Source organism: Canis lupus, chromosome 10, assembly GCF_048164855.1.
Source record: "Canis lupus baileyi chromosome 10, mCanLup2.hap1, whole genome shotgun sequence".
NCBI lineage: Eukaryota > Metazoa > Chordata > Mammalia > Carnivora > Canidae > Canis > Canis lupus.
The window spans coordinates 486052-557785 of NC_132847.1; the positions used below are offsets into that span (position 1 = coordinate 486052).

At 45.7% G+C, this 71734-nt stretch overlaps 1 long non-coding RNA gene across 6 annotated transcripts; it reads left to right on the forward strand.

Moving 5' to 3' along the window:
* The first annotated feature begins 5919 nt into the window (after window positions 1–5919).
* On the forward strand, window positions 5920–27238 carry LOC140641070 (uncharacterized). Of its 6 annotated transcripts, none has more exons than XR_012037602.1 (7): window positions 5920–6046; window positions 7009–7184; window positions 7677–7918; window positions 8016–8159; window positions 9768–9903; window positions 11865–12892; window positions 26843–27238. It is a non-coding gene; the product is annotated as an uncharacterized lncRNA (long non-coding RNA). The 6 variants fall into 6 exon arrangements; XR_012037603.1 differs by having other exon boundaries at window positions 11865–12006; XR_012037598.1 differs by lacking the exon at window positions 11865–12892.
* The last annotated feature ends 44496 nt before the right edge of the window (window positions 27239–71734 follow it).

Genomic DNA, 71734 nt, shown 5'->3' on the forward strand with positions numbered 1-71734 from the left:
CCCAATAGTATTTTTGCTTTTGTTTCCCTCACCTCAGAGGCATATCTAGAAAGAAGATCCATTGGCCAATGTCAAAGACGTTGCTGCCTATCTTTTCTTCTTTGTATGGTTTCAGGTCTCACTTTTAGGTTTTTCATCCATTTTGAATTAATTTTTTATATATATGGTGTAAGAAAGTGGTCCAGTTTCATTCTTTTGCATGTGGCTGCCTGGTTTTCCCAACACCATTTGTTCTTATCCTGGGGTCAGGGTTAGGGTTTGTTGATGAGACTGTCTTACGGCCTTTGGATATTCCTTCCTGCCTTGTTGTCGATTAATGGATCATAGAGTTACAGGTTTGTATCTTGTTTCGGATTTCCATTCTGTTCTATTGTTCTAAGCGTCTCCTGTTGGGAGACCCTTGATTGCTGATTCAATTTCTTTGCTGGTTATCTGTCTGTTCAAGTTTCTTATTTCTTCCTTTTTCATTTTTGCTGTGTTATATATTTCCAGGAATTGATCTATTTCTTCCAGGTTCTAGGTTGCTGGCATATAATTTTTCATAATGTTCTCTTATAATCGTTTGTGTTTCTCTAGTGTTGGTTGTTATTTCTCTTTTCTCATTTCTGATTTTATTTGGGTCCTTTCTCATCTTTTTATCTTTTTTCTTTTTTAAAGATTATATTTATGGATTCGTGAGAGACACAGAGAGGCAGAGGTATAGGCAGAGGGAAACTGAGGCTCCATGCGGGGAGCCTGATGTGAGACTTGATTCCCGAGGACACCAGGATCATGACCTGAGCCAAAGCCGATGCTCAACCAATGAGGCACCCAGGTGCATTGCTGATTCAATTCCTTTACTAGTTATGGGTCTGTTCACATTTTCTATTTCTTCCTATTTCAGTTTTACTCATTTGCATATTTCTAGGCATTTGTCCATTTCCTCCAGGTCTCCCAGTATGTTAGCGTATAATCTTTCATAGTATTCCCTTATAATTGTCTAATTTTTCTGGTGTTGATTGTGATCTCTCTTCTCTCATTTGTGGCTTTATTTATTTAGGTCTTTTCTCTTTTCTCGTTGATAAGGGTGGCTAGGGCTTGATCCATTTTCTTAATTGTTTTGAAGAACCGTCCCTTTGTTTCATTATTCCATTCTACTGCTTTGTTGTTTCTGTATTGTTTATTTCTGCTTTCATTTTTTCCCCTCTTCTATACCTTTAGGCATTGTTTGCCATTCCTTTTCCAGCTCCTTAAGGTGTAGGGTTAGGCTGTGTTTTGGAGACTTCTTGTTTCTTGAGGTAGGCCTGTATTGCTGTGTACTTCCCTCTTAGGACTGCCTTTGCTACATCCCAGACATTTGGAGAAACATGTTTTCATTTTCATTTGTTTTAATTTCCTCTCTAATTTCCTGGTTGCTCCATTCATTCTCTAGTAGGATGTTCATAATCTCCACGTATTTTTGCTATGTCCAAATTTTTTCTTACTGTCGACTTCGAGTTTCATAGCGTCGTGGTCTGAAAATGTACAGGATGTGCTATCAACCTTCTTGTACCTGTTGTACCTGTTGATGGCTGATTTGTGGGCCATGATATGATCTGTTCTGGAGAATGTCCCATGTGCACTTGAAAGTAATGTGTATTCTGCTTTAGGTTGAAATGTTCAGACTATATCTGTTGAGTCCCTGTGGTCCAGTATGTCAAGGCTATTTTTCCCTTGTTGATTTTCTCTATAGACGATCGGTCCATTGCCATAAATGGTTGTTAAAATCCCCTGTCATTGTATTATCATCAGTGAGTTTCTGTACGTTTGTTGTTAATTGGTTTCTATATTTAGGTACTCCCATGTTGGCAGCATAAATATTTAGTTTTTTGATCTTGATAGAGGGTCTTTTAAATTATGAAATAATGTCCTTCTTCATCGCTTTTTACAGTATTTGTTCTTTCTTTATTGAAATGTAAATATTTTATTTATTTATTCATGAGAGATACACAGAGAAGTAGAGGCAGAAATATAGGCATAAGGACAGGCAGGCTCCCCAAAGGGAGGCCGATGTGGGACTCGATCCTTGGATCCCAGGATCACCCCCTGATCTGAAGGCAGATGCTCAACCACTGAGCCACCAGGTGTCTCCCAGGGTTTGGTTTCAAATCTAGTTAGTCTGATATAAGTATGGGTCTTCCAGCTTTCTTTTGATATCCATTACATTTATAGATGGTTTTCCATGCCCTACTTTCAATCTCCCGGTGTCTATAGGTCTAATGTGAGCATCTTGTAGGCAGCATACCGCTGGATCTGGTTTTTTTAATAACGATTTTATTTATGAGCGAGAGAGAGAGAGAGGCAGAAAATTAGGCAGAGAGAGAAGCAGGCTCCCCACCAGGAGCCCAATATGCGACTGGATCCCAGATTCCAGGATCACACCCTGAGTCAAAGGCAGAGGCTCAACCCCTCTGCCACCCAGGCATCCCGGATCCTGCTTTTTAAGCCACTCAGATACCCTCTATCATTTGATTGGAGCATTTTGTCTATCAGCATTCAGAGTGATTATTGAAAGATATGAACTTATTGCCTTTGTGTTACCGGTAGAGTTAGTGTTTCTGGTGACGTTCTCTGGTCCTTTGTAGTCTTTGTTGCTTTTGGTCTCTTTTTTTCACCCACTAGAAGAGTCCCTCTTAAAATTCCTTACTGGACTGGTTAAGTGGTCCTGAATGCCTTTATATTTTGCTTGTCTGGGACAATCTTTCTCTCTCCTTCTATCCTGAATGACACCATTGCTGAAGAAAGAATTCATACAAATTGGACTCCAATAAAAAGAAATTTAAAAACATAAAATAAATTTTTGCTATTATGATTGAGGAAAATGGCATTTAGGAGGAAAACCAGAAGCTGAAACGGAGGAGGACAGATTTCACCATCCATAGCCTTCACAGCAACCTGGTATCCTTTCCTAGGATTGGCTCCCCCTTCCTGACCCTCTGCGCTCCTTGTTGAAACCCAGCAGGCACATCTCCGTACCTCCCGCACCTCTGCAGTCATGCTTTATACTGCCTTCCATGTATCCTATTGGGGACCACAGCGTCATGTATGGAATCATCCGGAAGCTGTTTGACAACATTGAGGGGATTCTGACTTTTGTGGTTTTGGGGTGTTGTGTGTCTATCACATGCAGCTATCACTTGCAGCTATCGGATCCTCTTGCTGGGTCACCCTGATGCCAAAATGGTTGGCACAATATCATTTCTGGTGCTGGAGCTGGGCGGCTAGCCAGGCACTCCTGGCTGACCCGGTGCTCGCTTGTGCAGTGACATTCCACTGGAGGGGCAGCTGAGCTGGAAGGTCCAGCTTGGCCACATTCTCATGTCCGGAAGTGTGACCCACCAATGGCAGCTGCTTCTCTTCTCCCCAGTGCCTCTCCAGCAGGGAGCCAGAACTCGGGGCCGCCATGTGGGGAGCTCATGAGGAGCTGGGTGCACATGGCGGGGAGCCCAGGGGCTGCCTGTGTGTGGGAGTTGGGGTGGGGACGGGGCTGGGTTCCTCAGTCTCCTGTGCTGCCTGGCCTTCAGGCCGAGCCCCATGCTCACCCAGCCCCTACTCACTCGGGCAAGGAGGGTGCCCTCCACACGCTGGTGTGAGAGATCCCAACCCACAAGGTGTGCAGGCTGAGTCCACCTGGTGAGGGTGGCCCAGGTGCGTGAGCTGCAAGTGTGGAACCCAGGAAATTTAACAAAAATCTCCTACCCCTGGACAAGCAGAGCAGGACTGATTCCATTTTATGCTACACCTGCCACCTCCAGGATGACCCCCACATGACCTGCTTATGGCTTAAGGTGCTGCCCCACCATAGTCAGGCCGCTGTGCACACCCTAATCGGAAATCAGCTCATAACAATGTAACCCTGCTTTGTGCCCCCCAAAACTGCATGCCCATTCTGAACTTCCCCTGGGGAGGGAGAGCTTTCTGTCCTTTAGGGGAGGGAAAGAATGACACGGGTTGGGGGGGCGGGTGCTGGAGTCCCCCACCTGGGAGCATGTGTGGAATCTGGGTGGGGGCATATGTCCTGAGGTTTCAGCCTGAGAGACAGTTCTGAGGACAGCAGAGCTGACCTGGACCTGCAGCTCATGGGCTCCTGCGCTGGGTCCCTGCAGGGCAGCTGGACCCCGGCCTTGGGCTCCCAGTGGCCACAGCACCTGGAGCAGCCTGCCTCCTGGTGTTGGTGCGGGTGGGGCCCACCGGCCTACTCCTGCTCTCCCCACCCTGGGGTGTCCCAGGATCCAAAGGGCGCCCTAGGTGAGTGACCTGGATCTGTGGGGTACGCCCAGGGCCCAAGAGGCCACATCCACCTGTGAGAGGGCTCGCTCAGCCTGGGGCCAGAATCCAGGGCTGGCCAGGGCCATGGGGGGCTGGATCCCGTTAGTCTTAGTGTTGGGCCTGGAGGGGCTCAAATCAACTCAGCCCCCACAGAGCCCGGGGCCAGGTCAGCCTAGGTCCCTATGGGTTAGGGGCTCCTGTCCTGTGCAGGGTGTGCCGCCCTCCAGGAGGGACAGTGGGCAGAGGCAAGGCACGGTGCATCCTCTGAACCACTCACCTGCACCCACCCTGTCAGGGGCTCCCTGTCTTTCCTCCTCTCAGAAACCCCTGGGTACTCTTTGAGACACCCGGGCTTCTGATGGGATCAGGGTATGCAGAGAAACGCCGGGAGGCTGAGCATGTCCCACAGGGGTCACCTGCACCTGGTCCTTGCTGGGGGTAAATGGTGTGGGGGTGGATCGTGTGGGGGCAGGGGTATGATTGTGGTTATGTGTGGGGGATGGTGTTGGGGTATAGTGTGGGTTGGGCTTGTGTGGGGCTGTGTGGGTGTGAGGGGGATGGTGCAGGTGGGATGCCATTGGGAATGATGATGTAGGGGGGTGGAGTAGGAGTGGGGAATGAGGGGGATGTCGTGGGGGGCCTGCAGACACAGGGTATCTCCTTCCCCTAAGATGCAGAAGGAGACTTCTACAGTTAAAGGCGACCCCAGTCTGGGGTTTGTTGTGACACCTGCCCCTGGGGCACGGTGTGGTCAGTGCAGGTCCCTGGCTGGACCAGGGGCATTATCTGGGGGTCATCATAATATGTATGCTTTCAAATTGCAAATTGTCTCAAATTAAATGCATAGAATTTAGAAATATATAAAGTACCGAGAGTGGGTGTCACTCTGACCCATCCGACCCTCATGGGATCGATGTGTGTCCTGCTTCAGCCGCGGCCATGCCGCCTGACCCCCAGGTCCGGTCCCTGCCCCCCACATCCCCCACCCCATCCCCTGCTTCTCATGGGGCCGTCCCTATCCCTTTTGGTGTTCAGCTCCCATGGCAACCCCTGGAGGCCCCATCCTACTGGCCTACTCATCCCTGAGGCCTGGGGGGTGGGCACGGTGGTCATCCCAATCACCCTACCATTGAGCAGTGTGTTGTTGGCTGCCGTTGCTCCCCCTGGCACAGAGGCCCTGTTTTCCCTACCCAGAAGCCCCCGGGGCCCCAAAGCCCCCTGTACAAGCAGCCTCACCCGACCCCCTAGCAGTACTAAAACATGATGTGGCTGCCTAACGTCCTGTTGACATCCAGGTCTACTTTCGTGATGTCCCTGGAGAAGAAAAGGGCATCCTCCTTCATTTCTTGTGGGAAAACCAGGGAGGAGGAACAGGCGCCAGGGATACAGACCCCGACCTGTCACGAGCTGCCGTCCTGGGCAGGGAGCCCTGGAGCCACAATGGGAGTGTGTCCTGCGGAAACCTCCTTCCTTCCTCTGGGAGTCCAGGGATGACGGGAGTACCCCATGCCTGCGGTACCTGTGTGACGGCTTGTGCCCAGCTGTTGTGGGCGGGGAGGTGACTGAGTTTCACCCTGGGTGGGAGGGGATAGGGGTTCAGCCAAGGTGGGAGGGGACATGGGAGTGTTGTGCCCAAGATTGCGAATGCAAGAAACCACTAAGTATCTGACACCAATGCAAACACACAAGGGTTGATTTCCAAACTCGAGCCTGCGTCCAAGTACTCCCAACACAGCGGAGCAGAGACTTGGACACTGAGGTGGGTTTTAGCTTAGTTTTAAGGGCTTGTCTTGGGGTCCTACAGAGGGCTGGAGCAATTCCTCAAGGTCTGTTGACATTTTGATATGGGGCCTTCAAGGGTATTGAGTTCTGCTCTCATTCTAATAGACGGTTCCAGCCCTTGGCATGGGCTTAGTTTTGATTCAATTGTGGGGCTTTCTAGGACATTAAGCTGTAAACTTTTGTTTTTTTCCTGTAACTGAAGCAATGTAAATTTCAGCTCTTCTTCACAAGGGCCTGGGATGGCTGGGCGTGTGCTAATGCTGAATTTAAATTGGAATGGCCTTAATTTTCTCAGCCTCCTTGCTTCCTGTCCCACCAATCTAGCTCCTTCCCCCTTCCCCAGAGCTCCTAAGAGAGCAATTGCAAATAACCTCAGCGTGGCATCCTGTGTTGGGCAACAGGCCCAGTGATTTCGGATCAGGAAGACCTGGAGCACGGGCGTCCCAGCTGTGCAGCGGGATTCCAAGCTGCAGAATCTTATTCCCTGAGGCTATCTTGACAACTGACTTTGTACATAGAAAAGCTCTCCTTTGTCTTTAAAAGTTGAGGAGCGAGTCATAGAGTTTTATCTCTGTACATCTGATTGCTCAGATTCCAATCTGAGATGTATTTCCTGTTAATAAGGATAATTTACTACTATCTGTAGTACTATGGTTAAAATATTCTGACACAAGTAATTCAGAGGGAAGGGTTTCTCATCTCTTTCTTCACAGTTCAGTCACTCATCAGGAAATGCATCTTTATGGATTTGGAATGAACTGAGAGACATTATTACCAATGGTCCTATTATTATGTGAAGGATTCTTCCCTGAGATTCTTCCCCTATTTCAACTGACACAGAAACACTGTGAACTCTTTGGAAGACAAATGTCAAGGAAATAAATGTTATGCATTGCTAATTTTATTTTTTTATTTTTTTCTTTTATTTATTTATGATAGTCACAGAGAGAGAGAGAGGCAGAGACACAGGCAGAGGGAGAAGCAGGCTCCATGCACCGGGAGCCCGACGTGGGACTCGATCCCGGGTCTCCAGGATTGTGCCCTGGGCCGAAGGCAGGCGCCAAACCGCTACGCCACCCAGGGATCCCCCATTGCTAATTTTAAATGCACTTACAGTATGGTGTCTATTATACTAGAATTATTTTTATCTGATTTTTGCTATTTATTATCCGTTCCTGCTTTTCAGGTTGAGGAGGCATTATACGTGTTCATAAGTGTTTTTCTTTCCTTCTGATCTAAAATTCTTACTTTGTTTCCATCAAAGGAACTCTTTAAGAACAAGGCAACAGTTAATTAAACTATTCTTAAAATGTCTTCACACTTGGAGCCTGATTCATTTAAGTCAATTTTCAAAATAAATCTTATTTATTAGGAAAAAAACAAAGATTTATAGGGAAATTGAGAAGATAGTATAGTGCATTCACATGCACTTGCACTCAATTTCTCCAATTATTGATATCTTATATTAGTACGGTACAAATATGAGCTAATGAATCAATATTAAAATAGTCACATTAACCAAAGACGATACTTTATTCAGATTTCCTTAGTTTTTGCTAAGTTACCATCCCTCATATTACATTCCATTTGTCCTCATTTTTTCTTAGGCTCCTCTGGATTGTGACAGTCTTTCAGCCTTTCCTTGTTGTTGTTGAACTGGAACACTTTGAGAAGGAGAGTATTTTGAAAAATTTCCCTCAGTTGGGACATGTCTGTCGTTTATCTCATGATTGAACTGTTTTTGTGGATTATATACAGAGATATGCTGCCATTTTTATTATATCATATAAAGGATAGATACTATCACATGATTTATCAGTCTTGGTATCGATCTGATCATCTTGCTAAGGTAGTGTTTGTCAGCTTTCTCCGTAGTAAACTGATTCATTTTTGTTATTTTTATTATTATTTTTATTATTATTAGTGTATTATCATTATTATTTTAGGTTTTTCATAATATATTTGTAGAAGGAAGTTACTACGTGTATTGCACACATAAGAGTGGGAAGCTATGCTCATGAACTTGACGGTGGAATGTCTGCACAAATTCTTTGAAATTCTTCTACATGGGAGATTTCTCTTCCCTCCAGGTTTGTTTGATTTTTTTTTCAAAGATGTTATTTATTTATATGAGAGAGAGAGAGGAGAAAAAGCATGAGCGAGAGGGGTAGAGGGAGAGGGTGAAGCAGGTTCCATGCTGAACAGGGAGCCTGCCTTGGGACCTGGATCATGATCTGAGCCTAAGGCAGAAGCTTAACTAACTCAGCCACCCAGGTGCCACTCTTTCTTTCTTTTTTTTAATAATAAATTTATTTTTTATTGGTGTTCAATTTGCCAAATATAGAATGACACCCAGTTCCCATCCCGTCTAGTGCCCCCCTCAGTGCCCGTCACCCATTCATCCTCACCCCTGCCCTCCTCCCATTCAGTCACCCCTAGTTCATTTCCAGAGTTAGAAGACTTTATGTTCTGCCTCCCTTTCTGATATTTCCCACACATTTCTACTCCCTTCCCTTATATTCCCTTTCACTATTACCTATATTCCCCAAATGAATGAGAACATACAATGTTTGTCCTTCTCTGATTGTCTTACTTCACTCAGCATAATACCTTCCAGTTCCATCCACCTTGAAGTAAATGGTGGGTATTTGTCATTTCTAATGGCTGATCAAGGTCCACCTTTTCTCTCTCTTAATCTTCTGAGTCTCCTATGATATGAATGTTATAGTTTTATTAAGTGGCTGAACTCCCTAAGTCTGCCTCTTTGGTCCATAACCTTTCTTGTTTTGAAGACTTCCACTTGGGACTACATCTCAGTTATAGAATTTTTAACGTTGGACTGACTTGATTTAAGTTCTTTTATTTCTACAGTAAGGGATTCTCTAGTTTGCTTCTGTGCTCTTTTTCCAGCCCAGCTGCTATCTTTATAATCATTGTTTTAAACTGTAGTTAGACATCATATATGTTTATTGATGAACTTCCTGGCTGTGAGTACTACTTCATGTTATTTTATGGAGGAGAATTTCTCAATCTCATTATTTTTTCCAAAAAAGAAAGAAGAAAGAAAAAGAAAAATCAAGAAAAACAATAACAACTGCCCTCCCCCCAAAAAACCAGATTATTTTAGCCTGCTTGTTAAAAGATTCTAAATCCCAAAATATGAAACACAATTAAAGTACCATGAAAGTAAAAAAAGAAATATATAAGGTACATACAAAAAATTAAAATAAGGCAATTAATAAAAAAGAAACAAAGAAAAAAATTAAAAAAGAGCACAGTGTACAAAGGAATCTAGACTGTACTTTCCAGGCAGAGCTGAAGCTCTGCAGCCTCTGTGGTCCAACAACTTGGCGGCAGCAAATGGTCTGTGTGGGGTCTGGGGATGGGCCGTGGTGCTGATTGTCAGGTGCACATCTGCCTAGGAGTTGATCCTGCGGGGGTCAGAGGCGGGGTGGGTGTCAGCGTCTCTGGGCTCAAGCGGGCAGCGCTGGGCTGCTCCCTGAGACCCGGCCCTAATGGGCGGGATGCGGGTGGGGATGTTAGGTCCTCTGGCTCTGGGGCTGAGCATCCCACCCCCCTGTCTGCTGGGGCCTCTAGAGAAGAGCCCCCAAGCCCCCAGGTCTCTGCCGCTGCTCTCAGAACCCTGCGTTCACTCTACCTGCGTCCGAGCTTCTTTTGGTTTTCTTTTTTTATCTCAGACTGTTGTGCCCAAGATTGCGAATCTGAGAAACCACCGAGAAGCTGACATGATGCAAACACACGAGGGTTTATTTACAAGCTCGAGCTTGTGTCCAAGTATACCCGACAGAGCAGAGCAGGGACTTGGACCCCGAGGTGAGTTTTAGCTTAGTTTTAAGGGCTGGTCTCGGGGAACTCCCAAAGGGCTGGAGCAATTCCTCAAGTTCTGTTTACATTCTGATATGGGGCCTTCAAGGACATTGAGATCTGTTCTAATAGAGGCTTCCTGCCCTTGGACTGGGCTCAGTTTTTATTCTATTGTGGGGCTTGCTGTGTCCTGACAATGAGCACTCAGGAAGGAAATGACGGACGTGACTCCCTTCTCAGGAGCATCACAGAGAATAAATGAGACTGAACCAAAGGAGCACAAGACTTGTGCACTTAGCCATACCAAGCTTTGGGAAGCCGTCCTGGGCTCGTGGGTTGGGAGCCTCATCGTGTGAAAATGTCCACAGTTCCTGAAGCCACCCTCAATTTCAATGTCATTCCTGTCAAATCATGGTGGCACATCCTATAAATAGGAAAAAAAAAACCCATAACATCCATCCGCCCCCACAAATGACCCCGGACAGCAAATCAGTATTGGAAAAGCAGGACAGAGTGGGACGCAGCACTTTCCTATTTCAAACGATGTCACAGAGACACAGGATAAAGCAGTGTTTTCCTCGGGACCCCTCCTGGCTCCATCGGTTAAGCATCCGACTCCTGACCTCACCTCCTGATCTCAGGGTCGTGAGTTCTCGCCCTGGGCTGGTCCATGGAGGAGGCCTGACGCCTACTTAACAAACCACACCCATGTGGGTTGGTCCCAGCATAAGGCGAAGGAACAGAACAGAGTCCTGTAGGAAACGTGTTCTGATACAACAGATTTTAACTTAATTTAATTTAAACCCAATTAATTAACATATAGTGTATTATATTTTCAGAGGAAGAATTCAGGGATTAAACAGTTGGAGATAACCGCAGTACTCGTGACATCACGTGCCCTCCTTCATGCTGGTCCCATGTTATCCCCTCCCCCGTCCCCGCCTAGCAGCGACACTCAGTTTGTTTCCTTTATTTTTTTTAAATTATTTATTTATTAATTTACCATAGACACACACGCACAGAGGGGGGGGGGCAGACAGAGACACAGGCAGAGAGAAGCAGGCTCCATGCACTGGGAGCCCAATGTGGGATTCGATCCCGGGTCTCCAGGATCGCGCCCTGAGCCAAAGGCAGGCGCCAAATTGCTGCGCCACCCAGGGATCCCCAGTTTGTTTCCTTTAATTAAGAGTCTGTATTTCCTGCATCTGTTTTCATCTTATTTGTTTTTCCTTCCCTTCACAATAGTTCATCTGCTTTGCTTCTTTAATTCCAGCTATGAATGACACCACACGGTCATTCTCTTTTCCGACTGACCTATTTCACTTAGGATGATCCTTCTAGTTCTATCCACGTCATTGCAAATGGCAAGATTTCCTTCTCTTTGATAGCTGAGTACCATTCCTCTCTCTATGACCATCATCTATCTCCCATCATCTGGCAGAGGGCACCGAGGCTCCTCCCAAGTGTGGCTACTGTGGACCCGGCTGCTGTGGAAATTGGGGTGCAGTTGTCCCACGTCTCACTGCATCTGTATCTTCAGAGTGAGCTCCAGGCTGTACACCTGCTGGTCGCAGGGCGGCTCTATTTGTAACTTCCTGAGGAGCCTCCACACTGTTTCCAGGGTGGCTGCACCAGCCCGTTGTCCTGCCCACAGTGGAAGAGGGTTAAGGGAGTTTTACAGGAAGTGGTAAAAGTCTGGTCCACATTTCATTTCGTTTTTTGGGCTCCAATTCCTTCTCCTTAAGTATTTTTGGGGAAGCTGGGTGTTGGGCTCCTTTTCAGTCAGACGTTTCCGGAGATAACAGGCCACAGCTGGAGCCTGGAAGGAGGCAGAGTTGGGCCTGGGGATGGGCACTCTGCCTCCTGCACAGCCTCCTGCAGCGCCTGAGCATCCCGCAGGGGGCGCCTGAGCCCAGGCACCACCCAGAGGGCACGCATGTGCAGTAGGCCTTGTCTGCCTGCACTAACAGGAGCCAGCCTGTGCTGGGGAGGCCTGAGGAAGACGTGGGGACACGTCCACGCTGATGAGCCACAGCTTCCTCAGAATCTGCGGGGAGTCTTCAGGGGGCAGCGTTCACGATGACAGGAGCCCCGGTCTCCTCAGGACACATGGTGAGGCTTTTCAGTAAGATGTGAGTCCGCATCCATGCTGACAGGAGCCCCTGGGCCACCTCAGGACACGCGGGGAGGCTTCTGAAAGATGTGGTGCCGCGTTCACTCTGTCAGGAGCTAATGGGCCCCTCAGGACATAAGTTGAGTCTTCTGGAAGCTGGGGGCCGCATCCACAGTGACAGGAGCCTCGGCCACCTCAGAACCTGTGGTGACGATTCAGGAGGACGTAGGGCCACATCCACACAACCGGACACTGATGTCCTCAGGACCCCCGGTGTAGATGTTGGGAAATATGGGGATGTGTCCGTGCGGACAGAAGACCCCAGCCTTGTCAGAGGCTGTGGTGAGGCCTAAGAAAGATGTGGATGCCGAATCCACACTGACAGGAGTCTCCGGCCTCCTCAGGATGCACTGTGAAGGACTGGGATGATTTGGGGCCACGTCCATGCTGACAGGAGCCCCCAACCTCCTCAGGTCTTATGGTGAGGCTGAGGAAATTCTGGGGCCACGTCAAGACTGAGAGGACCCCTGTCCTCCTCAAGACCTGCACTTTGGCTTTGGGAGACATGGGTCTGCGTCTAGGCTGACAGGAACCCACAGCCTCCTCAGGACCTGCGGTGAGTTTTCTGGGGGACGTGGGGCCATGTCCAGGCTGACAGGAGCCCCGGGCCTCCTGAGAACCTGCTGTGAGGCTTCCAGAGGATGTGAGGCATACCCACAGTGACAGGAGACCAGGCGTACTCAGGACCCGCTGACTAAGTCTCTGGAACACGTGGGGCCACATCTGCACTCACAGGACCCCGGCTTCCACAGGACCTCCTGGAGGACTCTGGAGGTGCCATTGGGGACCACGTCCATATCAGTAGGGACTCCTCAGAACCATAGGGTAAGTGAATGGGTAGAATGAATGATAGGGTCAGGGGAGGGGAGGCATTTGGTGGTTAGGCTTAGGTTAGATGTTAGGGGTTATTATTATGCTTATGGTTACGGATTAGAGGTTAGAGTGAGGGATAAGGGTAAGGGTCAGTGGTTAGGAGTTAGGATGGGGGTTTGTGTGAGGGACAGGAGTTAGAGTTAGGGATAGGGTTTAGACTTTAGGGATTAGGGCAGGAGGTTAGGAGTTGGGGTTTGGGTTATGGTGAGAGTTAGGTTTGGGCTAGGTTTGCAGTTAGGGTTAGGGTTTAGGGTGTGAGTTAGGGTCAGGGGTTAGGGTTAGGGGTTAGAGTAAAAGTTACGGCTAGGTTTAGTGTTAGGGCGAGGGTTAGGTTTAGGATAGGGGTTAGGGATAGGATTAGGGTTAGTGTTTGGTAGGGGTTAGGGTTAGGGTCAGGTCAGGGTCAGGGTAAGGCTTGGAAAAGGTTAAGAGTGGGCTAGGCAGTGGGTTAGGGATTAGTTTTAGGGTACGGGTTAGGGTACACTTTTGGGTATGAGATAGGATTAGTATTAGAGGGTTAGGGTTAGGGTACAGGTTAAGTTTAGGAATACGATTTGAGTACATTAAGTTAAGGTTATGGTTAGAGGTTAGGGTTAGATTTAAGGTAAGGGTCAGGGTTAAGGGTTTAGAATAGGTTTAGGAGTTAGGGTGAGTGTTGGCAGGAAGGTTCAGTGAATGTGTTTCGGTCTTGGGGTTTGTGTTTGGTTTTTGATTAGTGGTAGTTCTTGTTTAAGGGTTAGGTTAACATTAGGCTTAAGTGTAGGGTAAGGGTTATGTCTGTGTATGGTTAGAGTTTGTGTCTTGGCATGTGCCTGCACTGGGACTCCTAGCATCTTGGGCAGTTTAGTTTTATGCACTCTATTTAGGTTTTGGTTTCAAAGATAGCCTGACTCCACCAAGTCAGTGGCCTCCCCAGAGAATCAAAATCCAGGCTTCTCTGGGGTGAGAATAGGCATGGCAGGCTTCTCCTGAGCTCAGCTAAGGAGGGGTTTGTGACTCTAAAGACTTTTATTTGGATTTTCAGTTGCCTTTCTGATTTTATCTCTTGTGCGCACATGTATCCTCTATACTACCAATTATTATTTTAAAGTTTTACTTGAATTCCTCTTTGTAAACACAGTATGATATAGTTTCAGGTTTACAACATAGTGATTCAACCCTTGAATACAACGCCTGGTACTGGTCAGAGGTGACCTCCACTATCCCCATCCCCTGATTCCCCATCCGTCCCACCTTCCTCTGGTATTTATTAGATTATTTTGTGTGGTTAAGAGTGTGTATCTTGGTTTGCATCTCTCATCCCCCCATTTGCCCCTTTGCCAGTTTGGTTTCTTAAAATTCACATGTGAATGCAATTGTATGGTATTTGGTACCTGTCTTACTCTGACTGACTGAGTTCATTTAGCGTAAGTCCCTTCCACTTCTCCTACGTCATTGTAAATGGCTTCATTTCATCCCTTCTGTTGACCCAGTGATGTTGCAGTGTGTATATTTAACACATCGTCTCTGCCCATTCATCGTCGATGGACATCTGGGCTGTATACACAGTTTCGCTGTTGTTGATAACGCTGCTACCAACACTGGGCTGCGTGTTCCCCTTCGAATCTACTAAACTACTTTTGTATTTTCAGGGTAAATACCCAGCTGTGCAATTTTGGAATCGTAGGGTAGCTCTATTTTTAACTTCTTTTTAAAATTTTTTTTTATGATAGTCACAGAGAGAGAGAGGCAGAGACACAGGCAGAGAAAGAAGCAGGCTACCTGCACTAGTAGCCTGACGTGGGATTCGATCCCGGGTCTCCAGGATCACACCCTGGGCCAAAGGCAGTTGCCAAACTGCTGTGCCACCCAGGGATCCCCTATCTTTAACTTCTCAAGGACCCTCCAGACTGTTTTCCACAGTGGCTGCACCTTTATTTACGTATTCATGAGAGACACAGAGAGGCAGAGTTATAGGCAGAGGGAAAATGAGGCTCCATGCGGGGAGCCTGATGTGGGACGGGATCCCCCAGGAGCTTGGGAACATGACCTTAGCTAAAGCAGATGCTCAACCACTGAGGCACCCAGGTGCCTTCCTGATTCTGTTTCTTTGCTAATTATGGGTCTGTTCATATTTTCTATTTCTTCCTATTTCAGTTTTGCTCGTTTGCACATTTCTAGGGATTTGTCCATTTCTTCCAGGTCTCCCAGTTTGTTAGCATATAATCTTTCTCAGTATTCCCTTATAATTGTCTTATTTTTCTGGTGTTGATTGTGATCTCTCTTCTCTCATTTGTGATTTTATTTATTTAGGTTTTCTCTTTTCTCGTTGATAAGGCTGGCTAGGGCTTGATAGATTTTATTAATTATTTTGAAGAACCAGCTCTTAGGGATCCCTGGGTGGCACAGCGGTTTGGTGCCTGCCTTTGGCCCAGGGCGCGATCCTGGAGACCGAGGATCGAATCCCACGTCGGGCTCCCGGTACATGGAGCCTGCTTCTCCCTCTGCTTGTGTCTCTGCCTTTCTCTCTCTCTCTCTCTGTGACTATCATAAAAAAAAAAGAACCAGCTCTTAGTTTCGTTATTCCATTCTACTGTTTCATTTTTTCTGCATTGTTTATTTCTGCTCTCATCTTTATTTTTTCCCTTCCTCTGTAGGCTTTAGGCTTTGTTTGCTATTGCTTTACCAGCTCCTTTAGGTGTAGGATTAGGTTGTGTATTGGAGACTTCTTATTTCTTGAGGTAGGCCTGTATTGCTATGTACTTCCCTCTTAGGACTGCCTTTGCTATATCCCAGACGTTTGGAGAAACATGTTTTCATTTTCATTTGTTTTATATTTCCTCCTTAATTTCCTGGTTGCTCCATTCATTCTCTAGTAGGATGTTCATAATCTCCACGTATTTTTGGTCTGTCCAAATTTTTTCTTACTGTCGACTTCGAGTTTCTTAGCGTCGTGGTCCGAAAATGTACAGGGTGTGATATCAACCTTCTTGTACCTGTTGTACCTGTTGATGGCTGATTTGTGGGTCATGATATGATCTATTCTGGAGAATGTCCCATGTGCACTTGAAAGGAATGTGTGTTCTGCTTTAGGATGAAATGTTCAGACTATATCTGTTGAGTCCCTGTGGTCCAGTGTGTCAAGGCAATTGTTCCCCTGTTGATTTTCTGCATAGACGATCAGTCCATTGCTATCAGTGGGTGGTAAAATCCCCTGTCATTGTATTATTATCAGTGAGATCCTGTACATTTGTCATTAATTGGTTTCTATATTTAGGTACTCCTATATTGGCAGCATAAATATTTAGTTGTTTGAACTTTTTTTAAAAAATAAATTTATTTTTTATTGGTGTTCTATTTATCAACAAGCAGAGTAACACCCATGCTCATCCCGGCAAGTGCCCCCCTCAGTGCCCGTCACCCATTCACCTGCACCCCCTGCCCTCCTCCCCTTCCAGCATCCCTTGTTCCTTTCTCAGAGTCAGGAGTCTTTATGTTCTGTCTCCCTTTCTGATATTTCCCACACATTTCTTCTACATTCCCTTATATTCCCTTTCACTATTATTTATATTAACCAATTGAATGAGAACATATGTTTGTCCTTCTCCGATTGACTTACTTCTCTCAGCGTAAAACCCTCCAGTTTCATCCAGGTTGAAGCAAAAGGTGGGTATTTGTCGTTTCTAATGGCTCAGTAATATTCCATTGTATACATAAACCACATGTTCCTTATCCATTCATCTTTCAAAGGACTCCAAGCCTCCTTCCACATTTTGGCTATTGTGGACGTTGCTGCTGTAAACATCGGGGTGCAGGTGTCCCCGCGTTTCATTGCATCTGAATCTTTGAGGTAAATCCCCAACAGTGCAATTGCTGGGTCATAGGGCAGGTCTATTTTTAACTCTTTGAGGAACCTCCAGACAGTTTTCCAGAGTGGTTGCACCAGTTCACATTACCACCAAAAGTGTAAGAGTCTTCCCTTTTCTCTGCATCCTCTCCAACATTTGTTTTTTTCTTGCCTTGTTAATTATCCCCATTCAGTGGTGTGAGGTGGTTCTCATTGTGGTTTTGATTTGTATTTCCATGATAGCAAGTGATGCAGAGTATTTTTTTTTATGTTCATGTTGGCCATGGCAATGTCGTCCTCTGTGAGATTTCTCTTCATGTCTTTTGCCCATTTCATGATTGGATTCTTTGTCTCTTTGTTGTTGATTTTAAGAAGTTCTTTATCGATATTTGAAACTAACCCTTTATCTGATACGTCATTTGCAAATATTTTCTCCCATTCTGTAGGTTGTCTTTTAGTTTTATTGACTGTATCCTTTGCTGTGCAAAAGCTTCTTATCTTGATGAAATCACAATAGTTCATTTTTGCTTTTGTTTATTTTGCCTTCGTGGATGTATCTCCAAGAGGTTACTGTGGCCAAGTTCAAAAAAAGATATAGCCTGTGTTCTCTCGGATTTTGATGGACTCTTGTCTCACATTTAGATCTTTCATTCATTTTGAGATTATTTTTGTGTATGGTGAGAGTGGTGTAGTTTCATTCTTTCTTCTGCATGTGTATGTCCATTTTCCCAGCACCATTTATTGAAGAGACTGTCTTTCTTCCAATCGATAGTCTTTCCAACTTTATCGAATATTAGTTGACCATAAAGTTCAGGGTCCATTTCTGGGTTCTCTCTTCTGTTCCATTGATCCATTTGTCTGTTTTTGTGCCAGTACCACACTGTCTTGAACCACAGCTTTGTAGTACACCCTGAAATCTGGCATTGTGATGCCCCTAGATATGGTTGTCTTTTTTAAAATTCGCCTCACTATTCAGGGTCTTTTCTGATTCCACACAAATCTTTTTTTATTATGATAGTCACAAACAGAGAGAGAGAAAGAGGCTGAGACACAGAGGGAGAAGCAGGCTCCATGCACCAGGAGCCTGACATGGGATTCAATCCTGGGTTTACATTATCGTGCCCAGAGCCAAAGGCAGGCACCAAACCGCTGCATGACCCAGGGGTCCTGATTCCACACAAATCTTAAAATAATTAGTTCTAAGTCTCTGAAGAAAGTCCATGGAATTTTGATAGGGTTTGCATTAAAGGTGAACATTGCCTTGGTAAAATTGATATTTTCACAATGTTAATTCTGCCAATCCATGAGCATGGAATATTTTTCCATCTCTTTGTGTCTTCCTCAATTTCTTTCAGAAGTTTTCTATAGTTTTTAGGGTATAGATCCTTTACCTCCTTGGTTAGGTTTATTCCTAGGTATCTTATGCTTTTGGGTGCAATTGTAAATGAGATTGACTCCCTAAATTCTCTTTCTTCAGTCTCATTGTTAGTGTATAGAAATGCCATTGATTTCCGGGCATTGATTTTGTATCCTGCAACGCTACCAAATTGCTGTATGAGTTCTAGCTATCCTGGGGTGGAGGCTTTTGGTTTTTCTAGGTAGAGTATCATGTCATCGGCGAAGAGGGAGAGTTTGACTTCTTTGTCAATTGGAATGACTTTATTTCTTTTTGTTGTCTGATTGCTGAGGCAGGACTTCCAGTACTATGTTGAATAGCTGTGGTGAGAGTGGCATCCCTGTCTTGTTCCTGATCTTAGGGAAAGGCTCTCAGTGCTTCCCCATTGAGAATGATATTTGCTGTGGGCTTTTCATTGATGGCTTTTAAGATGATGAGGAATGTTTCCTCTATCCCTATGCTCTGAAGTGTTTTGATCAGGAATGGATGCTTTATTTGTCAAATGCTTTCTCTGCATCTAATGAGAAGATCATATGGTTCTTGGTTTTTCTCTTGCGGATATGATGAATCACATTGATTGTTTTACGGGTGTTGAACCAGCCTTGTGTCCCAGGGATAAGTCCTACTTGGTCATGGTGAATAATTTTCTTAATGTGCTGTTGGATCCTATTGGCTAGGATCTTGTTGAGAATTTTTGCATCCATGTTCATCAGGGATATTGGTCTGTAATTCTCCTTTTTGGTGGGGTCTTTGGTTTTGGAATTAAGGTGATGCTGGCTTCATAGAACGAATTTGGAAGTACTCCATCTCTTTCTATCTTTCCAAACAGCTTTCGTAGGAGAGGTATGGTTTCTTCTTTAAACGTTTGATAGAATTCCCCTGGGAAGCCATCTGGCCCCGGACTTTTGTGTCTTGGGAGGTTTGGATGACTGCTTCAATTTCCTCCCTGGTTATTGGCCTGTTTAGGTTTTCTATTTCTTCCTGTTCCAGTTGTTAGTTTGTGGCTTTCCATGATTGCGTCCATTTCTTCTACATTGCCTAATTTATTGGTGTATAGCTGTTCATAATATGTTGTTAAAATCGTTTGTATTTCCTTGGTGTTGGTAGTGATAGCTCCTTTCTCATTCATGATTTTATTAATTTGAGTCTTCTCTCTCTTCTGTTTAATAAGGTTGGCTAATGGTTTATCTATCTTATTAATTCATTTAACCATTTCCATTCCTCATTCTGTTGATCTGTTCCACAGTTCTTCTGGTCTCGATTTCCTTGAGTTCTGCTCGAATTTTAATTAACTCTATTCTTCTGTTGGGTGTAGGATCTATCGGCTTTTATTTCTCTAGCCCCTTTATGAGTAAGGTTAGCTTTTGTATTTGAGTAGTTTCCCGTTTCTGAATGGATTCTTGTATTGTGATATATGTCCCCCTTAGGACTGCTTTTGCTGCATCCCAAAGAATTTGAACGGTTGTATGTTCATTCTCATTAATTTCCATGTATCTTTTTAATTCTTCCTCAATTTCCTGGTTGACCCTTTCATCTTTTAGCAGGTTGATCCTTCACCTCCACGTGTTTGAGGTCCTTCCAAACTTCTTGTTGTGATTTAGTTCTAATTTCAAGGCATTATGGTCTGAGAATAATGCAGGGGACGATCCCCATCTCTTGGTATCGGTTCAGACCCTATTTGTGACCCAGTATGTGATCTATTCTGAAGAAAGTTCCATGTGCACTTGAGAAGAATGTGTATTCAGTTGAGTTTGGATGTAAAGTTTTGTAGATTTCTGTGAAATCCATGGGGTCCAGTGTATCATTTAAAGCTCTTGTTTCTTTGGAGATGTTGTGCTTAGAAACGTATCGAGGGTAGAAAGAGCTAGATTGAAGTCACCAAGTATAAGTGTATTATTATCTAAGTATTTCTTCACTTTGGTTATTAATTGGTTTAAACATTTGGCAGCTCCCACATTCGGGGCATATATTGAGGATTGTTAAGACCTCTTGTGGGATAGATCCCTTAAGTATGATTTAGTGTCCCTCTTCATCTCTCACTGCAGTCTTCTGGGTAAATTTTAGTTTATCTGATATAAGGATGGCTACCCCTGCCTTCTTTTGAGGACCTTTTGAATGGTAAATTGTTCTCCAACATTTCATTTTCAGGTTGTAGGTGCCCTTCTGTCTAATATGAGTCTCTTGTAGACAGCTATAGATGGGTCCTGCTTTTTTATCCAGTCTGAAACCCTGCCCCTTTTGATGGGGTCATTAAGCCTGTTCACGTTCAGAGTTACTATCAACAGATATGAGTTTAGTGTCTTCATGATATCTATTCAGTCCTTGTTTTTGTGGATTGTTCCACTGAACTTCTTCTTAAAGGGGAATTTTAAGAGTCCCCCTTAAAATTTCTTGCAGAGCTGGTTTGGAGGTCACATATTCTTTCAGTTCCTGCCTGTCTTGGAAGCTCTTTATCTCTCCTTCCATTTTGAATGAGAGCCTTGCTGGATAAAGTATTCTTGGTTGCATGTTCTTCTCATGGAGGACCCTGAATATATCCTGCCAGCCCTTTCTGGGCTGCCAGGTCGCTGTGGAGACGTCTGTTGTTACCCTAATGCTCCTCCCCATAAAGTTCAGGATTTTCTTGTCTCTTGCTGCTTTAAGGATCTTCTCTTTATCTTTGGAATTTGCAAGCTTCACTATTAAATGTCGAGGTGTTGTACGGTTTTTATTGATTTTAGGGGGGTATCTCTCTATTTCCTGGATCTGAATGCCTGTTTCCCTTCCCAGAGTAGGCATGTTTTCAGCTATGATTTGTTCAAATACATATTCTGGCCCTCTGTCTATTTCGGCACCCTTGGGAACCCCAATTTCACATAGGTTTTTCTTCCTCAGGCTGTCATTTATTTCCCTTAATCTGTGTTCCTGGTCTTTTAATTGTCTGTCTCTTTTTTCCTCAGTTTCTCTCTTTGCCATCAACTTGTGTTCTATGTCACTCACTCGTTCTTCCACCTCGTTATCCCTCGTCATTAGGACTTCTAGTTTGGATTGCATTGCATTCAATTGATTTTTAATTTCAGCCTGATTGGATCTAAATTCTGCAGTCCTGAAGTCTCTTGAGTCCTTTATGCTTTTTTCTAGAGCCACCAGTAGCTGTATAATAGTGCTTCTGAATTGGCTTTCTGACATTCAGTTGTAATCCAGATTTTGTAACTCTGTGGGAGAGAGGACTGTTTCTGATTCTTTCTTTTGAGGTGAGGTTTTCCTTCTAGTCATTTTCCTGAGTGCCAAGTGGCCAAAAACAAATTGACTTGGGAAAAGGAGAAAAAGAGAGGAGAGGAAGAAGGAAAGAAAAGAGTAAAAGGAAAAAGAATAAAGGAAGAAAGAATAAAAAAAGAAAGAAAAGAAAGAAAATGGGGAAAAGGGTGGGGGAAGCAATCAGAAATAAAAAAAAAAAAACATGGGAGAGTATCTTCTGTTTCTGTATACTTTAAGTCCCTTGACTTCCCCTGGAACTTGTCCGTCTAGCTGGTCTTCTGGCAGAGGGGCCTATTGTGCTGATTTTCAGGTGTTAGCATTTGGGGGAGCTGCTCTGTCCCCTGCTTGGTGCAGGGCTCAGTGCAGTTAGTTTACCCCGTGAGGTCCCAGGAGGAACAACCCCAGTGGCAGCGGCCAGCTCTGGAAACCTGTATTCAGCCCACACAGTAACTCGGGAGCAGTCCACTTCTAATGGCTGAGTAATATTCCATTGTATACATAAACCACATCTTCTTTATCCATTCAACTTTCGATGGACACCGAGGCTCCTTCCACAGTTTGGCTATTGTGGACATTCCTAATATAAGCATCGGGGTGCAAGTGTCCCGGCGTTTCATTGCATCTGAATCTTTGGGGTAAATCCCCAACAGTGCAATTTCTGGGTTGTCTTGAAGGTCTATTTTTATCTCATTGAGGAACCTCCACAAAGTTTTCCAGAGTGGCTGCACTAGTTCACATTCCCACCAACAGTGGTTTCTATATTTAGGTACTCCCATGTTGGCAGCATAAATATTTAGTTGTTTGATCTTGATAGAGAGTCTTTTTAATTATGAAATAATGCCCTTCTTCATCTCTTCTTACAGTATTTGTTCTTTCTTTTTTGAAATTTAAAATATTTATTTATTTATTCATGAGAATTACACAGAGAAGCAGAGGAAGGAACATAGCAGAGTGAGAGGCAGGCTCCCCAAAGGGAGGCTGATGTGGGACTCGATCCTGGGATCCCAGAATCACACCCTGAGCCGAAGACAGATGCTCAACCACTGAGCCACCAGGTGTCCCCCAGGTTTTGGTTTCAAATCTCATTTGTCTGATATAAGTATGAGTCCTCCAGCTTTCTTTTGATATCCATTAACGTCATAGATGATTTTCCATCCCCTGACTTTCAATCTGTTGGTGTCTATAGGTCGAAGGTGAGCATCTTGTAGGCAGCATACAGATGGATGTTGTTTTTTTTTAATAATAATTTTATTTATGATAGTGAGAGAGAGAGAGAGAGAGCGAGAGAGGGAGGCAGAAAATTAGGCAGAGAGAGAAACATGCTCCCCACCAGGAGCCCAATATGGGACTCGATCCAAGACTCCAGGATCACACCCTGAGTCAAAGGCAGAGGGTCAACCCCTGAGCCACCCAGGCATCCTGGATCCTGCTTTTTAAGCCACTCTGATACCCTATATCTTTTGATTGAAGCATTTAGTCTATCAGCAGTCAGAGTGATTATTCAAAGATATGAACTCTGTGCATTTCTGTTACCAGAAGAGTTGGTGTTTCTGGTGACGTTCTCTGGGCCTTTCTAGTCTTTGTTGCTTTTGGTCTCTTTTTTTTCCCCCACTAGAAGAGTCCCTCTTAAAATTCCTTACTGGACTGGTTAAGTGGTCATGAACTCCTTTATGTTGCCTGTCTAGGAAAATCTTTATCTCTCCTTCTCTCCTGAATGACACCCTTGCTGAAGAAAGAATTCATACAAATTGGACTCCAATAAAAAGAAATTTAAAAACATAAAATAAATTCTTTCTAATATGATTGAGGAAAATGGCATTTAGGAGGAAAACCAGAAGCTGAAAGAGAGGAGGACAGATTTCACTCTCCGTAGCCTTCACAGGGACCTGGTGTCCTTTCCTAGGAGGGCCCCCCCTCCGGAGGATGCTTCCTGCCCCTCTGCACTCCTTGTTGGATCACAGCAGGCACATCTCGGTGCCTCCAGCACCTCTACAGTAATGGCTTATAGCGTTTTCCATGTATCCTATTGGGGACCACAGCGTAGTGTATGTAACCATCTGGCTGCTGTTTGACAACATTGGGGGGATTCCAACTTTTGTTGGTTTTGAGGTGCGTGTGTGTCTGTCACATGCAGCTATCCCGTGCAGCTATCGGATCCTCTGGCTGGTCACCCAAAACCCCAAAATGGTTGGCAGAATATCATTTCTGGTGCTGGTACTGGGCGGCTAGCTGGGCTCTCCTGGCCACACTGGCGCTCACTCGTGCAGTGACTTTCAGCTGGAGGGTCAGCTGAGCTGGAAGTTCCGGCTCAGCCACATTCCCATGTCCGGCAGTGGGTCCGGCCGCCCCGGGAAGGCACGTGGGGACGTCAGCTGTGTTTGCCTGGTGGCAACCCTGCAGGGGCTGGTTGGGGCCTAGGTGGTGCCCCCTCCTCCTCTCTGGGGGTCTCTCCACCCCCCGTGCACAGAGTTCTGGGAGACACAGAAATGGGCTGGCTGTGCATTTTCGCACCACAACACTTTATTGACTTTGTACAGCAAATGGGCTCAGAGCCATAGGTGCGTGCCTTCCCCTGGGGAAGGAGACCTTTCTGTCCTTTATGTGGGGGCAAGAATCACATGGGGTGGGTGGGCGGGTGTTGGAGTCCCCCATCTGGGAGCATGTGTGGACTCCAGGTGGTGGCGTGTGTCCTGAGGTTTCAGCCTTAGTGACAGTTCTGAGGACAGCAGAGCTGACCTGGACCTGCTGGTCATGGGTTCCTGTGCTGGGTCCCAGCAGGGCAGCTGGACCCCTGCCTCGGACCCTCTGGGGCCCCAGCACCTGGAGGACCCTGCCTCATGGTGTGGGTGCGGGTGTGGCCCACCGGCTTACCCCTCCTCTCCCCACACTGGTGTGTCCCGGGATCCCCAGGGCTGCCCTAGATAAGTGACCTGTATCGGTGGGGCACGCCCAGGGCCCAGGAGGCCACATCCACTTTGAGAGGGCTCGCTCAGCCCAGGGCCAGAATCCAGGGTTGGCCAGGGCCATGCGGGCCTGATTCCATTAGTCTTTGAGTTGGGACTGGTGGGGGCTCAAATCAACCCAGCCCCCACAGAGCCTGGGCCCAAGTCAGCCCAGGTCCCTCTGGGTTATGGGCTGGTGTCCTGTGCAGGTTGTGCTGCACTCCCGGAGGGACAGTGGGTGGAGGCAGGGCACAGTGTGTCTTCTGCACCACTCTCCTGCACACACACTGTCCGGGACTCCCTGCCTTCCCTCCTCCCTGCAACCGCTGGGTACTCAATGGGACACCCGGGCTTCTGATGTGAGCAGGGTATCCAGAGAACCCCGGGGAGTCTGAGCATGTCCCACAGGGTGCAGGTGCACTGGGTCCTTGCTTAGGGACGATGGTGTGGGGGTTGATGGTGTGGGGGCAAAGGGTATGATGGTGGTGGGTTGTGGGGTATGGTGTAGTGGGGATGGTGTTGGGGTATAGTGTGGGTGGGGATTGTGTGAGGCTGTGAGTGTGTGAGGGGGATGGTGTAGGGGCTATGCCATGGGGGATGATGATGTTAGGGGATGGTGTGGGTCTGGGGAATGGGAGGATGGTGTGGGGGGCCTACAGACACAGGGCATCCCCTTTCTCTAAGATGCACACGGAGACGTCTACAGATAAAGGCGACCCCAGTCTGGGGTATGCTGTGACACCTGCCCCTGGGGACCCCTGTGGTGAGTGCAGGGCCCTGGCTGGACGAGGGGCATTATCTGGGGGTCATCATACTATGTATGTTTACAAATTGCAAATTGTCTCAAATTGAATGCATAGAATTTAGAAATATATAAAGTCCTGAGGGTGGGTATCACCCTGACCCGTCCGACCCTCATCAGATTGATGTGTGTCCTCCAGTCACGGCCATGCACCCTGCCCCCAGGTCCCCTTACTGGCCCCATGGCCCTCACCCCATCCCCTTGCTTTTCAGGGGGCCGTCCCTCACCCCTTTGGGTTTCAGCTTACATGGCAATCCCTGGAGGCCTGTCCTAGTGGTCTCCTCATCCCTGAGACCCCGAGGGTGGGGGCACGGTGTTCATCCCCAACAATCTACCATGGAGCAGTGTGTTTTTGGCTGCTGTTCTTCCCCAGGCTCTGAAGCCCTGTGTTCCCTACCCAGAAGCCCCCGGTCCTCCTGGGTCTCGATCCCCCTGGCCCCTCAGCCTCACCCTACCCCTAGTAGTCCCAAAACATGACGTGACTGCTGAACATCCTGTTGATGTCCAGGTCCCCCAGCGTGATGTCCCTAGAGGAGACTAGGGTCTCCTCCTTCATTTCCTGTGGGAAAACCGGGGAGGAGGAGCTGGCGTCAGGGACACAGACCCCAACCTGTCTGCCTGGGTGGGGATCCCTGGGGCCACCATGGGAGTGTGTACTGCCAAAACCTCCTTCCTTCCTCTGGGAGGCCAGGGACGGTGGGAGTCCCCACCGTGCTCATGGGACCTGTGTGATGGCCTGTGCCCAGCTGTTGTAGGCAGGGAGGAGACTGAGTGTCACCCTGGGTGGGAGGAGATAGGGGTTCAGCCAAGGCAGGAGGGGACATGGGGGTGTTGTGCCCAAGTTTGCGAATCTGAGAAACCACTAAGTAGCTGACACCAATGCAAACACACAAGGGTTGATTTCCAAACTCCAGCTTGCGTCCAAGTACACCCAACACAGCGGAGCAGGGACTTGGACCCCGAGGTGGGTTTTAGCTTAGTTTTAAGGGCTTGTCTCGGGGTCCTCCATAAGGGCTGGAGCAATTCCTCAAGTTATGTTTACATTTTGATATGGGGCCTTCAAGGGTATTGGGCTCTGCTCTCATTCTAATAGGCGCTTCCAGCCCTTGACATGGGCTCAGTTTCATTTTATTGTGGGGCTTTCTAGGCCATTAAGCTGTAAACCTTTGTTTTTTTCCTGTAACTGAAGTAATGTAAATTTCAGGTCTTCTTCACAGGGGCCTGGGATGGCTGGACTTGTTCGAACACTGAACTTAAAGTAGAAAGGCCTTCATTTTCTCGGCCTCCTTGTGTCCAGTCCCATCCTATCTAGCTCTTTCCCCTTCCCTGGAGCTCCTAAGAGAGCAATTGCAAATGACCTCAGCTTGGCAGCGTGTGTTGGGGGACAGGCCCATGGATTTGGGATCAGGAAGACCTGGGGCGTGGGCGTCCCAGCTGTGCAGCAGGATTCCATGCTGCAGACTCTTATTCCCTAAGGCTATCTTAACAACTGACTTTGTACATAGAAAAGCTCTCCTTTATCTTTAAAAGATGAGGTGTGAGTCTAAGTTATTTTTCTCTGCCCATCTAATTGCTCAGATTCCAATCTGAGACGTATTTCCTGGTAATAAGGATAATTTACTATCCGTAGTACTATGGTTAAAATATTCTGACACAAATAGTTCAGAGGGATGATGCTTTCTCATCTCTTTCTTCACAGCTCAGTCACTCATCAGGGAATGCATCTTTATGGATTTGGAAAGAACTGAGAAACATTATTACAATGGTCCTATTATTATGTGAAGGATTCTTCCCTGCGATTCTTCCCCTAATTCAACTGACACTGAAAAACTGTGAACTCTTTGGAAGACGAATGTCAAGGAAATAAATGTTATGCATTGCTAATTTTAAATGCACTTGCAATATGGTGTCTATTATAATAGAAGTATTTTTATCTGATTTTTGCTTTTATTATCCTTTCCTGCTTTTCAGGTTGAGGAGGCATTATACGTGTTCATAAGTGTTGTTCTTTCCTTCTGATATAAAATTATTTCTTTGTTCCCATCGAAGGAACTCTTTAAGAATAAAGCAAAAGTTAATTCAACGATTCTTAAAATGTCTTCACACTTGGATCCTGATTCATTTAAGTCAATTTTCAAACTAAATCTTATTTATTAGGAAAAAAACAAAGATTTACAGGGAAATTGAGAAGATAGTACAGAGCATTCGCATGCACTGGCACTCTATTTCTCCAATTATTGATATCTTATATTAATACGGTACTAATATGAACTAATGAATCAATATTAAAATATTCGCATTAACCAAAGACCATACTTTATTCAGATTTCCTTAGTTTTTGCTAAATTACCATCCCTCATATCACATTCCATTTGTCCTCCTGTTTTCTTAGGCTCCTCTGGATTGTGACAGTCTTTCAGCCTTTCCTTGTTTTTGTTGAACTGGAACACTTTGAGAAGTAGAGTATTTTGTAAAATTTCCCTCAGTTGGGACATGTCTGTTGTTTATCTCATGACTGAACTGTTTTTGTGGATTATATACAGAGATATACTGCCATTTTTATTATATAATATAAAGGATAGATACTATCAACATGATTTATCAGTCTTGTTATCGATCTGATCATCTTGCTGAGGTAGTGTTTGTCATCTTTCTCCGTAGTTAAGTGATTATTATTATTATTATTATTATTATTATTTTAGGTTTTTCATAATATATTTTGCAGAAGGAAGTTACTATGTATATTGCACACATAAAAGTTTAAACTATGCTCATGAACTTGAGTGTGGTATGTCTGCACGAATTGTTTGAAATTCTTCTACATGGGAGATTTCTCTTCCTTCTGAGTTTGTTTGTTTCTTTTTCAATGATGTTATTTATTTATATGAGAGAGAGAGGAGAAAAAGCATGATCGAGAGTGGCAGAGGGAGAGGGAGAAGCAGGTTCCCTGCTAAACAGGGAGCCTGCCTTGGGACCTGGATCATGATCTGCGCCTACAGCAGAAGCTTAACTGAATGAACACCCAGGTGCCACTCTCTATTTCTTTCTTTCTTTCTCTTTCTTTCTTTCTTTCTTTCTCTTTCTTTTATTTTAATAATAATTTTATTTTTTATTCGTTTTCAATTTGCCAGCATACAGAAAAACACCCAGTGTTCATCCATCAAGTGCCCCCATCAATGCCCATCACCCATTCACCCCCACCGCCCGCCCTCCTCCCCTTCCATCACCCCTAGTTCATTTCCCTGAGTTGGAGTCTTTATGTTCTGTCTCCCTTTCTGATATTTCCCACACATTTCTTCTCCATTCCCTTATATCCCCTTTCACTATTATCTATATTCCCCAAATGAATGAGAACATACAATGCTTGTCCTTCTCCGATTGACTTACTTCACTCAGCATAATACCTTCCAGTTCCATTCACGTTGAAGCAAATGGTGGGTATTTGTCGTTTCTAATGTCTAAGAAAGGCCCACTTGTTCTCTTTCTTCATCTTCTGAGTCTCCTAAGATATGAATATTATTGTTTTAATAATTGGCTGACTTCCCTACGTCTGTCTCTGTGGTCCATAACCTTTCTTGTTTTTATGGCTTCCACTTGGGACTGCATCTCAGTTATAGCATTTTTAACGTTGGCCTGACTAGATTTTAGTTCTTTTATTTCTGCAGTAAGGGATTCTCTAGTTCTTCTGTGCTCTTTTTCCAGCCCAGCTGTTATCTTTATAATCATTGTTTTAAACTTTAGTTAGACATCATATATGTTTATTGATGGACTTCCTGGCTGTGAGTACTACCTCATGTTATTTTATGGAGGTGAATTTATCCATCATTACCTTTTCCAGAAAAGAAAGAGGGAAGAAAAAGAAAAACCAAGGAAAACAATAACAACTGCCCTCCAAAAAAAACACCAGATTATTTTGGCCTGCATTTTAAAAGATTCTAAATCCAAAAATATGAAACACAATTAAAGTACCATGAAAGTAAAAATAAGAAATATATAAGGTACATACATAAAAATTAAAATAAGGTAATTAATAAAAAAATCAAAGAAAATAAATGACAATAAAGCACAAAGTACAAAGGAAGCTAGATCCTACTTTCCAGGCAGAGCTGAATCTCTGCACCCTCTGTGGTCCGACAACATGGTGGCAGTGAGTGGTCTGTGCAGGGTCTGGGGATGGGCTCTGGCGCTGATTATCAGGTGCACATCTGCGTGGTAGCTGCACCTGCGGGGTCAGAGGCGGGGTGGGTGTCAGCACCTCTGGCCTCCAGTGGGCGGTGCAGTGCTGCTCCCTGAGACCCTTCCTGATGGGCGGGATGCGGGTGGGGTCTCTGGGTCCTCTGGCTCTGGGGCTGAGCATCTGGTCCCCCAGTCTGCATGGGCCTCCACAGAAGAGCCCCCAAGCCCCCGGGTCTCGCTGATTCTCTCAGAAACCTGCGTTTACTCTACCTGCGTCCGATCTTCTTTTGGTTTTGTTTTTTTATCTCAGAGTGTTGTGCCCAAGATTGCGAATCCAAGAAACCACGTAGAAGCCGACACTGATTCAAACACACGTGCGTTTATTTACAAGCTCGAGCTTGTGTCCAAGTATACCCAACAGAGTGGAGCAGGGACTTGGATCCCGAGGCGGGTTTTAGCTTAGTTTTAAGGGCTGGTCTCGGGGACCTCCAGAAGGGCTGGAGCAATTCCTCAAGTTCTGTTTACATTTTGATATGGAACATTCAAGGGCATTGAGCTCTGTCTTCATTCTAATAGAGGTTTCAGGTCCTTGGCCTGGGCTCAGTTTTGATTCTATTGTGGGGCTTTCTAGGTCATTAAGCTGTAAACTTTTGTTTTTTTCCTGTAACTGAAGTAATGTAAATTTCAGCTCTTCTTCACAGGGACCTGGGATGGGAGGACTTGGGCTAACACTGAATTTAAATTGGAATGGCCTTAATTTTCTTGGCCTCCATGCTTCCCGTTCCATCCTAACTATCTCCTTCCCCCTTCCCCAGAGCTCCTAAGAGAGCAATTGCAAATGACCTCAGCATGGCAGCGTCTGTTGGGGGACAGGCCCAGGGGTTTGGGTTCAGGAAGACCTGGGGCACGGGCTTCCCAGCTGCGCAGTGGGAATCCATGCTGCAGACGCTTATTCCCTAAGGCTATCTTGACAACTGACTTTGTACATAGAGAAGCTCTCCTTTGTCTTTAAAAGATGAAGAGCGAGTCAAAGCAATTTTTCTCTGCCCATCTGATTGCTCAGATTCCAATCTGAGACGTATTTCCTGGTAATAAGGATAATTTACTATCCGTGGTACTATGGTGAAAATATTCTGACACAAGTAATTCAGAGGGATGAGGGTTTCTCATCTCTTTCTTCACAGCTCAGTCACTCATCAGGAAATGCATCTTTATGGATTTGGAATGAACTGAGAGACATTATTACCAATGGTCCTATTATTATGTGAAGGATTCTTCCCTGAGATTCTTCCCCTGTTTCAACTGACACTGAAACACTTTGAAATCTTTGGAAGACAAATGTCAAGGAAATAAATGTTATGTGTTGCTAATTTTAAAAGCACTTACAATATGGTGTCTATTATTATAGAAGTATTTTTATCTGATTTTTGCTATTATCCGTTCCTGCTTTTCAGGTTGAGGAGGCATTGTACGTGTTCATAAGTGTTTTTCTTTCCTTCTGATATAAAATTCTTACTTTGTTTCCATCAAAGGAACTCTTTAAGAATAAGGCAAAAGTTAATTCAACTATTCTAAAAATGTCTTCACATTTGGAGCCTCATTCATTTAAGTCAATTTTCAAAATAAATCTTATTTATTAGGAAAAAACAAAGATTTATAGGGAAATTGAGAAGATAGTACAGAGCATTCGCATGCACTTGCACTCAATTTCTCCAATTATTGATATCTTATATTAGTATGGTACAAATATTAGCTAATGAATCAATATTAAAAAATTCACTTTAAACAAAGACCAAAAACAAAAAACAAAAAACAAAAACAAAAACGAAAACAAAGACCATACTTTATACAGATTTCCTTAGTTTTTGCTAAGTTTCCATCCCTCATATCACATTCTATTTGTCCTCATGTTTCCTTAGGCTCCTCTGGATTGTGACAGTCTTTCAGCCTTTCCTTTTTGTTGTTGAACTGGAACACTTTGAGAAGTAGAGTGTTTTGTAAAATTTCCCTCAGCTGGGACATGTCTGTTGTTTATCTCATGACTGAAGTGTTGTTGTGGATTATATACAGAGATATACTGCCATTTTCATTATATCATATAAAGGATAGATACTCTCAACATGATTTATCAGTCTTGGTATCAATCTGATCATCTTGCTGAGGTAGTGTTTGTCAGCTTTCTCCGTAGTAAACGGATTATTATTATTATTAATTATTATTATTATTATATTATCAATATTTTAAAATTTTCATATTATATTTTGTAGTAGGAAGTTACTATGTGTATTCCACACTTAAGAGTGGGAAGCTATGCTCATGAACTTGAGGCTGGAATGTCTTCACAAATTGTTTGAAATTCTTCTACATGGGCGATTTCTCTTCCTTGTGGGTTTGTTTGTTTCTTTTTCAAAGATGTTTTCTATTTATTTGAGAGAGAGAGGAGAGACAAAGCATGAACGAGAGGGGCAGAGGGAGAGGGAGAAGCAGGTTCCCTGCTGAACAGGGAGCCTTCCTTGGGACCTGGATCATGATCTGAGCCTAAGGGAGAAGCTTAACTGACAGAGCCACACAGGTGCCACTCTTTCTTTCTTTCTTTCTTTCTTTCTTTCTTTCTTTCTTTCTTTCTTTCTTTCTTTCTTCTTTCTTTCTTCTTTCTTTCTTCCTTTATTTTTAATAATAATTTTATATTTTATTGATGTCAATTTGCCAACATACAGAATAACACCCACTGCTCATTCCGTCAAGTGCCCCCCTCAGTGCCCATAACCCATTCACCCCCACCGCCCGCCATCCTCCCCTTCCATCACCCCTAGTTCATTTCCCTGAGTTAGGAGTCTTTATGTTCTGTCTCCATTTCTGATATTTCCGACTCATTTCTTCTCCGTTCCCTTATATTCCCTTTCACTATTATCTATATTCCCCAAATGAATGAGAACATACAATGTTTGTCCTCCGATTGACTTACTTCACTCAGCATAATAACTTCCAGTTCCATCCACGTTGAACTAAATGGTGGGAATTTGTCGTTTCTAATGTCTAAGCACGTCCCACCTTTTCTCTCTCTTCATCTTCTGAGTCTCCTATGGTATGAATGTTACTGTTTTAATAAGTGGCTGACTTCCCTACGTCTATCTCTGTGGTCCATAACCTTTCTTGTTTTTAAGGTTTCCACTTGGGACTGCATCTCAGTTATAGCATTTTTAACATTGGCCTGAATAGATTTTCATTCTTTTATTTCTACAGTAAACGTTTCTCTAGTTTTCTTCTGTGCCCTTTATCCAGCCCAGCTGCTATCTTTATAATCATTGTTTTAAACTATAGTTAGACATCATATATGTGTATTGATGAACTTCCTGGCTGTGATTAGAAGCTCATGTTATTTTATGGAGGTGAATTTCTCCATCTCATTATTTTTTCCAGAAAAGAAAGAAGGAAGAAAAAGAAATTCAAGAAAAACAATAACAACTGCCCTCCGCCCCCCCAAAAAAAACAGATTATTTTGGCCTGCTTGTTAAAAGATTCTAACTCCCAAAATAGAAACAATTAACGTGATCCCTGGTGGTGCAGCGGTTTAGTGCCTGCCTTTGGCCCAGGGCATGATCCTGTAGACTCTGGATCAAATCCCACATCGGGCACCCAGTGCCTGGAGCCTGCTTCTCCCTCTGCCTGTGTCTCTACCTCTCTCTCTCTCTCTCTCTTTCTCTCTGTTTGTGATTATCATAAATAAATTGAAAAAATTAAAAAAAGAAACACAATTAAAATACTACGAAAGTAAAAATAAGAAATTTATAAGGTACATACATAAAAATTAAAGTAAGGCAATTAATATAAAAGAATCAAAGAAAATAAATGAAAATAAAGCACAAAGTACAAAGGAAGCTAGACCATACTTTCCAGGCACAGCTGAAGCTCTGCAGCCTCTGTGGTCTGACAACTTTGGTGGAAGCGAGTGGTCTGTGTGGGGTCTGGGGATGGAATGTGGTGCAGATTGTCAGGTGCACATCTGCCTGGGATATGCACCTGCGGGGATCAGAGACGGGTTGGGCGTCAGCATCTCTGGGCTCCAGCGGCAGCGCTGTGCTGCTCCCTGAGACTCGGCGCTGATGGGGGGGATGCGGGTGGGGACACTGGGTCCTCTGGCCCTGGGGCTGAGGATTCCGCCCCCCAGTCTGCAGGCTGCAGGAACCAAAGGAGCCGCCAATCCCCAGGGTCTCTGCCGCTTCTCTCAGAACCCTGCTTTCACTCTGCCTGCGTCCGAGTTTCTTTTGGTTTTGTTTTTTACCTCAGACTGTTGTGCCCAAGATTGTGAATATGAGAAACCACCAAGAAGCCGATTCCGATGCAAACACACGAGGGATTATTTACAAGCTCGATCTTGTATCCAAGTGTACCCGACACAGCAGAGCAGGGACTTGGACCCTGAGGTGGGTTTTAGCTTAGTTTTAAGGGCTGGTCTCGGGGACCTCCAGAAGGGCAGAAGCAATTCCTCAAGTTCTGTTTACATTTTGATATGGGGCCTTCAAGGGAATTGAGCGCTGTTCTCATTCTAATATGGGCTTCCTGCCCTTGGCCTGGGCTCAGTTTTGATTCAATTGTGAGGCTTTCTTGGACATTAAGCTGTAAACAGCAAAGGTTCCACACCTGGAAGGGGGACGTCACACTGTCCCTATATGCTGAAGAAGAGGTACTAGAAACGAGAAACCCGAGAGCCACCACCAAATCCTATTAGAATTAAGGAGTGAGTTCAAAAGTCACGGGACACAAACTGACCCTACAGAGCAGAGTAGCCTTGCTGTGTCCTGACAATGAGCACTCAGGAAGGAAATGAAGGATGTGACGCCCTTCTCAGGAGCATCAAGGAGAATAAATAATGAGACTGAACCATAGGACCACAAGACTTGTGCACTGAGCCATACCAGGCTCTGGGAGGCCGTCCTGGGCTTGTGGGGTGGGAGTCTCACCTTGTGAAAATGTCCGCAGTTCCTGAAGCCACCCTCAGTTTTAATGTCATTCCTATCAAAATCATGGTGGCAGATGTTAGAAATAGGAAAAAAAAAAAAACCCATAACATCCAACCCCCACAACAAATGACCCCGGACAGTAAATCAGTATTGGAGAAGCATGACAGAGTGGGACGCAGCACTTTCCTATTTCAAAAGATGTCACAGAGATAAAGCAGTGTGGTTCTCAGGCCCCCGGCTGGCTCCGTCGGTTAAGCATCCGACTCCTGACCTCACCTCTGGTCCTGATCTCAGGGGTTGTGAGTTCTAGCCCTATGCTGGGCCAAGGATGAGGCGTGGAGCCTACGTAGACAAACCAGACCCACGGGGGGTGGTCCCGGCATAAGCTGAATGAGCAAAATAGAGAGTCCAGAAGGAAATGTGCTCTGAAGGAACTGATTTTTTTAACTTAATTTAAAACCAATTAACTAACGTATAGTGTATTATACTTTCAGAGGAAGAATTCAGGGATTCATCAGTTGGAGATAACAGCAGTTCTCGAGACATCACGTGCCCTCCTTCATGCCTGTCCCCTGTTATCTGCCCCCTCCAGCTACCCTCAGTTTGTTTCCTATCATTAAGGGTCTGTATTTCCTGCATCTGTTTTCATCTTATTTGTTTTTCCTTCCCTTCACAGTTGTTCATCTGCTTTGCTTCTTTAATTCCACCTATGAATGAAACCACACGGTCATTCTCTTTCCCGACTGACTTACTTCACTTAACATGGTCCCTTTAGTTCTATCCACATTATTGCAAATGGAAAGATTTCCTTCTCTTTGATAGCTGAGTACCATTCCTCTCTCTATGACCATCATCTATCTCCCATCCTCTCTATCCATCATCTGGCAGAGGGCACCGAGGCTCCTCCCACAGTGTGGCTACTGTGGACCCAGCTGCTGTCGACATTGGGGTGCAGGTGTCCCATGTCTCACTGCATCTGTATCTTCGGAGTGAGCTCCAGGCCGTTCACCTGCTGGTCTCAGGGCGGCTCTATTTGTAACTTCCTGAGGGGCCTCCACACTGTTTCCAGGGTGGCTGCACCAACCCGCGGTCCCGCCCACAGTGGAAGAGGGTTGAGTGAGTTTTGCAGGACGTGGTAAAAGTCTGGTCCACATTTCATTTCGCGTCCTGTGGGCTCCAATTCCTTGTCCTTAATATTTCTGGGAAACCAGGTGTTGGGCTCCTTTTCAGTGAGATGTTTCCGAAGCTAACAGGCCCCAGCTGGAGCCTGAAAGGAGACAGGTGCGGCCCATAGAGCACCTGCTGCCTCCTGCACAGTCTCCTGTAGCACCAGAGCATCCCGCAGGGGGCGCCTGAGCCCAGGCCCCTCCGATGGGGCACGCATGTGCAGTAGGCCTCCTCTGTCTGCACTAACAGGAGCCAGCCTGTGCTGGGGAGGCCTGCAGAAGACATGGGGACGCATCTATGCTGATGAGCTGCAGCCTCCTCAGGACCCGCAGGGAGTCTTCAGGGGGAAATTGGGCCACATTCATGCTGACAGGAACCGCGGTCTCCTCAGGACCCCCGTTGAGGCTTTAGGAAGATATGGGCCCGCATCCACCCTGACAGGAGCCCCTGGGCCGCCTCAGGACCCGCAGGGAGGTTTCAGGAAATTGTGGGCCCACATCCACGCTGACAGGCGCCCCTGAGCAGCCTCAGGAACTGTGGGGAGGCTTCAGGAAGATATGGCGACGCATTCACTCTGGCAGGAGCTCCCGGGTGCCTCAGGACATAAGTTGAGGCTTCTGGAAGCTCAACTGAGGGGCCGCATTCATGGTTACAGGAGCCCCAGCCTCCTCGAACCCTCGGCTACGCTTCAGGAGGACTTGGGGCCACATGGACACAACAGGACGCTGACTTCCTCAGGACCCCTGGTGTAGACTTGGGGAAATATGTGGATGCGTCCATGTGGACAGAAGACCCCAGCTTTGTCAGGGCCTGTGGTGAGGCCTAAGAAAACTGTGGGTGCCGCACCCACAGTGACGGGAGTCTCCAGCCTCCTCAGGACCCACTGTGAAGTTTTGGGAAGATTTGAGGCCACGTCCATGCTGACAGGAGCCCCCAGCCTCCTCAGGTCTTATGGTGAGGCTTGAGGAAAATGTTGGACCACGTCAATGCTGACAGGAACCCTGTCTTCTTCAGGACCTGCACTTTGGCTTCGGGACATAAGGGGCTGTGTGTATGCTGACAGGAGCCCACAGCCTCCTCAGGACCTGCGGTGAGTTTTCTGGGGGACGTGGGGCCATGTCCAGGGTGACAGGAGCCCCCGGCCTCCTGAGGACCTGCTGTGAGGCTTCCAGAGAATGTGAGGCATAGTTCACAGTGAAAGGAGACCCAGCGTCCTCAGGACCCGCTGACTATGACTCAGGAACACGTGGGGCCACGTCCACACTCACAGGAGCCCGGCTTCCTCAGGACCCCTTGGAGGAATCTGGAGGAGCCATTGGGGGCCACGTCCATATCAGAAGGGACTCCTCAGAACCACAGTGTAAGTGAAAGGGTAGAATGAATGGTAGGGTTAGGGGAGGGGAGGGAGTTGGTGGTTAGCCTTAGGTTAGATGTTAGGGGTTAGTGATTATGCTTATGGTTACGAATTAGAGGTTAGGTGAGGCATAAGGGTATTGGTCAGTGTTAAGAGTTAGGATGGTGGTTAGGGTAAGGGACAGGATTTAGTGTTAGGGTTAGGGTTTAGGCTCTAGGGATGAGGGCAGGAGGTTAGGAGTTGGGGATAGGGTTATGGTTAGAGTTAGGGTTGGGCTTAGGTTTGCAGTTAGGGTTAGGGGTTAGGGTGTGAGTTATTGTTAGAGGTTAGAGTTAGGGGTTAGAGTTAAGGGTTAGAGTTAAAGTCAGGGCTAGGTTTAGGGTTAGGGCGAGGGTTAGGATTAGGACAGGGGTTAGGGCTAGGGTTAGTGTTAGTGTTTGGTTAGGGTTTAGGGTTAGGGTCAGGTCAGGGTCAGGGTACGGTTTTGGAAAAGGGCAAGATATAGGGTTAGGGAGTGGGTTAGGGTTTGGTTTTAGGGTATGGGTTAGTGTACAGTTTGCGGTATGAGATAGGATTAGTATTAGAGGGTTAGGGTTAGCGTACAGGTTAAGGTTAGGAATAGGATTTGAATACCTTATTTTAAGGATAGGGTTAGAGGTTAGGGTTCGTGTTAGATTTAATGTAGGGGTCAGGGTTAAGGAAACCTAAGTTTAGGTGCACCTGCATTTAGGAGTTAGGGTGAAGGTTGGCAGGAAGGTTCAGTGAATGTGTTTTGGTCTTGGGGTTTGTGTTTGTTTTTCTATTAGTGATGGGTCTTGTTTAAGGGTTAGGTTAACATTAGGCTTAAGTGTAGGGTTAGGGTTATGTCTGTGTATGGTTAGAGTTTGGGACTTGGCATGTGCCTGCACTGGGACTCCTAGCATCTTGGGCCGTTTAGTTTTATGCACTCTATTTAGGTTTTGGGTTCGAAGATAGCCTGACTCCACCAAGTCAGTGGCCTCCCCAGAGAATCAAAATCCAGGCTTCGGATGGTGTCAGAATAGACATGGCAGGCTTCTCCCGAGCTGAGCTAAGGAGGGGATTTGTGGCTCTAAAGACTCTTTATTTGGATTTTCAGTTGCCTTTCTGATTTTATCTCTAGTGCGTACATGTTTCATCAATACTACCAATTATTATTTTAAAGTTTTACTTGAATTCCTGTTTGTATACACAGTATGATATAGTTTCAGGTTTACCACATAGTGATTCAACTCTTGGTTACAATGTCTGGTACTGGCCACAGGTGTCCTCCACTATCCCCATCCCCTGATTCCCCATCTCCCTCACCTTCCTCTGGTATTTATTAGTTGATTCTCTGTGGTTAAGAGTGTGTTTTTTTGTTTGCTTCTCTCATCCCCCCCTCTGCCCCTTTGCCAGTTTGTCTGGTTTCCTAAAAAGCACATGTGAATGCAATTGTATGGTATTTCATATCTTTCTCTGACTGAGTTCATTAAGCATAAGTCCTTTCCACTTCTCCCACGTCATTGTAAATGGCTTCCTTTCATCGCTTCTGATGACCGAGTGATGTCACAGTGGGTATATTTACCACATCGTCTCTGCCCATTCATCACTCGATAGACATCTGGGCTGTATCCACAGTTTGGCTGTTGTTGATAACGCTGCTACAAACACTGGTCTGCGTGTCCTACTTGGAATCTACTAAAAGACTTTTGTATCATCGGGGTAAATACCTAGCTCTGCAATTTGGGAATCATAGGGTAGCGCTATTTTTAACTTCTTTTTAAATTTTTTTTTATGATAGTCACAGAGAGAGAGGCAGAGACACAGGCAGAGGGAGAAGCAGGCTCCGTGCACTGTTAGTCCGACGTGGGATTCGATCCCAGGTCTCCAGGATCGCGACATGGGCCAAAGGCAGGTACCAAACTGCTGCACCACCCAGGGATCCCCTATTTTTAACGTCTCAAGGACCCTCCACAGTGTTTTTCACAGTGGCTGCAACTGTTCGCATGCCCACCAGGAGTGTAAGGGGGCTCCCTCTTCTCTATAGCCTCAACAACACCTGTTGTTTCTTCTGTTGTTAATTTTAGCCATTCTGTCGGCTGTCAGGTGACATCTTATTGTGGTTTTCATTTGAATTTCCCTGATGATGGGTGACGCGGAGTGTCTTTCGGTGTCTGGTGGCCATCTGGATGTCTTGTCAGAGACAAAGTCAATTCATGTCTTCTACCCATCTGCAGTTGGATAATTTGTGTTTAGGAGTTTGAGATTTATATTTGCTTTGCGTATTTTGCATACTAACTGTTTATTGGATGTGTTATTTACAAATATCTCCTTTCATTTTGTATGTTGCCTTTTAGCGTTGGTTGTTTCTTTCATTTTGCAGAAGCTTTTGAATTTGATGAAGTCCCAAGAGTATTTTTGCTTTTGTTTCCCTCACCTCAGAGGCATATCTAGAAAGAAGATCCAATGGCCAACGTCAAAGACGTTGCTGCCTATCTTTTCCTCTTTTTATGGTTTCAGGTCTCACATTTAGGTCTTTCATCCATTTTGAATTTATTTTTTATATATATGGTGTAAGAAAGTTGTCCAGTTTCATTCTTCTGCATGTGGCTGCCTGGTTTTCCCAACACCATTTGTTCTTATCCTGTGATCAGGGTTAGGGTTTGTTGAAGAGACTGTCTTTGTGCCATTGGATATTCCCTGCTGCCTTGTTGTCGATTAATGGATCATAGAGTTACAGGTTTGTATCTTGTTTTGGCATTCCATTCTATTCTATTGATCTAAGCATCTCCTGTTGGGAGATTCCTGATTGCTGATTCAATTTCGTTGCTGGTTATCTGTGTGTTCTAGTTTCATATTTCTTCCTTTTTCATTTTTGCTGTGTTATATATTTCCAGGAATTGATCTATTTCTTCCAGGTTCTAGGTTGCTGGCATATAATTTTTCATAATGTTCTCTTATAAACGTTTTTATTTCTCTAGTTTTGGTTGTTATTTCTCTTTTCTCATTTGTGATTTTATTTGGGTCCTTTCTCATCTTTTTATCTTTTTTCTTTTTTAAATATTTTATTTATGTATTCATGCAAGACACAGAGAGGCAGGGTATAGGCAGGGGGAAAATGAGGCTCCATGCAGGGAGCCTGATGTGGGACATGATTCTCCAGGACCCCGGGATCATGACCTGAGCCAAAGCAGATGCTCAACCACTGAGGCACCCAGGTGCCTTGCTGATTAAATTCCTTTGCTAGTTATGGGTCTAGTAACATTTTCTATTTCTTCCTCTATCAGTTTTGCTCGTTTGCACATTTCTAGGGATCTCTCCAATTCTTCCTGGTCTCCCAGGTTGTTAGCGTATAATCTTTTATAGTATTCACTTATAATTGTCTTATTTTCTGGTGTTGATTGTGATCTCTCTTCTCTCTTTTGTGATTTTATTTATTTAGTTCTTTTCTGTTTTCTTGTTGATAAGGCTGGCTAGGGCTTGATCCATTTTCTTAGTTATTTTGAAGAACCAGTTCTTAGTTTCATTATTCCATTCCACTGTTTTGTTGTTTCTGTATTGATTATTTCTGCTCTCATCTTTATTTTTTCCTTCTTAAGGAGGCTTTAGGATTTGTTCCCTATTCCTTTTCCAGCTCCTTTAGGTGTAGTGTTGGGTTGTGTATTGGAGACTTCTTGTTTCTTGAGGTAGGCCTGTATTGCTATCTACTTCCCTCTAAGGACTGTCTTTGCTACATCCTAGAGGTTTGGAGAAACATGTTTTCATTTTCATTTGTTTTAAATTTCCTCTTTAATTTCCTGGTTACTCCATTCCTTCTCTGGTAGGATGATCATAATCTCCACAAATATTTGGTCTGTCCAAATTTTTTCTTACTGTCGACTTCAAGTTTCATAGCGTCGTTGTCCGAAAATATACATGGTGTGATACCATCCTTCATGTACCTGTTGTACCTGTTGAGGGCTGATTTGTGGTCCATGATATAATCTACTCTGGAGAGTGTCCCATGTGCACTTGAAAGGAATGTGTATTCTGCTTTAGGAAGAAATATTCAGACTATATCTGTTGAGTCACTTTGATCCAGTGTGTCAAGCCTATTGTTCCCCTGTTGATTTTCTGCATAGACAATCGGTCCATTGCCATAAGTGGGTGTTAAAATCCCCAGTCATTGTATTATTATCAGTGTGTTCCTGTACGTTTGTTGTTAATTGGTTTCTATATTTCGGTACTCCCATGTTGGCAGCATAAATATGCTGTTGTTTGATCTTTTTTTTAAAATAAATTTATTTTTTATTGGTGTTCAATTGACCAACATACAGAATAACACGCAGTGCTCATCCCGTAAGTGTCCCCCTCAGTGCCCGTCACCCATTCACCCCCACCCCCCGCCCTCCTCCCCTTCCAGCACCGCTAGTTCTTTTCCCAGAGTTAGGAGTCTTTATGATCTCTCTCCCTTTCTGATATTTCCCAAACGTTTCTTCTCCATGCCCTTATATTCCCTTTCTCTATTATTTATATTCCCCAAAGGAATGAGAACATACACTGTCCTTCTCCAATTGACTTACTTCACTCAGCATAATAGCCTCCAGTTCCATCCACGTTGAAACAAATGTTGGGTATTTGTCGTTTCTAATGGTTGAATAATATTCCATTGTATACATAAACCACATCTTCTTTATCCATTCATCTTTCGATGGACACCAAGGCTCCTGACACTGTTTGGCTATTGTGGACATTCTGCTATAATCATCGGGGTGCAGGTGTCCCGGCGTTTCATTGCATCTGAATCTTTGGGGTAAATCCCCAATAGTGCAATTGCTGAGTCATCGGGCAGGTCTATTTTTAACACTTTGTGGAACCTCCACACAGTTTTCCAGAGTGACTGCACCAGTTCACATTCCCACCAGCAGTGTAAGAGGGTTCCCTTTTCTCCACATCCTCTCCAACATTTGTGGTTTCTTGCCTTTTTAATTTTCCCCATTCTCACTGGTATGAGGTGGCATATCATTGTGGTTTTGATTTGTATATCCCTAAGGGCAAGTGATGCAGAGCATGTTTTCATTGCATGTTGCCATGTCAGTGTCTTCCTCTGTGAGATTTCTCTTCATGTCTTTTGCCCATTTCATGATTGGATTGTTTGTCTCTTTGGTGCTGATTTTAAGAAGTTCTTTATAGATCTTGGAAACTAGCCCTTTATCTGAAACGTCTTTTGCATATATCTTCTCCCATGCTGTAGGTTGTCTTTTAGTTTTGTTGACTGTATCCTTTGCTGTGCAAAAGCTTCTTATGTTGATGAAGTCACAATAGTTCATTTTTGCTTTTGTTTCTTTTGCCTTCATGGATGTACGTTTCAAGAAGTTGCTGTGTCCAAGTTTAAAACAGGTGTTGCTTGTGTTCTCCTCTAGGATTTTGATGGATTCTTATCTCACATTTAGATCTTTCATCCATTTTGAGTTTATCTTTGTTTATGGTGAAAGAGAGTGGTCTAGTTTCATTCTTCTGAAGGTGGATGTCCAATTTTCCCACCACCAACTATTGAAGAGACTGTCTTTCTTCCAATGGATAGTCTTTCCCCCTTTATCGAATATTAGTTGAACATTAAGTTCTAGGTCTCTATTCTGTTCCATTGATCTATGTGTCTGTTTTTGTGCCAGTACCACACTGTCTTGATGACCACAGCTTTGTAGTACAACCTGAAATCTGGCATTGTGATGCCCCCAGATATGGTTTTCTTTTTAAAATTCCCCTGGCTTTCGGGGTCTTTTCTGATTCCACACAAATCTTAAAATAATTTGTTCTAACTCTCAGAAGAAAGTCCATGGTATTTTGATAGGGATTGCATTAAACGTGTACATTGCCTGGGTAACATTGACATTTTCACAATATTAATTCTGCCAATCCATGAGCATGGAATATTTTTCCATCTCTTTGTGTCTTCCTCAATTTCTTTCAGAAGTGTTCTATTGTTTTTAGGGTATAGATCATTTACCTCCTTGATTAGGTTTATTCCTAGGTATCTTTTGATTTGGGTGCAACTGTAAATGAAATTGACTCCTTAATTTCTCTTTCCTCAGTCTCATTGTCAGTGTATAGAAATGCCATTGATTTCTGAATATTGAGTTTTTATATTGCAATGCTACCAAATTGCTGTATGAGTTCTAGCAATCTTGGGGGGGAGGCTTTTGGGTGTTCTAGGTAGAGTATCATGTCATCTGAGAAGAGGGAGATTTTGACTTCTTCTTTGCCAATTTGAATGCCTTTAATGTCTTTTTGCTGTCTGACTGCTAAGGCTAGGACTTCCAGACTATGTTGAATAGCAATGGTGAGAGTGGACATCCCTGTCTTGTTCCTGATATTAAGGGAAAGGCTCCCAGTGCTGCCCCACTGAGAATGATATTTGCTGTGGGCTTTTCGTAGATGGATTTTAAGATGTCAAGGAATGTTCCCTCTATCCCTACACTCTGAAGAGTTTTGATCAGGAATGGATGCTCTATTTTGTCAAATGCTTTCTCTGCATCTAATGAGAGGATCATATGTTTCTTGGTTTTTCTCTTGCTGATATGATGAATGACATTGATTTTTTTACACGTGTTGAACCAGCCTTGTGTCCCGGGGATAAATCCTACTTGGTCATGGTGAATAATATTCTTAATGTATTGTTGGATCCTATTGGCTAGTATCTTGTTGAGAATTTTTGCATCCATGTTCATCAGGGATATTGGTGTGTATTCTCCTTTTAGGTGGGGTCTTTGGTTTTCGAATTAAGGTGATGCTGGCTTCATAGAACGAATTTGGAATTACTCCATTTCTTTCTATCTTTCCAAACAGCTTTAGTAGGATAGGTATGGTTTCTTCTTTAAACGTTTGATAGATTTCCCCTGGGAAGCCATCTGGCCCTGGACTTTTGTGACTTGGGAGGTTTTTGATGACTGCCTCAATTTCCTCCCTGGTTATTGGTCTGTTTAGGTTTTCTATGTCTTCCTGTTCCAGTTTTGGTAGTTTGTGGCTTTCCAGGAAAGCATCTATTTCTTCTAGATTGCCTAATTTATTTCCGTATAGATGTTCATAATATGTTTTTAAAATCGTTTGTATTTCCTTGGTGTTGGTAGTGATCTCTCCTTTCTCATTCATGATTTTATTAATTTGAGTCTTGTCTCTCTTCTTAATAAGACTGGCTAATGGTTTATGTATGGTATTAATTTTTTCAAAGAACCAACTCCTGGTTTTGTTGATCTGTTCCACATTTCTTATGGTCTCAGTTTCCTTGAGGTCTGCTCAAATTTTAATTAAATCTCTTATTCTGTTTGGGTGTAGGATCTAGCTGCTGTTTTTTTTTCTAGCTCCTTTATGAGTAAGGTTAGCTTTTGTGTTTGAGTTTTCACCAGTTTTTGAATGGATGCTTGTATTGTGATGTATTTCCGACTTCAGACTGCTTTTGCTGCATGCCCAAGATTTTGAACGTTTGTATCTTCATTCCAATTAGTTTCCATGAATCCTTTTAATTCTTCCTCAATTTCCTGGTTGAACCTTTAGTTTTTAGCAGGATGGTCCTTAACCTCCACATGTTAGAGGTCCTTCCAAACTTCTTATTGTGATGTAGTTCTAATTTTAAGGCATTATGGTCTGAGAATATGCAGGGGATGATCTGAATCTTTTGGTATCGGTTCAGACGTGATTTGTGACCCAGTATGTGGTCTATTCTGGAGAAAGTTCCATGTGCACTTGAGAAGAATGTTTATTCAGTTCAGTTTGGATGTAAAGTTCTGTAGATATCTGTGAAATCTATCTGCTCCAGTGTATCATTTAAAGCTCTCGTTTCTTTGGAGATGTTGTGATTAGAAGACCTATTGAGGGTAGAAAGACCTAGATTGAAGTCACCAAGTATAAGATAATTATTATCTAAGTATTTCTTCACTTTCGTTATTAATTGGTTTAAATATTTGGCAGCTCTGATTTTCGGGGAATATATATTCAGAATTGTTAAGCCCTCTTGTTGGATAGATCCTTTAAGTATGATTTAGTGTCCGTCTTCATCTCTCACTATAGTCTTCGGGGTAAATTTTAGTTTATCTGATATATGGATGGCTACCACTGCTTTCTTTCTTTTTTTTTTTTTCACTGATTTCTTTTGAGAACCATTTGAATGGTAAATGGTTCTCCAATCTTTTATTTTCAGATTGTAGGTGTCCTTCTGTCTAATATGAGTCTCTTGTAGAAAGCAAATAGTTGGGTCCTGATTTTTTATCCAGTCTGAAACCCTGCGCTTTGAAGGGGTCATTAAGCCCATTCACGTTCAGAGTTACTATCCACAGATATGAGTTTAGTGTCATCATGACATCTATTCAGTCCTTGTTTTTGTGGATTGTTCCACTGAACTTCTTCTTAAAGGGGAATTTTAAGAGTCCCCCTTAAAATTTCTTACAGAGCTGGTTTGGAGGTCACATATTCTTTCAGTTCCTGCCTGTCTTGAAAGCTCTTTATCTCTCCTTCCATTTTGAATGAGAGCCTGGCTGGATAAAGTATTCTTGGTTGCATGTTATTCTCATGGAGGACCCTGAATATATCCAGCCAGCACTTTCTGGGCTGCCAGGTCGCTGTGGAGAGGTCTGCTCCTCCCCATAAAGGTCAGGGATTTCTTGTCTCTTGCTGCTTTAAGGATCTTCTCTTTATCTTTGGAATTTGCAAGCTTCACTATTAAATCGAGGTGTTGGACGGTTTTTATTGATTTTAGGGGGGTATCTCTCTATTTCCTAGATCTGAATGCCTGTTTCCCTTCCCAGATTAGGAAAGTTTTCAGCTAGGATTTGTTCAAATACATATTCTGGCCTTCTGTCCCTTTCGGCACCCTCGGGATTCCCAATTACACATAGGTTTTTCTTCCTCCGGCTGTCGTTTGTTTCCCTTAATCTGTCTTCCTGGTCTCTAAATTGTCTGTCTCTTTTTTCCTCAGTTTTCCTCATTGCCATCAACTTGTCTTCTATGTCACTCACTCATTCTTCCACCTCGTTAATCCTCGTCATTAGGAATTCTAGTTTGGATTGCATCTCATTCAATTGATTTTTACTTTCTGCCTGATTGTATCTAAATTCTGCAGTCATGAAGTCTCTTGAGTCCTTTATGCTTTTTTCTAGAGCCACCAGTAGCTGTATAATAGTGCTTCTGAATTGGTTTTCTGACATTGAGTTGTAATCCAGATCTGTAACTCTGTGGGAGAGAGGACTGTTTTTTCTTTTGAGGTGAGGTTTTCCTTCTAGTCATTTTGCTCAGTGCAGAGTGGCCAAAAACAAGTTGTATTGGGAAAAGGAGAAAAAGAGAAGAGAGAAAGAAAAAAAGAGAAGAGAAAAAGAAAAAAGGAAAAATGAAGAAAAAAGCAAAAAAGAGAATAAAAGGAGAAAGAAAAAGAAAGAAAGGGGGGAAAGGATGGGGGAAGCAATCAGAAATTTAAAAAAAACATGGTGGAGTATCTTCTGATTCTACTTTAAGTCCCTTGACTTCCCGTGGAACTTGGCCGTCTAGCTGGTCTTCTTGGGGGAGGGGCCTGTTGTGCTGATTTTCAGGTGCTAGCCCTTAGGGGAGCTCCTCTCCCCCTGCCTGGTGAAGCACTCAGTGGGGGTTGTATACCCTGTGACGCCCAAGGAGGAACAACCCCAGTGGCAGCAGCCAGGTCGGAACACCTGTATTCAGCCCCCTCAGTAACTCTGGAGCAGTCCATCTGCAGGGCCTGGAGGCTCTGGGGCAGGGCTGCTGATCTGCTCAGCTCTGGGCAGGAGCGTCCTTGCTGTCCTGGGCCCTCCAGGCCTCTGCCTGTCCTGGGGGAGGCCGAATCCTGGGCTGTGTCCCGGCCCGGTGCTCCGGGACCTGCGCTGTTGGATTTTCGCTCCCGGCCGGGTAGGCACCTCTCCATGTAGCCACCATAGCCCCTCTGAGCTGCTCCTGGAGCCCCGCAGCCCCCTCCACACGAAGCCACTTCCTCTGCCCTAGGCGCCGCCACCTAGCTGTTCCCAGGGACCCACTGCCCCCTCTGCACAGAGCCGCTGCTGGATCCCCTCAGAGCTGCTCCTGGGTCAATGCATGTGCCCTACAGCCCTTAGGGAGCTCGGTGCAATCTCCTGGGAGTGGAGGTGTATGTTTGTGTCCCATGGAGGCCGAGGGTATCCCCGCCCTCCTGGGGTCTAGCTTTGAATCCCTGCGGGCGTCATTTCCCCCTGGAAGAATGTTGCAGCTCCTGCTTCTCTGGGACAGAGCTCTCCTGCCCGGGGGGCACTCGCCCTGGCCTTAGCCCAGCTCTGTGGGGCCCCTCCCCCTTGGAGGCCTTTTGTATCTTTATTTCTTTTTCCCCATCTTCCTACCTTGATAGAAGTGTGAACTTTTCTCACTGTAGCATTCTATCTGGTCTCTGTTTAAATCTCAGGCTGAGTTCCTAGATTTGAAGGATGATTTGAAGTTTATCTAGGTAATTTGGTCAGGACAGGTGACTTGGGGACCCTACTCTTCCGCCATCTTGCCTCTCCTCCTGTATGTTGCCTTTTAGCTTTAGTTTTTTCCTTCACTTTGCAGAAGCTTTTCAATTTGATGAAGTCCCAATAGTATTTTTGCTTTTCTTTCCCTCACCTCAGAGGCATATCCTGAAAGAAGATCCAATGGCCAATGTCAAAAACGTTGCTGCCTATCTTTTCTTATTTTTTTTAAAGTATTTTTTTTAATTTATGATAGTGACAGAGAGAGAGAGAGAGAGGCAGAGACACAGGCAGAGGGAGAAGCAGGCTCCATGCACCGGGAGTCTGATGTGGGATTCGATCCCGGGTCTCCAGGATCGCGCCCTGGGCCAAAGGCAGGCGCCAAACTGCTGCGCCACCCAGGGATCCCTATCTTTTCTTCTTTGTATTGTTTCAGATCTCACATTTAGGTCTTTCATCCATTTTGAATTCATTTTTTATATATATGGTGTAAGAAAGTGGTCCAGTTTCATTCTTCTGCATTTGGCTGCCTGGTTTTCCCAACACCATTTGTTCTTAACTGGGGGTCAGGGTTAGTGTTTGTTGAAGAGACTGTTTTGTGCCATTGGATATTCCTTCCTTCCTTGTTGTCCATTATGGGTCATAGATACATGTTTGTATCTTGTTTTGGCTTTCCATTCTGTTCTATTGATCTAAGCGTCTCCTGTTGGGGAACCCTAATTGCTGATTCAATTTCTTTGCTGGTTAACTGTCTGTTCACATTTCTTATTTCTTCATTTTTCATTTTTGCTATGTTATATATTTCTAGGAATTGATCTATTTCTTCCAGGTTCTAGGTTGCTGGCATATAATTTTTCATAATGTTCTCTTATAATCGTTTGTGTTTCTCTAGTGTTGGTTGTTATTTCTCTTTTCTCATTTGTGATTTTATTTGGGTCCTTTCTCATCTTTTTATCTTTTTTCTTGTTTAAAGATTTTATTTATGTATTCATGAGAGACACAGAGATTCATGGGTATAGGCACAGGGAAAATGAGGCTCCATGCGGGGAGCCTGATGTGTGACTTGATTCCCCAGGACCCCGGGATCATGACCTGAGCCAAAGCACATGCTCGACCACTGAGGCACCCAGGTACCTTGCTGAATCAATTCCTCTGCTAGTTATTTGTCTATTCACATTTTCTATTTCTTCCTATTTCAGTTTTGCTTGTTTGCACATTTCTAGGGATTTGTCCATTTCTTCCAGGTCTCCCAGTTTGTTAACATATAATCTTTCATAGTATTCCCTTATGATTGTCTTATGTTTCTGGTGTTGATTGTGATCTCTCTTCTCTCTTTTGTGATTTTATTTATTTAGGTCTTTTCTCATTTCTCGTTCATTTGGCTGGCTAGGGCTTGATCCATTTTATTAATTATTTTGAAGAACCAGCTCTTAGTTTCGTTATTCCATTCTACTGTTTCTGTATAGTTTATTTCTGCTCTCATCTTTATTTTTTCCCTACTTCTGTAGGCTTTAGGCTTTGTTTCCTATTCCTTTTCCAGCTCCTTTAGGTGTAAGGTTAGGTTGTGTATTAGAGACTTCTTGTTTCCTGAGATAGGCCTGTATTGCTATGCACTTCCCTCTTTGGACTGCCTTTGCTACATCCCAGTGGTTTGGAGAAACATGTTTTCATTTTCATTTGTTTTAAATTTCCTCTTTAATTTCCTGGTTGCTTCATTCCTTCTCTGGTAGGATGTTCATAATCTCCACGTATTTTAGGTCTGTCCAAATTTTTTCTTACTGTCTACTTCGAGTTTCATAGCGTCGTGGTCGAAAATGTACTGGGTGTGGGATCCCTGGGTGGCGCAGCGGTTTGGCGCCTGTCTTTGGCCCAGGGCGCGATCCTGGAGACCCTGGATCGAGTCCCATGTCGGGCTCCCGGTGCATGGAGCCTGCTTCTCCCTCTGCCTGTGTCTCTGCCTCTCTCTCTCTGTGACTATCATAAATAAATAAAAAAAAATTAAAAAAAAAGAAAATGTACAGGGTGTGATATCAACCTTCTTGTACCTGTTGTACTTGTTGAGGGCTGATTTGTGGCCCATGATATGATCTGTTCTGGAGAATGTCCCATGTGCACTTGAAAGGAATGTGTATTTTGCTTTAGGAAGAAATATTCAGACTATATCTGTGGAGTCCCTGTGGTCCAGTGTGTCAAGGCTATTGTTCCCCTGTTGATTTTCTGCATAGACGATCGGTCCATTGCCATAAGTGGGTAGGTGTTAAAATCCCGTCATTGTATTATTGTCAGTGAGTTCCTGTACTTTTATTGGTAATTGGGTTCCATATGTAGGTACTCACATGTTGGCAGCATAAATATTTAGTTGTTTGATCCTGATGGAGAGTCTTTTTAACTATGAAATAATGCCCTTCTTCATCACTTCTTACAGTATTTGTTCTTTCTTTTTGAGATTAAATATTTTATTTATTTATTTATTCATGAGAGATACACAGAGAAGCAGAGGCAGAAACATAGGCAGAGGGAAAGGCAGGCTCCACAAATGGAGGCCGATGTGGGACTTGATCCTGGGATCCCAGGATCACCCCCTGAGCTGAAGGAGATGCTCAACCACTGAGCCACCAGGTGTCCCCTAGGGTTTGGTTTCAAATCTCGTTTGTCTGATATAAGTATGGGTCCTCCAGCTTTCTTTTGATATCCATTAGCATGATAGATGATTTTCCATCCCCTGACTTTCAATCTGTTGGTGTCTATAAGTCTAATGTGAGCATATTGTAGGCAGCATACAGATGGATCTTGTTTTTTTAATAATGATTAAAATGAGAGAGTGAGGGAGAGAGAGAGAGAAAGAGAGAGAGAGAGAGGCAGAAAATTAGGCAGTGAGAGAATTGGCTCCCCACCAGGAGCAGAATATGGGACTTGATCCCAGACTCCAGGATCACACCCTGAGTCAAAGGCAGAGGCTTAACCCCTGAACCATCCAGGCATACCGGATCCTGTTTTTTAAGCCACTCTGATACCCTATACCTTTGATTGGAGCATTTAGTCTATCAGCATTCAGAGTGATTATTCAAAGATATGAACTTTGTGCCTTTGTGTTTCTGGAAGAGTTGGTGTTTCTGGTGATGTTCTCTGGGCCTTTCTAGTCTTTGTTTCTTTTGGTGTCTTTTTTCCCCCCACTAGAAGAGTCCCTCTTAAAATTCCTTACTGGACTGGTTAAGTGGTCATGAACTCCTTTATATGTTGCCTGTCTAGGAAAATCTTTATCTCTCCTTCTCTCCTGAATGACACCCATACTGAAAGAAGAATTCATACAAATTGGACTCCAATAAAAAGAAATTTAAAAACCTAAAATAAATTCTTTCTAATATGATTGAGGAAAATGGCATGTAGGAGGAAAACCAGAAGCACAAAGAGAGAAGGAGAGATTTCACCCTCTGTAGCCTTCACAGGGAACTGGTGTCCTTTCCTAACATGGGCCCCGCATCAGCAGGATGCTTCCTTCCCCTCTGTGCCCTTGTTGGAACCCAGCAGGCACATCTCCATGCCTTCAGCACGTCTCCAGTCGTGGTTTATAGCATCTTCCATGTATCCTATTGGGGATCAGAGCGTGGTGTATGTAACCATCCGGCTGCTGTTTGACAACATTGGGGGGATTCTGACTTTTGTTGGTTTTGGGGTGTGTGTGTCTATCACATGCAGCTATCACGTGCAGCTATCGTATCCTCTGGCTGGGTAACCCAAAACCCGGAAATGGTTGGCACAACATCATTTCTGGGGCTGGCGCTGGGTGGCTAGCTGGGCTCTCCTATCCACCCTGGGGCTCGCTCATGCAGTGTCTTTCCGCTGGAGAGTCAGCTGAGCTGGAAGGTCCGGCTCGGCCACATTCCCATGTCTGGCAGTGGGTCCTGCCGAGCGCCGGCTGCTTCTCTTCTCCCCAATGCCTCTCCAGTAGGGAGCCAGACATTCGGGCCACCCTTGGGGGGAGCTCCTGAGGAACTGGCTGCCCATGGCGGGGAGCCATGAGGCTGCCTGTATGTGGGAGTCAGAGTGGGGATGGGGCTGGGGTTCCATGTTCCCCTGTGCTGACTGGCCTTCAGGCCGAGCCCCATGCTCACTCACCCCCTACTCACTCGGGCAAGGAGGGTGCGCTCCACACGTTGGTGTGAGAGATCCAGCACCAAAAGGTGTGCACACTGAGTCCACCTGGTGAGGGTGGTCCAGGTGCATGAGCTGCAAGTGTAGGACCCAGGAAATTTAACAAAAATCCCCTACCCCTGGACAAGCAGAGCAGGAGTGATTCCATTTTGTGCTACATCCGCCACCTCCCCTATGACCCCCAAATGACCTGCATATGGCTTAAGGCGCTGCCCCACCCTAGTCATTCCGCTGGGCACACCCTAATCGGAAATCTGCTCATAACAATGTAACCGTGCTTTGTGCCCGCCAAAACCCCGCAGCGATTCTGACCAAAGTAATAGACCAGCTCAAGTGGATACTATAGGGTAAGGTGTAATTCAATCGGCCACCTACATGTGGACCGACATGACTGTGCAAATTTCTGCGTATCCCATGGTCCACTGGCCCCTATAAAGCTGCCTCGCCTCAGTCTCAGGGTCCAAGTCCCTGCTGCAATGTGTCTGGTGCACTTGGACCAACTTTTGGTTGGTCCCAGTGGGGGCTCCAGCTTGTAAAGAAACCCTCGGGAGTTTGCATTGGTGTCGGTTCCTTGGTGGTCTTGGATTCGCAATCTTGGGCACAACACAAGGGCCTGCTGTCCTGATATCACTTCCATGGCCACGCTGACCACCGCGCAGGCCCTCTGTGCCCCAGGCACCCAGGCACGGGGATGCGGGGAGGGAGAAAGTGCCCCGGAATCCGGCCAGCCCCGGCCCCCTGGACAGAGGGAGCAGTGACCTCTCACTTTGCACAGACCCTGGTGACCTGAGGCTCCCTGGCTGTCACACTCTCCCGCCCATTCTGGCCCACAGGGCACAGGTTGAGTCCCAGTAAAGTCTGTGAGGCCTGACCCTGGCGTCCGGCTGCCCCTGGATGGCACATGGGGACGTCAACTGTGTGTGCCTAGCGGCACCCCTGCATGGGCTGGTTGTGGCCTCAGTGGTGCCCCCTCCTCCTCACTGTGGGTCTCTCCACGCCCCATGCACAGAGTTCTGGGAGACACAGAAATGGGCTGGTTGTGCATTTTTGCACCACAACACTTTATTGACTTTCTACAGCAAACAGGCTCAGAGCAGAGGGTGCGCGCCTTCCCCTGGGGAAGGAGACCCTTCTCTCTTTAGGGGAGAGCAAGAATCACACGGAGTGGGGGGGCGAGTGCTGGAGTCCCCCACCTGGGAGCATGTGTGGACTCTGGTTGGAGGTGTGTGTCCTGAGGTTTCAGCCTGAGTGAGGGTTCTGAGGACAGCAGAGCTGACCTGGAACTGCAGCTCAAGGGCTCCTGTGCTGGATCCCTCCAGGGCAGCTGGACCCCGGCCTCGGGACCCCTGGGGCCCCAGCACCTGTAGGAGCCTGCCTCCTGGTGTGGGTGTGGGTGGGGCCCATTGGCCTACCCCTCCTCTCCCCACCCTGGGGTGTACCTGGATCCCCCGGTCTGCCCTAGGTCAGCGACCTGGATCTGTGGGTGCACGCCCAGTGCCCAGGAGGCCACATCCAAGTGTGAGAAGGCTCACTCAGACCGGGGCCAGAATCCAGGGCTGGCCAGGGTCATGGGGGGCTGGATCCCATTAGTCTTTGTGTTGGGCCTGGTGGGGGCTCAAATCAACCCAACCCCTCAGAGCCTGGCGCCCAGTCAGCCAGGTTCCTCTAGGTTAGGGGCTGGTGTCCTGTGCAGGGTGTGCCACGCTCCAGGAGGGACAGTGGGTGTGGCAGGGCACAGTGGGTCCTCTGCACCACTCATCCGCACACACCCTGTTGGGGGCTCCCTGTCTTCCCTCCTCCCTGCCACCCCTGGGTACTCTATGGGACACCTGGGGTTCTGATGGGAGCAGGGTATCCATAGAACCCTGGGGAGGCTGAGCATGTCCCACAGGGGGCAGCTGCATCGGGTCCTTGCTCAGGGACTATGGTGTGGGGGTGGATGGTGTGGGGGCATGGGTATGATGGTGGTAGTGTGGGGGATGGTGTAGGGGGGATTGTGTTGGGGTATAGTGTGGGTGGGGATTCTGTGAGGCTGTGTGTGTGTGAGGGGGATGGTGTAGGGGTGCCATGGGTGATGATGATGTTAGGGGATGGTGTGGGTCTGGGAAATGGGATGGGGTGGGGGGGCTGACAGACACACGGCAAACCCTTTATCTAAGATCCACAGGGGAAATCTACAGAAAAAGGTGACCCCAGTCTGGGGTTTGCTGTGACACTTGCCCCTGGGGCCCCGTGTGGTCAGTGCAGGGCAGGGCCCTGGCTGGACCGGGGGCAATATCTTAGGTCATCATACTATGTATGCTTACAAATTGCAAATTGTTTCAAATTAAATGCATAGAATTTAGAAATATATAAAGCACCGAGAGGGGGTGTCACCCTGACCCGTCCGACCCTCATCAGATCGATGTGTGTCCTCCTCCAGTCACAGCCATGCACCCTGCCCCCTTGTCCCCTTACTGACCCCCACGGCCCGCACCCCCAACCCCTGCTTTTCAGGGGGCCGTCCCTCACCCCTTTGGTTTTCAGCTCACATGGCATCCCCTGGAGGCCCCATCCTAGTGGCCTCCTCATCCCCGAGACTCCGGGGGAGGGGGAAGGGGGGTCATCCCCAGCACCTTACCATGCAGCCGTGTGTTGTTGGCTTCTGTTCTTCCCCTGGCCTCAGAAGCCCCTTGTTCCCTACCCAGAAACCCCTGGTCCTCCCCTGGAGCCTGATCCCCCCTGGCCCCTCAGCCTCACCCTACCCTGTAGTATTATCAAAACATCATGTGACTGCTGAACGTCCTGTTGACGTCCAAGTCTACCTCCGTGATGTCCTAGGAGGAAACCAGGGCCTCCTCTTTCATTTACTGTGGGAAAACCAGGGAGGAGATGCAGGCATCAGGGACACAGACCTGACATGTCACAAGCTGCCCTGCTGAGCAGGGAGCCCTGGGGCAACCATGCGAGTGTGTCCTGCAGAACCTCCTTCCTTCCTCTGGGAGGCTGCGGATGCAGGAATGCCCACCGTGCCCGTGGGACTTGTGTGAGGGCCTGGGCACAGCTGTTGTGGGCTGGGAGGTGACTGAGGGTCAGCCTGGGTGGGATGGCATAGGGGTTCAGCCCAGGTGGGAGGGGACATGGGGGTGTTGTGCCCAAGATTGCGAATCCGAGAAACCACTACAGAGCTGACACTGATGCAAACACACAAGGGTTGATTTCCAAACTCGAGCTTGCGTCCAAGTACACCCGACACAGGGGAGCAGGGACTTGGACCCCGAGGTGGTGTTTTGCTTTTAAGGGCTTGTCTAGGGGACCTCCAGAATGGCTAGAGTAATTCCTCAAGTTCTGTTTACATTTTGATATGGGGCCTTCAAGGGCATTGACCTCTGTTCTCATTCTAATAGACGCCTCCAGCCCTTGGGGTGGGCTCAGTTCTTATTCTAATGTGGGGCTTTCTAGGCCATTAAGCTGTAAACTTTTGTTTTTTTTCCTGTAACTGTAGGCATGTAAATTTCAGCTCTTCTTCACAGGGGCCTGGGATGGCTTGACATGTTTAAACACTGAACTTAAAGTGGAAAGGCCTTCATTTTCTCGGCCTACTTGAGTCCCATCCCATCCTATCTTGCTCCTTCCCCCTTCCCCAGAGCTCCTGAGAGAGCAATTGCAAATGACCACAGCGTGGCAGCCTGTGTTGGGGGACAGGCCCAGGGATTTGGGATCAGGAAGAGCTGGGGTGCGGTCATCCCGGCTGTGCAGCGGGATTCCATGCTACAGACTCTTATTCCCTAAGGCTATCTTGACAACTGACTTTGTACATACAAAAGCTGTACTTTATCTTTAAAAGTTGAAGAGCCAGTCAAAGCCTTTTTTTCCTGCCCATCTGATTGCTCAGTTTCCAATCTGAGATGTATTTCCTGTTAATAAGGATAATTTACTATCCGTGGTACTATGGTGAAAATAATCTGACACAAGTAATTCAGAGGGATGAGGGTTTCTCATCTCTTTCTTCACAGCTCAGTCACTCATCAGGAAATGCATCTTTATGGATTGATTTGGAAAGAACTGAGAGACATTATTACCAATGGTCCTATTATTATGTGAAGGATTCTTCCCTGAGATTCTTCCCCTGTTTCAACTGACACTGAAACACTGTGAACTCTTTGGAAGACAAATGTCAAGGAAATAAATGTTATGCATTACTAATTTTAAATGCACTTGCAATATGGTGTCTATTATACTAGAAATATTTTTATCTGATTTTTGCTATTTGTTATCCGTTCCTGCTTTTCAGGTTGAGGAGGAATTATACGTGTTCATAAGTGTTTTTCTTTCCTTCTGATATAAACTTCTTACTTTGTTCCCATCGAAGGAAGTCTTTAAGAATAAGGCAAAAGTTAATTAAACTATTCTTAAAATGTCTTTACACTTGGAGCCTGATTCATTTAAGTCAATTTTCAAAATAAATCTTATTTATTAGGAAAACAAGAAAGATTTATAGGGAAATTGAGAAGATAGTACAGAGCATTCGCATGCACTTGCACTCAATTTCTCCAATTATTGATATCTTATATTAGTATGGTACAAATATGAGCTAATGAATCAATATTAAAATAGTCGCATTAACCAAAGACCATACTTTATTCAGATTTCCTTAGTTTTTGCTAAGTTACCATCCTTCATATCACATTCCATTTGTCATACTGTTTTCTTTTTTTTTTTTTTAATTTTTATTTATTTATGATAGTCACAGAGAGAGAGAGAGAGGCAGAGACACAGGCAGAGGGAGAAGCAGGCTCCATGCACCGGGAGCCCGACGTGGGATTCGATCCCGGGTCTCCAGGATCGCACCCTGGGCCAAAGGCAGGTGCCAAACCACTGCGCCACCCAGGGATCCCTGTCATCCTGTTTTCTTACGCTCCTCTGGATTGTGACATTCTTTCAGCCTTTCCTAGTTGTTGTTGCCCTGGAACACTTTGAGAAGTAGACTATTTTGTAAAATTTCCTTCAGTTGGGACATGTCTGTTGTTTATCTCATGATTGAAGTGTTTTTGAGGATTATATACAGAGATATACTGCCATTTTCATTATATCATATAAAGGATAGATACTATCAACATGATTTATCAGACTTGGTATCGATCTGATCATCTTGCTGAGGTAGTGTTTGTCTTTTCCCGTAGTTAAGTGGTGATGATGATGATTCTTCTTCTTCTTCTTCTTCTTCTTCTTCTTCTTCTTCTTCTTCTTCTTCATCTTCTTCTTCTTCTTCTTCATTATTATTATTATTATTATATTCTCATTGTTATTTTAAGTTTTTCATAATATATCCTGTAGAAGGAAGTTACTATGTGTATTCCACACATAAGAGTGGGAAGCTATGCTCATCAACTTGAAGGTGGAATGTCTGCACAAATTTTTTGAAATTCTTCTACATGGGAGATTTCTCTTCTTGTGGGTTTTTTTTTCTTTTTCAAATATGTTATTTATTTATTTGAGAGAGAGAGGAGAGAAAAACCATGAGTGACAGGGGCAGAGGGAGAGGGAGAAGCAGGTTCCCTGCTGAACCGCGAGCCTTCCTTGGGACCTGGATCATGATCTGACTTAAGGCAGAAGCTTAACTGACTGAGCCACCCAGGTGCCACTATTTCTTTCTTTCCCTCTTTCTTTCTTTTTTTAAAACAATATATTTACTTTTTATTGGTGTTCAATTTGACAACATATAGAATAACACTCAGTGCTCAACCCGTCAAGTGCCCCCCTCAGTGCCCATCACCCATTCACACTGACCCCTGCCCTCCTCCCCTTCCATCACCCCTAGTTCGTTTCCCAGAGTAGGAGTCTTTATGTTCTGTCTCCCTTTCTGATATATCCCACACATTTCTTCTCCCTTCCCCTATATTCCCTTTCACTATTATTTATATTCCCCAAGTGAAAGAGAACATACAATGTTTGTCCTTCTCCGATTGACTTACTTCACTCAGCATAATACCTTCCAGTTACATCCACCTTGAAGCAAATGGTGGGTATCTGTCGTTTCTATTCGATGAGTAAGGCCCACCTTTTCTCTCCCTTGATCTTCTGAGTCTCCTATGATATGAATGTTATTGTTTTAATAAGTGGCTGAGTTCCCTAAATCTGCCTCTGTGGTCCATAACTTTCCTTGTTTTTAAGGCTTCCACTTGGGACTGCATCTCATTTATAGCATTTTTAACGTTTGCCTGACTAAATTTTAGTTCTTCTATTTCTACTATAAGGGATTCTCTAGTTTTCTTCTGTGCTCTTTTTCCAGCCCAGTTGCTATCTTTATAATCATTGTTTTAAACTGTAGTTAGACATCATATATTTGTATTGATGGACTTCCTGGCTGTGAGTACTACCTCATGTTATTTTATGGAGGTGAATTTCTCGATCTCATTACTTTTTCCAGAAAAGAAAGAAGGAAGAAAAAGAAAAACCAAGAAAAACAATAACAACTGCCCTCCCCCCAAAAAAACCACTAGATTATTTTGGCCTCCTTGTTAAAAGATTCTAAATCCCAAAATAACAAACAGAATTAAAGTTCCATGAAAGTAAAAATAGAAATATATAAGGTATATACATAAAAAATAAAATAAGGCAATTAATAAAATAGAATCAAAGAAAATAAATGATAATAAAGCACAAAGTACAAAGGAAGCTAGACCCTACTTTCCAGGCGGCGCTGAGGATCTGCATCCTCTGTGGTCCGACAACTTGGTGGCAGCGATTGGTCTGTGCGGGGTCTGGGGATGGCCCATGGCGCTGATTGTCAGGTGCACATCTGCCTGGGAGATGCACCTGCGGGGTCAGGGGCGGGGTGGTCTTCAGCGCCTCTGGCCTCCAGCGGGTGGCGCTGTGCTGCTCCCTGAGACTGGGCGCTGTTTGGTGTGATGCAGGTAGGGACGCTGGGTCCTCTGGTTCTGGGGCTAAGCATCCCACCCCCCAGTCTGCAGGCCCTCCACAGAAGAGCCCCCAAGCGCATCTCTCAGAACCCTGCTTTCACTTTGCCCACGTCCGAACTGCTTTTGGTTTTGTTTTCTTATCTCAGACTGTTGTGCCCAAGCTTGCGAATCCAAGAAAGCACGGAGAAGCCCACAACGATGCAAACACATGAGGGTTTATTTACAAGCTCGAGCTTCTGTCCAAGTATGCCTGACACAGAGGAGCAGGGACTTGGACCCCGAGGTGGGTTTTTGCTTAGTTTTAAGGGCTGGTCTCGGGAATCTCCAGAAGGGCTAGAGCAATTCCTCAAGTTCTCTTTACATTTTGATATGGGGCCTTCAAGGGCATTGAGCTCTGTTCTCATTCTAATAGGAGCTTCCTGCCATTGGCCTGGGCTCAGTTTTGATTCTATTGTGGGGCTTTCTAGGACATTAAACTGTAAACAGCAAAGGTTCCACACCTGGAAGGGGGACGTCACACTGTCCCTATATGCTGAAGATGCAGTACTGGAAACATGAAACCTTGGAGCCTCCACCAAAACCTGTTAGAACTAAGGAGTGAGTTCAGTAAAGTCACGGAACACAAACTGACCCTACAGAGCAGAGTAGCCTTGCTGTGTCCCGACAATGAGCACTCAGGAAGGAAATGAAGGACGTGACTTCATTCTTCTCAGGAGAATCAAGGAGAATAAATAATGAGACTGAACCAAAGGAGCACAAGACTTGTCCACTGAGCCATACCAGTCTCTGGGAGGCCTTCCTGGGCTCGTGGGGTGGGAGCCTCATCTTGTGAAAATGTCCGCAGTTCCAGAAGCCACCCTCAGTTTCAATGTCATTCCTATCAAAATCATGATGGCAGATGTTAGAAATAGGAAAAGAAAAACCCATACCATCCATCCGCCCCCACAAATGACCCCGGACAGCAAATCAGTACTGGAGGAGCAGGAGAGAGTGGGACGCAGCACTTCCCTATTTCAAACAATGTCACAGAGACACAGGATAAAGCATTGTGGTTCTTGGGCCCCCAACTGGCTCCGTTGGTTAAGCATCTAACTCCTGACCTCACCTCCGGTCCTGATCTCAGGAGTCGTGAGTTCTAGCTCTGGGCTGGGCCATGGATGAGGCGTGGAGCCTACTTAGGCAAACCAGTCCCATGGTGGGTGGTTCCTCATAAGCTGAAGGAGCAAAACAGAGAGTCCAGAAGGAAATGTGCTCTGATACAACTAATTTTTTAACTTAATTTAATTTAAACCAAATTATTTATGGATAGTGTATTATACTTTCAGAGGAAGAATTCAGGGATTCACCAGTTGGAGATAACAGCAGTGCTCATGACATCACGTGCCCTCCTTCATGCCGGTCCCCTGTTAATCCCCCCGCCTCCAACGACCATCAGTTTGTTTCCTATCATTAAGAGTCTGTATTTCCTGCATCGGTTTTCATCTTATTTGTTGTTCCTTCCCTTCACAGTTGTTATCTGCTTTGCTTCTTTAATTCCACCTATGAATGACACCACACGGTCATTCTCTTTCCTGACTGACTTATTTCATTTAACATGATCCCTCTAGTTCTATCCACATCATTGCAAGTGGCAAGATTTCATTCTCTTTGATAGCTGAGTGCCATTCCTCTGTCTGTGACCATCATCTATCTCCCATCCTTTTTATCCATCATCTGCCACAGGGCACCGAGGCTCCTGCCACAGTGTGGCTACTGTGGACCCGGCTGCTGTGGACATTGGGGTGCAGGTGTCCTGGTCTCACTGCATCTGTACCTTTGAAGTGAGTTCAGGCTGTTCACCTGCTGGTCTCAGGGCGGCTCTATTTGTAACTTCCTGAGGAGCCTCCACACTGTTTCCAGGGTGTCTGCACCAGCACGCAGTCTCGCCCACAGTGGAAGAGGGTTGAGTGAGTTTTGCGGGACATGGTAAAAGTCTGGTCCACATTTCATTTCGCGTCCTGTGGGCTCCAATTCCTTGTCCTTAAGTATTTCTGAGGAAGCCCGGTGTAGGGCTCCATTTCAGTGAGACGTTTCCGAAGCTAACAGGCCACAGCAGGAGCCTGGAAGAAGGCAGGTGCGTCCCCTGGAGTGCCTGCTGCCTCCTGCACAGCCTCCTGCAGTGCCTGAGCGTCCCGCAGGGGGCACCTGAGCCCAGGCCCAACCCAGCGGGCATATATGTGCAGTAGGCCTCCTCTGCCTGCACTATCAGGAGCCAGCCTGTGCTGGGGAGGCCTGAGGAGGACGTGGGGACGTGTGCACCCTGATGAGCCACAGCTTCAGGAAATTGTGGGCTCGCATCCACACTGAAAGGAGCCCCTGGGCCTCCTCAGGACCCACGGGGAGGCTTCAGGAAGATGTGGGCCTGTATCCACGCTGACAGGAGCCCCTGGGCCACCTCAGGACATAAGTTGAGGCTTCTGGAAGATGGGGGCCGCATTCACGGTGACAGGAGCCCCGGCCTCCTCAGAACCCTTGGTGACACTTCGGGAGGACGTTGTGTCACTTCGACACAACAGGATGCTGACTCCTTAGTACCCCCGGTGTTGACTTGAGGAAATATGAGATGCATCCATGCAGACAGAAGACCCCAGCCTTGTCAGGCCTGTGGTGAGGCCTAAGAAAAATGTGGGTGCCGCATCCACACTGACAGGAGTCTCCAGCCTCCTCAGGACCCACTGTGAAGGTTTGGGAAGATTTGGGGCCACATCTATGCTGACAGGAGCCCCCAGCATCCTCGGGTCTTATGGTGAGGCTTGAAGAAAATGTGGGGCCACCTCAACACTTACAGGACCCCCGTCCTCCTCAGGCCCTGCACTTTGACTTTGGGAAATATAGGGCTGCGTCTATGCTGATAGAAGCCCACAGCTCCTCAGGACGCACGGTGAGTTTTCTGGGGGATGTGGGGCCATGTCCAGGCTGAAAGGAGCCCCCGGCCACCTGAAGACCTGCTGTGAGGCTTTCAGATGATGTGAGGCATAGTCCACAGTGAGAGGAGACCCAGCGTCCTCAGGACCCGCTGACTATGACTCAGGAAGACGTGGGGCCACATCCGCACTCACAGGAGCCCTGCTTCCTCAGGACCCCCTGGAGGACTCTGGAGGTGCCGTTGGGGGCCACGTCCACATCAGAAGGGGCTCCTCAGAACCACAGGGTAAGTGAATGGGTAGAATGAATGGTAGGGCCAGGGGAGGGGAGGCAGTTGGTGGTTAGGCTTAGGTTAGATGTTAGGTGTTTGTGATTAAGCTTATGGTTACGGATTACAGGTTAGGGTGAGGGATAAGGGTAAGGGTCAGTGGTAAGAGTTAGGATGGGGGTTAAGGATTAGGGAACGGGGTTAGGGTTAGCAACAGGATTTAGAGTTACATTTAGGGTTTGGGCTTTAGGGATTAGGACAGGAGGTTTAGAGGTGGGGTTAGGGTTATGCTTACAGTTAGGGTTGGGCTTAGGTTTGCAGTTAGGGTTAGGATTTAGGGTTTGAGTTAGGGTTAGGGGTAAGTGTTAGGGGTTAGGGTAAAAGTTAGGGCTGGGTTTAGGGATAGGGCGAGGGTTAGGTTTAGGATAGGGGTTAGGGCTAGGGTTAGGGTTAGTGTTTAGTTAGGGATTAGGGTCAGGTCAGGGTCAGGTTACGGTTTTGGAAAAGGGTAAGAGACAGGTTTAGGGAGTGGTTTAGGAGTTAGTTTTAGGGTACAGGTTAGAGTGCTGTTTGGGGTATGAGATAGGATTAGTATTAGAGGGTTAGGGTTAGGGTACAAGTTAAGGTTAGGAATAGGATTTGAGTACATTAAGTTAAGGTTAGGGTTAGAGGTTAGGGTTAGATTTAAGATAGAGGTCAGGGATAAGGGTTTAGAATAGGTTTAGGAGTTAGGGTGAGGTTTGGCAGGAAGGTTCAGTGAATGTGTTTTGGTCTTGGGGTTTGTGTTTGGTTGGCGATTAGTGATGGGTCTTGTTTAAGGTTTAGGTTAACATTAGGATTAAGTGTAGGGTTAGGGTTATGTCTGTGTATGGTTAGAGTTTGGGTCTTGGCATGTGCCTGAGCTGGGACTCCTACTATCTTGGGCAGTTTAGTTTTATGTACTCTATTTAGGCTTTGGGTTCAAAGATAGCCTGACTCCACCAAGTCAGTGACCTCCCTAGAGAATCAAAATCCAGGCTTCTGCTGAGGTGAGAATAGACATGGCAGGCTTCTCCCGAGCTGAGCTAAGGAGGGGATTTGTGGCTCTAAAGACTCTTTCTTTGGATTTTTAGTTGCCTTTTGGATTTTATCTCTAGTGTGAACATGTTTTTTTAATTTTCTTTATTTATTTATGATAGTCACAGAGAGAGAAAGAGAGAGAGGCAGAGACACAGGCAGAGGGAGAAGCAGGCTCCATGCACCGGGAGCCCGATGTGGGATTCGATCCCGGGTCTCCAGGATCGTGCCCTGGGCCAAAGGCAGGCGCCAAACCGCTGCGCTACCCAGGGATCCCTTTATCTCTAGTGCGCACATGTTTTATCAACACTACCAATTATTATTTTAAAGTTTTACTTCAATTCCTGTTTGTAAACACAATATGATATATTTTCAGGTTTGCCACTTTGTGATTCAACCCTTGGATACAACACCTGGTACTGGTCACAGGTGCCCTCCACTGTCCCTATCCCCTGATTCCCCATCCCCCCACCTTCCTCTGATATTTATTAGTTTATCCTCTGTGGTTAAGAGTGGGTATCTTGGTTTGCTACTCTCAGCTCCCTGCGCCCCTTTGCCAGTTTGTTTGGTTTCTTAAAATTCACATGTGAATGCAATTGTATGGTACTTGGTATCTATCTTTCTCTGACTGAGTTCATTTAGCATAAATCCTTTCCACTCCTTCCACGTCATTGTAAATGGCTTAATTTCATCCCTTTTGATGACTGAGTAATGTCACAGTGTGTATATTTACCACATTATCTCTGCCCATTCATCTGCTGATGGACATAGGTCTGTATCCACAGTTTGGCTGTTGTTGATAACGCTGCTACAAACACTGGGCTGCGTGTCCCTCCTCAAATCTTCTAAAGTACTTTTGTATCCTAGGGGTAAATACCCAACTCTGCTATTTTGGAATCGTATGTTAGCTCTATTTTTAACTTCTTTTTTTAAAAATTTTTTTATGAATGTCACAGAGAGAGAGGCAGGCTCCATGCACCGGGAGCCCGATGTGGGATTCGATCCCAGGTCTCCAGGATCGCGCCCTGGGCCAAAGACAGGCACCAAACCACTTCACCACCCAGGGATCCACTTTTTTTAACTTATCGAGGACCCTCCACACTGTTTTCCACATTGGCTACATCTGTTCGCATGCCCACCAGGAGTGTAAGGGGGCTATCCCTTCTCCATAGCCTCACCAACACCTGTTTTTTCTTGAGTTGTTAATTTTAGCCATTATGACAGCTCTCGGGTGACATATCCCTGTGGTTTTGATTTGTATTTCCCTAATGATGGGTTACGCTTATTGTTTTTCCGTGTGTCTGGTCGCCTTCTGGCTGTCTTGTCAGAGACAAAGTCCATTCATTTTTCTGCCCATTTCCAGTTGCATGATTTGTTTTTAGGATCTTGAGATTTATATTTCCTTTATGTGTTTTGCATACTAACTCTTCATTGGATGTGTTGTTTACCAATGTCTCCTCTCATTTTATATGTTGCCTTTTAGCTTTGGTTGTTTCCTTCATTTTGTGGAAGCTTTTCAATTTGATGAAGTCCCAATAGTATTTTGCTTTTGTTCCCTCACCTCAGAGGAATATATAGAAAGAAAATCCAGTGGCCAATGTCAAAGACATTGCTGCCTATCTTTTCTTCTTTGATTGGTTTCAGGTCTCACATTTAGGTCTTTCATCAATTTTGAATTTATTTTTTATATATATGGTGTAAGAAAGTGGTCTAGTTTCATTCTTCTGCATGTGGCTGCCTGGTTTTCCCAACACCATTTGTTCTTATCCTGGGGTCAAGGTTAGGGTTTGTTGAAGAGACTGTCTTTGTGCCATTGGATATTCCTTCCTGCCTGGTTGTCGATTAATGGATCAGAGTTACAGGTTTGTATCTTGTTTCGGCTTTCCATTCTATTCTATTGATCTAAGCATCTCCTGTTGGGAGATTCTTGATTGCTGATTCAATTGCTCTGCCTGTTATCTGTGTGTTCAAGTTTCTTATTTCTTCCTTTATCATTTTTGCTGTGTTATATATTTCCAGGAATTGATCTATTTCTTCCAGGTTCTAGGTTGCTGGCATATATTTTTTTTTAATGTTCTCTTATAATCGTTTGTATTTCTCTAGTGTTGGATGTTATTTCTCTTTTCTCAGATGTGATTTTATTTGGGTCCTTTCTCATCTTTTCATCTTTTTTCTTGTTTAAAGATTTTATTTATGTATTCATGAGAGACACAGAGAGGCAGAGGTATAGGCAGAGGGAAAATGAGGCTCCATGTGGGGAGCCTGATATGGGACTTGATCCCCCAGGACCCCGGGATCATGACCTGAGCCAAAGCAGATGCTCAATCATTGAGGCTCCCAGATACCTTGCTGATTCAATTTCTTTGCTAGTTATGGGTCTGTTCACATTATCTATTTCTTCCTATTTCAGTTCAGCTCGTTTGCACATTTCTAGGGATTTGTCCATTTCTTCCAGGTCTCCCAATTTGTAGCGTATAATCTTTCATAGTATTCCCTTATAATTGTCATATTTTTCTGGTGTTGATTGTGATCTCTCTTCTCTCATTTGTGATTTTATTTATTTAGGTCTTTTCTCTTTTCTCATTGGTAAGGCTGGCTAGGGCTTGATCCATTTTAGTAATTATTTTAAAGAACCAGCACTTAGTTTTGTTATTCCATTCTACTGTTTTGTTGTTTCTGTATTGTATATTTCTGCTCTCATCTTTATTTTTTCCCTTCTTCTGTAGGCTTTAGACTTTGTTTGCTATTCCTTTTCCAGCCTCTTTAGGTGTAGGGTTAGGATGTATATTGGAGACTTCTTGTTTCCTGAGGTAGGCCTGTATTGCTATGTACATCCCTCTTAGGACTGCCTTTGCTACATCCCAGAGGTTTGGAGAAACATGTTTTCATTTTCATTTGTTTTAAATTTCCTCTTTAATTTCCTGGTTGCTCCATTCATTCTCTAGTAGGATGATCTTAAACTCAACATATTTTTGGTGTGTCCAAATTTTTTCTTACTGTCGACTTCCAGTTTCATAGCGCCGTGGTCCGAAAATGTACATGGTGTGATATCAACTTTCTTGTACCTGTTGTACCTGTTGAGGGCTGATTTGTGGGCCCTGATATGATCTGTTCTGGAGAATGTCCCATGTGCACTTGAAAGGAATGTGTATTCTGCTTTCGGATCTAATTTTGTGACTATATCTGTTGACTCCCTGTGGTCCAGTGTGTCAAGGCTATTGTTCCCTAGTTGATTTTCTGCTAGACAATCAGTACATTGCCATAAGTGGGTGTTGAAATCCCCTGTCAGTGTATTATTATCAGTGAGTCCCTGTACGTATGTTGTTAATTGGTTTCTATGTTTAGGTACTCCCATGTTGGCAGCATAAATATTTAGTTCTTTGATTTTGATAGAGAGTCTTTTTAATTATGAAATAATGTTCTTCTTCATCTGTTCTTACCGTATTTGTTCTTTCTTTTTGGTTTTTCCTTTTCTTTTTGAGATTTAAATATTTTATTTATTTTTTCATGAGAGATACACAGAGAAGCAGAGGCAGAAACATAGGCAGAGTGATAGGCAGGCTCCCCTAAGGAAGGCCGATGTGGGAATCGATCCTGGGATCCTTGGATCACACCCTGAGCCGAAGGGAGATGCTCAACCACTGAGCCACCAGGTGTCCCCCAGGGTTTGGTTTCAAATATCGTTTGTCTGATATAAGTATGGGTCCTCCAGCTTTCGTTTGATATCCATTAGCATGGTAGATGATTTTCCCTCCCCTGATTATCAATCTGCTGGTGTGTATAGGTCTAATGTGAGCATCTTGTAGGCAGCATAGAGATGGATCTTGATTTTTAATAATGATTTTATTTATAAGAGAGAGAGAGAGAGGCAGAAATTTAGGGAGAGATAGAAGCAGACTCCCCACCAGGAGCCCAATATGGGACTCGATCCCAGACTCCAGGATCACACCCTGAGTCAAAGCCAGAGGCTCAACCCCTTGAGCCACCCAGGCATCCCGGATCCTGTGTTTTAAGCCACTCTGATACCCTCTATCTTTTGATTGGAGCATTTAGTCTATTAGCATTCAGAGTGATTATTCAAAGATATGAACTTTGTGCCTTTGTGTTACCGGAAGAGTTGGTGTTTCTGGTGACGTTTTCTGGGACTTTCTAGTCTTTGTTGCTTTTGGTCTCTTTTTTTTTCCCCCACTGGAAGAGTCCCTCTTAAAATTCCTTACTGAAAAAAAATTCCTTACTGGACTGGTTAAGTGGTCTGAACTCCTTTATATTTTGCCTCTGGGATAATCATGATCTCTCCTTCTCTCCTGAATGACACCCTTGCTGAAGCAAGAATTCATACAAATTGGACTCCAATAAAAAGAAATTTAAAGACATAAAATAAATTTTTGGTCTTATGATTGAGGAAAATGGCATTTAGGAGGAAAAGCAGAAGCTGAAAGAGAGGAGGACAGATTTCACCATCTGTTGCCTTCACCGGGACATGATGCCCTTTCCAAGGAGGGGCCTCCCCTCTGTAGGATGCATCCTGCCCCTCTGTGCTCCTTATTGGAACCCAGGAGGCACATCTCTGTGCCTCTAGCACCTCTGCAGTCGTGGTTTATTGCGTCTTTCATGTATCCTATTGGGGACCACGGCGTCGTGTGTGTAACCATCCGGCTGCAGTTAGACAACATTGGGGGGAGTCCGACTTTTGTTGGTTTGGGGTATGTGTGTCTATCACATGTAGCTATCACGTACAGCTATCGGAACCTCTGGCTGGGTCACCCAAATGCCCAAATGGTTGGCACAACATCATTTCTGGTGCTGCCGCTGGGTGGTTAGCAGGGCTCTCCTGGCAGACCCGGGGCTCGCTTGTGCAGTGACTTTCCGCTGGAGGGTCAGCTGAGCTGGAAGTTCTGGCTGGCCATATTCCCATGTGCGGCAGTGGGTCCTGCCATGTGCTGCCTGCTTATCTTCTCCCTGATGCCTCTCCAGCAGTGAGCCAGACCTCGAGGCCATCCTGGCAGGAGCTCCTGAGGAGCCAGCTGCCCATGGGGGGGAGCGCTGGGGCTGCCTGTGTTTGGGAGTCTGGTTTGGGACGGGGCTGGGGTTCCTCAGTCCCCTGTGCTGCCTGGCCTTCAGGCCAAGCCCCATGCTCACCCAGCCCCTATTCACTAAGGCGAGGAGGGTGCCCTCCACATTCTGGTGTGAGAGATCTAGCACCACAAGGTGTGCACGCTGAGTACACCTTGTGAGGGTGGCCCACGTGCGTGAGCTGCAGTGTGGGACCCAGTAAATTTTACAAAAATCCCTTACCCCTGGACAAGCAGAGCAGGACTAATTCCATTTTGTGCTCCACCTGCCATCTCCCCTATGACCCCACATGACCTGCTTATGGATTAAGGCGCTGCCCGACCCGACTCTAGCTGCTGGTCACACCCTAATCTGAAATCGGGTCATAACAATGTAACCCTGCTTTGTGCCCCACAAAGCTGTGCGCCAGTTCTGACCAAAGTAATAGGCCAGTTCAAGTCGATACTCTGGGGTAACGTGTAATTCAATCGGCCACCTGTGTATGGACGCATCTTTCAGCATTCCCATGGACCACTGGCTCCTATAAAGCTGCTATGCCTCTTAGTCTCGGTGTCCAAGTCCCTACTCCTCTGTGTCGGGTGCACTTGGACCCAAGCTCCAGCTTGTAAAGAAACCCTCGGGAGTTTGCATCAGTGTGGGCACCTTGGTGGTTTCCCTGATTTACAATCTTGGGCACAGCACCAGGGCCTGGTGTCCTGACATCCCTTCCAGGGCCACGCTGACTGCCCCACAGGGCCCATGGGCCCTGAAGTCCCCTGGCTCAGCAGCTTCACCCCACCCTCTAGCAGTCCCAAAACATGATTTGGGTGCCGAACAACTGTTGATGTCCAGGTCTATCTGCGTGATGTCCCTGGAGGAGACAAGGCCTCCTCCTTCATTTCCTGAGGGAAAACCAGGGAGGAGGAGCCGGCGTCAGGGACACAGACACCGGCCTGTCACCAGCTGCCATCCTAGGCAGGGAGCCCTGGGGCCACCATGGGAATGTGTCCTGCCGAAACCTCCTTTCTTCTCCTGGGAGGCTGGGGATGGCCAGAGTGCCCACCGTGGCCGTGGGACCTCTGTGAGGGGCTGTGGCGAGCTGCTGTGGGTGGGAGGTGACTGAGGGTCAGCCTGGGTTGGATGGGACAGGGGATCAGCCCAGGTGGGGAGGGGACTTGGGGGTGTTGTGCCCAAGATTGCGAATCAGAGAAACAACCTAGGAGCCGACACAGATACAAAAACACGAGGGTTGATTTACAAACTCGAGATTGGGTCCAAGTATACCCCACACAGCGGAGCAGGGACTTGGAACGCGAGGTGGGTTTAGGTTAGTTTTAAGGGATGGTCTCAGGGTCCTCCAGAAGGGCTGGAGCAATTCCTCCAGTTCTGTTTACATTTTGATATGAGACTTTCAAACGAACTAGGGGTGGTAGAAGGGGAGGAGGGCGGGGGGTGGGAGTGAATGGGTGACGGGCACTGGGGAGTTATTCTGTATGTTAGTAAATTGAACACAAATAAAAAATAAATTAAAAAAAAAGGGCATTGAGCTCTGTTCTCATTCTAATATGGGGCTTTCTGGGACCTTAAGCTGTAAGCTGTTTTTTTCATTTTTTCCTATAACTGAAGTAATGTAAATTTTAGCTCTTATTCACAGGGTCCTGGGATGGCAGTACTTGTGCTAACAGTGAAGTTAATGTGGAACGGCCTCAATTTTCTCAGCCTCCACACAGACAAGTGACTGAATTTTAAAACTCCAAATTTTAGGGGCTGCCCTGGTGGAGACCTGTTCTCTTCATGCCTGGGAGGGTGTCCTCGCACTCCTGGCCTTTGCTGGCCTGTCCCAGGAACTGGGCCCCGTGACTGCACAGGGATTTGCAGCTTATGGCCACACAGGGCAGACAGCTGGCCCGAGTCCTGCTGCTCTCAGCCGGGTTCCTGCTCCTGTGCCTGGGAACCGTTGGCGCCACCATCCTTGAGACCCCTGGGATCCTGAACCCGCCCTGTTGCTCCAGGGACTGCCCCCCACTTCTCCACCTGAACACCTTAAGTCTGGTGTGTTCCCCATGCTAGGAGACTTCTGAACGTTCAGATTTTGTGCACTGCTGCTTATAATATTGTGCATAGATTCATCAGTTGACTCTCTGCCCTTGTGGGATCTGGGGCTCTGTTTCCCCAAGATCAACTGATTGATTTTTTTTAAGATTTTATTTTTCTGTAATCTCTACAGCCAACATGGGGCTTGAACTTTCTACCCAAAAAACAAGAGTCCCATGTTCTTACGAACCACACAGAGCCAGTCAGGCTCTCTTCGATTGATTGATACATGTTCATTGAAGCAGGGGTCTTGCATGTGTCAGGGCAGAAACTGAGCCCACGCTTTGAGGTGTGGTGGAGTCATTTGGACCTGATCAATGTGAAAGAAACCATAGCTTCCCTGGGAGCCCAGGGAGCAGGGCCCACACACGTGAAAAGTTGACAATTTCCTTTACGGCAGTTGTTATTTTACTATTTATTTAAAGTGCTATCAATGGTAAATGTCAATCTAGGATTGGGATACAGTGAGAACGTTCTAGGATTCGGAGGTAACTAAAGCTTCCCGTCCAGGACTTAATGTTCCAGTTCGATGCAGAGATAGGCAAGGAAGCAAAGAGTTATGAAACATGGCACTGGGGTGCCTGGCTGGCCTGGTTGGGGGATCTTGATCTCAGGGTTGTGAGTTTGAACTCCATGTTGGGTATAGAGAGGACATGAAACGAAAATATTTAACAAATAATAAATGGATGAACAAATAAAGCATGACATCAAAGGTAAGTGTTTGCTTATGTCTCACCTGCGAACTATTCTTGATTGCCCCGCTTGCACTACTTAGCCCAGATGCCGTCCTACACAAGGGATAGTCTCGCCCGAGTGGAAGTGGGCATCTTTCATTGTAAGAACTGTGGTTCCCCTCGTTCTGCAGGGAGACAAGAGCCGTGAAGCCACGAGTTCGGGGGATCAGCATACACTTAGGCAATGACCATTTCTGAACCCGGTAGCAAGAGCTCGGCCTCCTTTTAGGACAGGTGTCATAACGAAGCCTCTTTGGTCATTGTCTTGGATGCAGGGTGGAGGCTAAACTAGATTTAGGAAGAACAAAAGAAGAGGAAAACCAGAAGCTGAAAGAGAGGAGGACAGATTTCACAATCCCGGCCTTCACAGGGACCTGATGTCCTTTCCTAGGAGGGGCACCCCCTCCGTAGGATGCTTCCTGCCTCTCTGTGCTCCTTTTTGAAACCCAGCAGGCACATCTCCGTGCCTCCAGTACCTCTGCAGTCATGGTTTATAGCGTCTTCCATGTATCCTATTGGGGACCACAGCGTCGTGTATGTAACCATCCGGCTGCTGTTTGACAACATTGGGGGGATTCGGACTTTTGTTGGTTTTGGGTTGTGTGTGTGTCTATCACATGCAGATATCAAGTGCAGCTATCTGATCCTCTGACTGGGTCACCCAAACGCCGAAATTGTTGGCACAACATCATTTCTGGTGCTGGCGCTGGGCAGATAGCTGGGTTCTCCTTGCCAACTCGGGGCTCGCTCCTGCAGTGACTTTCCGCTAGAGGGTCAGCTGAGCTGGAAGGTCCGACTGGGCCAAATTCCCATGTCCGGCAGGGGGTCCCGCTGAGCGCTGGCTGCTTCTCTTCTCTCCGATGCCTCCAGCAGGGAGCCAGACCTTAGCGTTGTCTGGGGGGATATTGAGGAGCTGCCCATGGTGGAGAGCCCTGTTGCTGCCTGTGTGTGGGAGTCGAGTTGGGGTCAGGGCTGGGGTTCTTGGTCCCCTGTGCTGCCTGGCCTTCTGGCGAGCCCCATGCTCACCCAGCCCCTACTCACTAGGGCGAGGAGGGTGCCTTCCACACGCTGGTGTCAGAGATCCACCACCACAAAGTGTGCAGACTGAGTCCACCTGGTAAGGGTGGCCCAGGTTCGTGAGCTGCAAGTGTGGGACCCAGGAAATTTAACAAAAATCCCCTACCCCTGGACAAGCAGGGCAGAACTGATTCCATTTTGTGCTACACCCGCCACGTCCCCTATGACCCCAATATGACCTGCTTATTGCTTAAGGCGCTGCCCCACCCTAGTCAGGCCGCTGGGCACACCCTAATTGGA